This window comes from Brassica napus, chromosome A4 (assembly GCF_020379485.1).
Source record: "Brassica napus cultivar Da-Ae chromosome A4, Da-Ae, whole genome shotgun sequence".
In the NCBI taxonomy this organism is placed as follows: Eukaryota; Viridiplantae; Streptophyta; class Magnoliopsida; order Brassicales; family Brassicaceae; genus Brassica; species Brassica napus.
Window position 1 is genome coordinate 4,752,732 of NC_063437.1, and position 61,212 is coordinate 4,813,943.

General features: G+C 35.7%; 11 protein-coding genes across 20 annotated transcripts; 6 read left to right on the forward strand and 5 right to left on the reverse strand.

The window, feature by feature from the left end:
• Positions 1–2,175: 2,175 nt before the first annotated feature.
• Positions 2,176–4,563, reverse strand: LOC106445669 (protein gamma response 1-like). 2 transcript variants are annotated; one of them, XM_048778031.1, is made up of 3 exons: positions 4,191–4,563; positions 2,993–4,078; positions 2,176–2,911 (listed from the first exon to the last, which is right to left on the reverse strand). In XM_048778031.1, the coding sequence occupies exons 2-3, from the start codon at positions 4,068–4,070 to the stop codon at positions 2,253–2,255; spliced, it is 1,737 nt and encodes a 578-aa protein (XP_048633988.1). In that variant the 5' UTR covers positions 4,071–4,078; positions 4,191–4,563; the 3' UTR covers positions 2,176–2,252. The 2 variants fall into 2 exon arrangements, with proteins under 2 accessions (XP_048633988.1, XP_048633989.1); XM_048778032.1 differs by having other exon boundaries at positions 2,999–4,078; positions 4,191–4,529.
• Positions 4,564–12,780: 8,217 nt separating this feature from the next.
• LOC106445667 lies at positions 12,781–14,947 on the forward strand. 2 transcript variants are annotated; one of them, XM_013887258.3, is made up of 7 exons: positions 12,781–13,351; positions 13,432–13,487; positions 13,585–13,613; positions 13,693–14,133; positions 14,206–14,289; positions 14,367–14,538; positions 14,683–14,947. In XM_013887258.3, the coding sequence occupies exons 1-7, from the start codon at positions 13,198–13,200 to the stop codon at positions 14,791–14,793; spliced, it is 1,047 nt and encodes a 348-aa protein (XP_013742712.1). In that variant the 5' UTR covers positions 12,781–13,197; the 3' UTR covers positions 14,794–14,947. The 2 variants fall into 2 exon arrangements, with proteins under 2 accessions (XP_013742712.1, XP_013742711.1); XM_013887257.3 differs by having other exon boundaries at positions 12,798–13,351; positions 13,690–14,133.
• BNAA04G05750D lies at positions 14,933–15,527 on the reverse strand. Its single transcript, XM_013887259.3, has one exon. The coding sequence runs from the start codon at positions 15,324–15,326 to the stop codon at positions 15,117–15,119; it is 210 nt and encodes a 69-aa protein (XP_013742713.1). The 5' UTR covers positions 15,327–15,527; the 3' UTR covers positions 14,933–15,116.
• A 6,889-nt stretch (positions 15,528–22,416) lies between these two features.
• LOC106445664 (DNA-directed RNA polymerases II, IV and V subunit 11-like) lies at positions 22,417–23,803 on the forward strand. The gene is made up of 5 exons (XM_013887254.3): positions 22,417–22,625; positions 22,717–22,806; positions 22,880–22,958; positions 23,236–23,331; positions 23,542–23,803. The coding sequence occupies exons 1-5, from the start codon at positions 22,573–22,575 to the stop codon at positions 23,572–23,574; spliced, it is 351 nt and encodes a 116-aa protein (XP_013742708.1). The 5' UTR covers positions 22,417–22,572; the 3' UTR covers positions 23,575–23,803.
• Positions 23,729–26,598, reverse strand: LOC106445661 (cation/H(+) antiporter 28-like). The gene is made up of 4 exons (XM_013887251.3): positions 26,320–26,598; positions 25,239–26,243; positions 24,558–25,163; positions 23,729–24,493 (listed from the first exon to the last, which is right to left on the reverse strand). Exons 1-4 carry the CDS (start codon positions 26,488–26,490, stop codon positions 23,870–23,872), a joined length of 2,406 nt encoding a protein of 801 aa, XP_013742705.1. The 5' UTR covers positions 26,491–26,598; the 3' UTR covers positions 23,729–23,869.
• Positions 25,220–30,293, forward strand: BNAA04G05790D (glycosyltransferase BC10). Of its 4 annotated transcripts, none has more exons than XM_048778033.1 (3): positions 25,220–25,234; positions 28,913–29,969; positions 30,058–30,293. In XM_048778033.1, exon 2 carries the CDS (start codon positions 28,942–28,944, stop codon positions 29,947–29,949), a length of 1,008 nt encoding a protein of 335 aa, XP_048633990.1. In that variant the 5' UTR covers positions 25,220–25,234; positions 28,913–28,941; the 3' UTR covers positions 29,950–29,969; positions 30,058–30,293. The 4 variants fall into 4 exon arrangements, with proteins under 4 accessions (XP_048633990.1, XP_048633991.1, XP_022573722.2 ...); XM_048778034.1 differs by lacking the exon at positions 25,220–25,234 and adding an exon at positions 26,295–26,309; XM_022718001.2 differs by lacking the exon at positions 25,220–25,234 and having other exon boundaries at positions 28,864–29,969.
• Positions 28,134–28,568, reverse strand: BNAA04G05780D. Its single transcript, XM_013887255.3, has one exon. It carries the CDS (start codon positions 28,566–28,568, stop codon positions 28,242–28,244), a length of 327 nt encoding a protein of 108 aa, XP_013742709.1. The 3' UTR covers positions 28,134–28,241.
• Positions 30,294–32,781: 2,488 nt separating the features above from the next.
• On the forward strand, positions 32,782–34,651 carry LOC106445659 (non-functional pseudokinase ZRK2-like). Its single transcript, XM_022718003.2, has one exon. The coding sequence runs from the start codon at positions 33,380–33,382 to the stop codon at positions 34,460–34,462; it is 1,083 nt and encodes a 360-aa protein (XP_022573724.1). The 5' UTR covers positions 32,782–33,379; the 3' UTR covers positions 34,463–34,651.
• A 202-nt stretch (positions 34,652–34,853) lies between these two features.
• BNAA04G05810D (basic leucine zipper 24) lies at positions 34,854–36,803 on the forward strand. Of its 4 annotated transcripts, none has more exons than XM_022718005.2 (5): positions 34,956–35,148; positions 35,211–35,251; positions 35,440–35,604; positions 35,712–36,015; positions 36,439–36,803. In XM_022718005.2, exons 3-5 carry the CDS (start codon positions 35,467–35,469, stop codon positions 36,561–36,563), a joined length of 567 nt encoding a protein of 188 aa, XP_022573726.1. In that variant the 5' UTR covers positions 34,956–35,148; positions 35,211–35,251; positions 35,440–35,466; the 3' UTR covers positions 36,564–36,803. The 4 variants fall into 4 exon arrangements, with proteins under 4 accessions (XP_022573725.1, XP_022573726.1, XP_048633993.1 ...); XM_048778036.1 differs by having other exon boundaries at positions 35,219–35,251; XM_022718004.2 differs by having other exon boundaries at positions 34,854–35,251.
• Positions 36,804–40,475: 3,672 nt separating this feature from the next.
• LOC106445658 (zinc finger CCCH domain-containing protein 46-like) lies at positions 40,476–43,878 on the forward strand. Of its 2 annotated transcripts, none has more exons than XM_013887248.3 (9): positions 40,476–40,642; positions 41,208–42,095; positions 42,169–42,336; positions 42,428–42,613; positions 42,712–42,779; positions 42,849–43,125; positions 43,211–43,387; positions 43,465–43,529; positions 43,616–43,878. In XM_013887248.3, exons 2-8 carry the CDS (start codon positions 41,428–41,430, stop codon positions 43,523–43,525), a joined length of 1,605 nt encoding a protein of 534 aa, XP_013742702.1. In that variant the 5' UTR covers positions 40,476–40,642; positions 41,208–41,427; the 3' UTR covers positions 43,526–43,529; positions 43,616–43,878. The 2 variants fall into 2 exon arrangements, with proteins under 2 accessions (XP_013742702.1, XP_048633992.1); XM_048778035.1 differs by having other exon boundaries at positions 40,552–40,756.
• A 12,983-nt stretch (positions 43,879–56,861) lies between these two features.
• LOC106449364 (protein JINGUBANG-like) lies at positions 56,862–58,589 on the reverse strand. The gene has a single exon (XM_013891135.3). The coding sequence runs from the start codon at positions 58,277–58,279 to the stop codon at positions 57,005–57,007; it is 1,275 nt and encodes a 424-aa protein (XP_013746589.2). The 5' UTR covers positions 58,280–58,589; the 3' UTR covers positions 56,862–57,004.
• Positions 58,590–61,212: the final 2,623 nt, after the last annotated feature.

Genomic DNA, 61,212 nt, shown 5'->3' on the forward strand with positions numbered 1-61,212 from the left:
ACATATACGAAAAAATCTAAATTTTATTTTTATAGCTAATTTGATTGTTTAATTTATTTTAATAATATAAAATTAAACAAAAAATGATGGAGGAGATATACATTGTTATCAAATCTTTATTATTAAACTCATTAATTGTCATATATATATTAGTCATTTATGGTAATTCCGTAGGTTTTATTTAAGGAAAGAAAATATCATATCATATCATCATATCATATAGTTTGACCAACTTATATATCTAACAACATATAAAAAATCGAATGTGGACCTACTTATTTTTTAATTGAATGTAATTGACTACCTAATTGAGTGTCACCTATGCATTGGGGCCTCTTTTAATTAATACAAAATTGAGGTTACATCTTTTCAAATGTTCCTCAATTAATATATAAGGGATAAAAGTTCATATTAATACAATTTTTTGATCATTTGTAACTTATTATGACAAAAAAATAATCTATTGATCACAAAATTTTCAGAGTGGGGAACTTCAAATTTCTAATAATTTATAGACGTTTTGAAAAATTCAAAATATAACATATAAGAAAAATTATAAATGTTTTTATTATATATTTAATGTGATTTTTAAATATATTTTAATAATATAAAATTAAAAAAAAGAACTAAGATACCAAAATTGTTATCAAATATTTATTATTCATTATAATTAATTTTCACATATACGTTAATCATATTAGGTAATTTCGTAGTTTTTATTTAAGGAAAGTGCAAAACATTTTTTGGTATGTTATTTATCAATTCGGTAGTTAGTTTAATAAAAAGTGTAATATAAGTTAAGATGGACCAACCTATTTTTCTATGAATAGTATATTTTGTATAGTTATTTATTAAATAAGAATTTATAATCATACGGTTCTATGATCGTTCATATCGTTTTATAACAAAATATTTAAATCATCGATAACAAAATTTTCAATCTGAAATCTTTAATAAGTTTATAATTTATAAATGTTCTTGAAAATTCATTGAAAGTTTAAATATTAAAATATTTATGTAATCTTATGGTATATAGTGTTTAATATATATATATATATATTTATTTTATTATTAAATGATATTTTTACTCATATGGTTTTAAAATCATGTGTATCTTCTTATAATAAAAATGTTAAACCATTGATCATTAATTTTTAACATAATAATTTTAATAGTTTTAGTCATTTATTGTCGTTTTTAAAAATTCAAAATATAACATATACGAAAAAATCTAAATTTTATTTTTATAGCTAATTTGATTGTTTAATTTATTTTAATAATATAAAATTAAACAAAAAAATGATGGAAGAGATATACATTGTTATCAAATCTTTATTACTAAAATCATTAATTGTCATATATATATTAGTCATTTATGGTAATTCCGTAGGTTTTATTTAAGGAAAGAAAATATCATATCATATCATTATATCATATAGTTTGACCAACTTATGTATCTAACAACATATAAAAATCGAATGTGGACCTACTTATTTTTCAATTGAATGTAATTGACTACCTAATTGAGTGCCACCTATGTATTGGAGCCTCTTTTAATTAATACAAAATTGAGGTTACATCTTTTCAAATGTTCCTCAATTAATATATAAGGGATTCTAATATCTTTCACAGAAAATAATACAAGGGTTTGTCAAGTTCGGGTCTCCAAAATCTATGCTTTCAAAATCTTATTTCAGTTTAACCTTCTCCATAATTAAACTTGAGATTAATTATGTTAATTGAGTGATGATGTATCTCAAATAAACCAGTAAGTTATGTGAAAAATTATTTAGGAGTTTCTGGGAAGAAGAAGAAGACGCCGATGGATTAAGAAGAAAAAATCAGATCAAAACTGTTAACGGCAGCGTAGTTTAACAACGTTAATTCCTTTTTTTAAGCTATATTTCTTTTTTTCTCTAAATTTAATCATTTTTTCATTAATCCTATGTGGCAGTTTGATTGGTGTAAAGAAGTAGGGTGAATTATAAAATTCACCTTAGGAGGTGAACCCAAGTTCTGTCCTTTTGTGCTGTAAACACACAAGCTTTTGGCTTTGTATGATTGATAGTACTTGCGTAAAATAATATGCTGACATTTATACTAATAGAGGACTGCAGATGGCTGCCAAGATTGGAAGTACTTGAATGTGTGTTGTGTTGATCAGACGAGACCAAGCGTTAAGTTGCCATTTTATTCAAGAGAGTCCAAAGAACCAAACATAAATAACATGGAAAGAATGTCAAGTACATAAATCACATTTCGGATTCAAACCCGATGTTCCAAAACCCTTCGGGAGTCATTGGAGGAGCGTATTTGTAACGATGCCTCGACACACCTTCATGATGCTCACATCTCAAGCTTTTACCATTCCCTTCATTCTCAGGATGAACAGCGTCATAGAACTTCTTGCACTGCTTACACTCTATCCCTTTTAGATTCTCCCTCTCTGCTTTCTTCCTCACAGATTCCACATGCTTGAAACTTTTTCTACTCGTTTCCGCCACTTGAATTCTCTGCCTTGAAGGACTCGGTTTGGGGTTCATGTCCTGTGTCTCATCGTCTGAATCAGCATCTTTCTCAGCAGCAGCAACGGGGACATGTTTTTCTTCCGTAGAGACCCTTTTGATGTTCTCGATGGGAGTGTCTAGAAAATCATCATGAGGATCTTTGCCTCCAGGGGATTGGCGAGACCTTGTGTCTCTCCAAATGGAAGCTGGACGCTTTGATCCGCTTAGCTGCAATGATTTTGCACCAGAAGGGTCACTTCTAATACCAGGTGACCGCGTAATGGGTGAAATGGAAGTAGTAGGAGTCCGCAACAACGTATTGGTTACACTTTCTTTCTCATGGTTGATCCTCGAGCCAGTACCAGTTCTCACCTTGTCTGCTTCTGGCTGTTTCCTTTCGGGAGCTGTAAAATAAGAAAAATCAATTTGCTTAAGTTTAATGCCAACAACAAACCTGCAGCTGAAGCAGACAAAGATTGGCTTACACTTACACTTAGAGATGGCTGGTCTCTCATGTTGTCCCATTTGGTTACTCTCACTCTCAAGTTGGCTTTGTTGTTGAAGATCACTATCAGTAGTAAGCCCGAACCTTTTGCGGAGATAATTATATTGAGACTTCAGCTTTTTGAAAGCACTGATCGCTTCGTTTTTTTTCTTTACCTCCATAGCTAACTCCACTGATTTCTCCTCATTCTGGCAGCGTAAAGTTTCTAACTCAGCCAAGTAGCTTCTATCTTTGACCTTCATATTCATACCACCAAGTTCTTCCCCTGTTGCATTTGCTTTCTCCACAATCTTTTGTCTACACTCCAACATTTCTTTCTCTGTCAAGTTGAGTTTACCCTGCAAAACCTCGAGCTCGTCACTCTTCTGCCTTAGCATCTCTTCTAGTCTACCAACATTCTCCTCAAACACCTGCAACCTAGTAGTCAATCTTTCTTTCTGTTCCTCGCAGCTGCTTAGCTTCCTTTCGCTCTCTGAAGCCTCCGTAGACAGATGCTCCACCTTCTTCAACAGATTCTCCGTCAACAAAGCTTTCTTAGAAAGTTCCTCCTTAAGGCTCTTCACTTCCGAAAGCAGCATCTTTACCTCATCTTGGCCTAACACATCCGAACCCTTAACCTGCAACACCTGAACCAACCCAGAATGCAGCTCTACACTGTTCCCAACCTCCTCAGATCTACTCTTCCACTTCCTTTTCAAATAAGCAATGTAGTCTTCCAAACTCTTCAGCCTCAGAGGCATAGAAACAAGCTTATCATTTTCTTCAGATAGCTTCTCCTTCTCCTTGACCAAACCCAGATTCTCTACCTTGAGCTCCTCGATCTGGGACAACAGATCCTTCTCCCTCTCTTTCCAAGCGTCGCAGGCAGCGAGACGAGCGTCAGAGTAAACCTTTTCGAAGGCTTTGGATTTGGATTGGAAGTTAGGGAACAGCTGGCTGCAGAAAATGTACTCGATCTGAGAGATTCTGTCCTTGGCTTCTTGGATGGTTGCCACCATGACGGCGCTGAGGCCGGAGATGTACTTGGCTTCGATCACATCCACCGTTTCGTCTCCCATCTTTGTAGCTACAAGCAAGAACAGGTATACAAATCAATTAGAGTTTTGAGATCTACAATACAATTAAACTTAACGATTGGAAATGGATCTACAACAAAGGGATGGATGTTAACAACTTACATATGATTGGAGATGGAAGCAGAGGGAAGGGGATCGAAGAAGGTTGAGTTGATTGAAGGAGAAGAGATGATTAATGGAGAGGATCGATCTGACTTTTAGTGTTCTTCCTTTCCCTCTATAATTTCGGAATTTTCGCGCGCTGTGTTAAAAGAGTTTTATACATTCAACTTTTTAGCGGAGGCTGGCTAAGGCTTACTCGAGAAGCTTGCTGGAGGACCCGACCCGGTCAATATTTGGGCCATTATCTTGCTGGAGCAGACCGATTCGACCGAAGATATGTGGTCAACCAATTACCATTCTCCTATGTTTTTCACCAATGATTTTACGCTCAACTGGATAATTTTTCGGAATCAATACTATTAAAAGAGAAAGAGTTTTAATAAATTTATTTAAAAAAATTGTTTGAATCATTTACTTTTATTATGTTTTAGTCTAACCCTATATATTATAACAACATGTATCTACCTTTTTTGATAAAGAACATGTATCTACCTTTGTAACCCAAAAAAATCGTAAAGAATATATTTAGAATATGCTACGTTGACATAATTTGTCGTAATATATAATAATTTTGAAGTAAATGGGACTATTATCTCACCATCGCACATTTTATATAACCACACGTCTCACCAGACTCAAGAACATCACATAACATCACAAAAGCCGAGGCTCAGAGACAAGGAAACCAAAAATGCGAAAGTGGTTCATATCCTGGTTTTTAAAATCATTGCAATCCTCATCGCCCACTCATGATAAATGTATTATATTTTTACATGGTTGGACTATGGGACTATGTGTTTATCTACGTGGCTTATATGTTTACTTTCATTATATATTCAGATCTCTTATTATGGTTTTCTTATATGTTTCTGTTCTCCACAAAACAAAAAGATTTGACCACGACCACAAAAAACAACCAGTTTATGGTTTGGATGGAAAATAATTTGGCAAACCATGTAGTAGAAGATATTAGGAGTCCAGATTGTTGTGCCAAAAGTAATTTTGTTTGGAATTCAATATCTCTTGCGTGGGAACCAAACACTGAGATTTGAAGAATATTATCAACGTACTTTTGATTTGTTTTCTTATAAGCTTTTTCATATCCTGCAATTCATATTTGGATTGGTTTAATAATTGCAGTGATTTAGCTCCAAAAGTACTTCAGTTTGATAATCAGTCTGTTCATTATGTTTTCTATAATTCTCTCTAATAAACATATTTAATTAGGCGGATTATTTTACGAATAATTGCAAAAAACAATATATTCCTACAAAACTATAAACGTTTTGTAATCTAGATTTTCATGAAAGATATTGCCAACTGATTATTCCTTTATTTTCTAAACTAAACTTTCTTCACACTCCTATTTTAATGGATGCTATATATCTCTTAACTTTCTTGTATTGCTTCCAAATCTCCTTTAAGCGTGTATAGATGGCAATATAATTAGTTACCTAAATCAGCGAAAATAATATAACTAAAAGATATTAGAACCCACAATATTTATAGAAAAATCTACATTGAGAATATTGCAGAGTATCTTTCCACGCAATTGCACCTTATATAACCTCCTTATATAACCTAGATATTGACACACCTCACGGTAAAAAAGAGATTGCTATGGCTATGGTTACAAACAGCAAAATCAATTTGTTGAACTATCTCAAACCTACTAAAACGGCTTGGAAGGTTGAAGTCAAAGTTATTAATTCGTGGAAACAACACTCAAACTATCCTAAAGGAGACACTTACGAGTTCATACTCGAAGATAAGATGGTGTGTTATATTTTTTTTATCTATCTTTGCATCAAACTTTCTATTTCCAACGACTAAACCAAATGATGACTATTTGTTATTGTAGAGAGTGAACATACATTGTACCTGTAAGAGGCTCTTCCTTGCTCGTGTTAAGAATTTGCAGGTTGGTTAATGGAGGTTCCTCGAGAATTTCAACATTTACCAAGCTACCGGGATATACAGAAGAACCAGCCATAGATTCAAGATCTCCATCACAGGCAATTCTATTGTCACCGATCCCTTTCTGACTACCTACAAGGTATCAATTTTGTGTATTTGAAACTTGACTAATATATGATTAAGATTGTTTGGACGTAAATTTTTTTCTGTTTTTAGGTTGTTTTCATTGATCATAACAAAGAGTATTCGTCTGAAGATGTTTCAAATCTTTCTCTAAGCGTAAGGAAGGAGATGTTGATCTGAATGACATCAATTCTAATTCCAAGAAGTTATATGCTAAGAACATCGAAATGGACAAGACATAAGAAGATTAGTTATGTGAGGGATACCTTACATATGATGCATTTGTTGTTTTCATGTTTGCATACTTCAGCCATGTTATCGAGATCGCATTTTCTCTGTGGCTTAAGGTTGACCATATTTACATAGTACTGGTCCTTCATAATTTCAGGTATTGAACTTAGTGAGTTCTTGACTCTTTCTCAGCAATGATCGAAGGTTGATAGTTTTTATTTTCATTGGAGTTTATTCAAATACTTTTTACCTTTTGGATAGTGACCTAAGGCAAGCATTAACAAACCGTAAAGATACATACCGTTTGTATTGTGGAGAGTGGCTGATTGGCGTAGATGAAAGAGGCCTTTGCTTTTTTCTTTGTGGACGAAGTATTGAAGTAAGCCCTCAATATAGTGTGCCTCAGGGTTGTCATTCTCCAAGCACAGTTCCTTGAACCTAGCGTGCTTAGTGAGCATTTTGAAAGGTTTTGCAACAAAATATTGCAGGCTGACGTTTTTGAAATAGCTGGTGGGATCTGAGTTCGAGTAGTCGTTGTAGTCAGAGGAATCACCGATGTCGATGTAACTGTTGACAGAGTTTTCTGATCCCATCTTCACTTTAGTGTCTTTGTTGGATGCTCTGTTTTTAGGTGGTTTTTATCCTCAATCGATGTTAACAATGCTGTGAAAATAATGTTGGAAGTTGGAGGACGATACCTATAAAGATGGCTGTTTGAAAATGATGTGATAGTACATGATGATGGAGGACACATGCAAGAAAAAAAAACGCTGTAGTAAAACCGGTGTAGTCATTTCATTACAAAAGTTATTCGTTGCTTTTTTGCATGCTTCTTGATATCACCAAGATAAGTCATTGTTTGTCTTATGCATTTGAATATTTTGATATGCGCTTATTTATATCAAAACTAAATGTTTAATTAATTTATAATTCATGCTATTACATCTATAATTTCAAATAACAAAATACACAACAAACTGTATTTGAATTCTATTATTTAAAAAAAAATTAGACAAAACAATCAATAAAATAGTTTTAAATATGTATACAGCCTTGTTTTATAGGGATTATTTGTAGAATAACCAAAAAAAGAGAAATTAGATTTTTAGAGAGAGGAAAAGAGAGAGATAGGAAGAGATAGTAGGAGAGATGGTGAGATTTTAGTTAGATAGTGAATTATATTTTTTGTGTTACTGAGCCCAATTTTCCTATTTTATAACCAATTATAATATGTTTAATTTGTGTAATAGTTAATTTTGAGAGCAAAATTAAAAATATGATATTGATGTTGACATAATTAGATTTCCTATCATTTTATTCTCTTTCTTCCAGTTTTTTCCTTTTTCTAAGATGGTTGACGGTGATAACACTTAAAAATCATGTATCACTTAAATGAAAAATAAAATAAAAAATGTTGTTACATGGATGGTGGTTACGGCATCGACGATGATGGTGATTACAGCGGTAATGACTATGGTATAGTTACAGTGAAAGAGGAAGTGACGGTCATAGATATGGAAGAAACAACGGCTTTTGTATCAGTAGATATTGTGGTTGTGTGGTGGTGGTGGTGGTCGTTGTGGCTAAAAAACAAAGTTGTCGTAGATGGAAATGAAGTGATGGTCTTTTATAACATAGATTACAAAATGGTATGGAACAAACTAAATGGTATGGAATAATCGAAATAAAATAGTACACACAATGAAATTATCAAATAGCAGATTATATTAAAAAAGTATAATGTGTTTACATGATCGACATATACAATTGTTTTCAATGTTTATATGTATCTTATAGATAGTAAACAACATGAAAATAAAATTATAAACATGTAAACATAACTGTTACATCATATGAGAACATACAAATGAAAATATAAATAGAATAGAATATGGTAAATGGTATAGTTCATATTAATGAAATAATTGAATGATTTAAATATACTATACCATATATGTATAAAATTAACAAATAACAGGGAATGTTTACCCTAACATCAACTCAAACCTTCTATAAACTATACCCTAAAGAATAAATATAGACCCTAACCCAAATATCAAAATATGCAAATAATGCATAATATAATATAAAATATTATTAAAATAGAATAGTAATAAACGGAATAGTATATAATATTTCAACTGATCTGACATGAATCGATTCTGTGAAGAAGAGAATCAAAGACGCTTTGACCGTAACGCCGCCATGGTCTGTAAATTTCAGAAGCAGAGACGTAGCGGTAAAAGCGATAGATGAAGCGGAGACGGTGTATGGTGGAGATGGAAGAAAAGCGGTGGTAGTTAGTAATCAAATAAGAAGAAGATATTTTAACTTTTCATTAACCAGATACTATGGGTAATAGATAGTAGGATTTATTGGTGAGATAGCCATATTTCACTAACAAATTAAGGAAGTAACAATGATTTTGACATAATTCATTGTCAGACATTTTGGATTCATTCTATCCGGTTATGCCCCTCTACATAACAGGTTTCCGGTTCCATATTATAAAGTAAACGATGTGGCGGGTTTGTGTGGCGTAGTAACAATACATAATATACGAATCACCGTTCACAATTGTCTTCACCATGTATGAGGTATGGTTAATAAATACAGAGGAGTGATTAACAGTTGGTGGTGAGATAGAAACTCTGTTAACATAACAGCGATACGAAGATGATGACATATATATTATATTTTGAGTGTATGAGTTTCCATACTACGTCCTGTATGTGGAATAGTTTCATTATAAGTGTAGTTCAAAGTGAAAGAGGTTCTTCATAATTTCGAAACCGTAAAAATGGTGCATATGAAAAGTATGTAATTGTTTACCCAAAGGCAAGTTGAATTGGGTAACATCGTTCCACATGAGCCATATGGAATATAATCTATATTATGAAACTAACTAGATACATGCAAAGAATGTTCTTTTCATTCAACATGGAGTACATGAAATAGAATCGTTGTATGCACTTCACCAAAACAACCACCTACGTAGACGCTGATGTGTGCGGTTGTGCAGAGACGATGACGTATTTCATGCAGTAAATGGCCACTAGTGGATTACAGCTATTCCATATTAAAGAGTAGAAGGAAGCCACGTAAATAGGTGGAGTTAGTAGAGATGTTTTACTGTGCGGAGTTAAACTAATGGTGCAAATTAGAACTTGTACCAATAAATGTTGTATTCCATCTAATTACCACTGTAAGTCCATCCCAAGAAACTCAAAATCAAAAAGGTGAAGAAATTAAGAATTAACTGCTTTGAGGAAACGAGCAAGTAATTTCCATTGAGATTATTTTAATAAACAGTAAACATTGTAAGCTAATAGATAAACAAATCAATGAAATATGCCCCATAATCGAATGTAAATCCAATTCTTCAATAGAGTAAACAGTAGCCACTAAGCTCTTTAACGCCGCCAAAATATAAACCCTAATCAAATGGCAACTCAAATCTGCGAGAAAAAAAACCCAACTGTCGAAGTACAAGACAACTGTTTTTCTATTCTACATGCTGCATATGACATAGAAATATTGAAATGGCAGTCACAATATAATAACACTCTAACATCTTTCTCAAGTGTTCATATGAGAAGGCTTTCATGGAAGTAGGCTATGATTTCAACAATTGTGAAATTCATTCTTCCATAAACTAAAATTTATACATTAATCACTGAATCCTAAACGGAAAATATGAACCCTAATCGAATGGCAACTTAAATATGCGAGAAACGAAACCCAACTGTCGAAGTACATGACAACTGATTTTCTATTATATACTTTTCTCAAATGTTCATATGGGTATGCCTTCATGAAAATAGGCTATGCTTTCGGCAATTGTAAAATTCATTCCTCCATAAACTAAAAATATAAATTAATCACTAAACCCTACATAGAAAATATGATCCATAATCGAATGGCAACTCAAATATGCGACAAACGAAACCCAATGGTCGAAGTACAAGATCCCTGATTTTCTATTCTGCATGCTGCATATGACATAGAAATGTTAAAATGACATTCGCAATATGATAACACTCTAACACCTTTCTCAAATGTTCATATGGGTATGCCTTCATGGAAGTAGGCTAAGATATCGATAATTGTGAAATTTACTCTTCCAAAAACTAAAACTTGTACATTAATCACTAAACCCTAAATTAAAATTATGAACTCTAATTGAATATAGAATTTGGGAAACGGGTAAGACAAGTATGAATTTGGATGTACATAATGTGAAAAGAAAAAATCTAACATAGCAAACAATTGCAATTAAGGTGAATTTCCATTCCATGTAGATCAGATGAAATGAAAACATGGCCTATGTAATTTTACAGAATAAACATGATATATAGACGTTGACGTGTGCGGATGGGAGATGCACTGATATATTCCATATGGACTGTGAAGAGCTCGATGCTTTCACTTTTCGGGTTTCATTCCCTCGCCCAAGACCTTTACGATTATCCTGACGGGTAGATTCATCTATTTCTCCACAATTGAGTCACGTGACAAGAACAAAGTCTTGTATGGCATATCGGATAGGTTTCCCCACAGAGGTGATGATGTGAATTGAAGGGTGCCGAAGACCACTCAACTTTTCGAAGGAAGTAAAAATGAAATATGTGAAAGGAGTAAAGCCACGAGTTATTTTTAACAGATAATAATTAATATTTTTATTTTATTTTTGCCTTCAGGTTACCCGTTGGAAGAAGGGACACTATAGTATTATTATGTAATTGTAACAGCATGTATATATTTGTTAGGGAAATTGGTAATCAATGCATTATACGTTTTTTCCTTGTTATACAACTCAGTTTTCTTATATAGTATATATACAGAAATAATGGAGGGTCTTTTTTGGTTAGATACTGAGTTATCCTTCGTTTTATAGTTATCCATCCCAATTTCCCATTCTAATATATGTAGGCCATGTTCGTTTGTACATCTGGAAGATGCATCCAGATGGTTCATCTAGATGTCTTATCCAGATGCTCTATCTGGGTGTTGTTCGTTTTTTTTTTCATTTCGTCCATGCATCCAGATGAATCATTTGAATGCAACTATGTTCGTTTGCTTTTCATTTTTTAACTTCCATCTGCATCGAGGTGGACTTGTTAATGAAATGACTAAAATATAATTTTTTACGTTTCGGAGGAAAAATAGCATTTTTACGGGTTTGGCCGAAAATATTTTTGCGGTTTGGACGGAAAAAATGTGTTTTTAAGTTTTGGCGGGAAAAGTGTTTTTTCACGATTTTAACAGAAAAAGTTTTTTCTCGTGATTTGGCGGGAAAAGCATTTTTGCGGTTTTGGCGAGAAAATACATTTTTCCGGTTTTGGCGGGAAAATGCATTTTTTCGGTTTTGGCGAGAAAATATATTTTTCCGGTTTTGGCGGGAAAATATATTTTCCGGTTTTGGCGGGAAAATGCGTTTTTCCGGTTTTGGCGGGAAAATAAGTTTTTTCTAGTTGTGGCGGGAAAATACATTTTTCCGGTTTTGGCGGGAAAATACATTTTTCCGGTTTTGGCGGGAAAATACATTTTTCCGGTTTTGGCGGGAAAATGCGTTTTTCTGGTTTTAGCGGGAAAAATATGTTTCCGATTTTAGCGGGAAAATACGTTTTTTGGGTTTTGGCGGGAAAATACGTTTTTCCGGTTTTGGCGAGAAAATTCGTTTTCTGATTTTAGCGGGAAAATATGTTTTTTCGGTTTTGGCGGGAAAATAAGTTTTTCCGGTTTTGGCGTAAAATTTCAATTTTCGGTTTTGGCGGTAAAATTGTGTTTTTCAGTTTTGCCGGGTAAATGTGTTTTCCGGTTTTGGCGGGAAAATTCCGTTTTCTGTTTTTGGCGGGAAAATTATGTTTTCCGGTTTTGGCGGGAAATTTTTTTTTCCGGTTTTGGCGGAAAATTGTGTTTTTCGGTTTTGGCGAGAAAATGTGTTTTTTTTTGGCGAGAAAATGCGTTGTTTCTGGTTTTGGCGGGAAAATGCTTTTTTTGCGGTTTTGGCCGGAAAATGTTTTTTGGAGTTTTGGCGGGAATATGCGTTTTTTTGGGTTTTGGTCGAAAAGTGTGGTTTACTTGTTTAGCCAAAAAATGTGTTTTTATGAAAATGTGTGTTTTATGTTTTTTGCGGAAAAACGCATCTTGCGGTTTTGGCGGGAAAGTGTGTTTTTCCGTTTTTGCGAGAAAATGCATTTTTTAGTTATAGCGGAAAAAGCATATGCAAAAAAAATAGAATTTACGGTTTGAAAATAATATTTTGATTTTAAAAGGTCATTTTTGTCATTTATTATTTTGGACTTAACTAGATGCATCTGTATCCAGATGCACCATCAAGACTTATCTTCATTTGGGTGAGAATTTGAGATGAGTTTTTAAAAATTCAGCTGAGTGATCCATCTGGATGTAACATTATAATGTACAAAACGAACATCAATTTGCATCTTTACCCAGATGGATCACCTGGGTGAGCAAACGAACATGCCGTATTCAAATACAATTTTTATTAAAAATAATTTAATTAAAATCTAAAATGAAAATCCAGGGTGAACCCCTAGTAAAATAAATAAAGCCTGCAACGGTAACCAGAGAAAGCCACGTGCACATAGACTGCTTAATCTGGCTTGTAACGTTAACTCCAACGGTTACATTCTTCTCCTCCTTCCCTTTTCCTCTCCAGGCTCCAACCAACAAACAACGCACTCGTTGACTCTCTCTGTCTCTCTCTCTAATGGAGGCTGCTCAGATCGACTGGAAGCGAATCGATTCTCGATTTGTGGAAGACGTCTTCTACGAACACCTCCGAGCTCCCAAATGGTTCGACTTCTTGTCCCCTGACAACCATTTACAAGACTCCGTTGACGACGCTTGGTTCTGCAAACCTGGTAACAATTCATCTCTCTTGACTCATCCTGCATCTCTTCGATGTTCTTTACTGATCTTGGCGTTTGCTTTTCAATTCAAGACTGCAATCATCCCAAGAGACCCGAGGACTTCCTCCTAACGCCTAACTCTTCCAAGGTTTGCTTCTCCTTCCTTTTCTTTACTTTCTTTTTTCCTTCCAAAGATTCGAACCAGAACTGAAACTACAGTTTCTTGGCTTTCTGTCTTGAAACAGACTCCCGGAGTTACAGAGCGGAGTCAGAGGTATCTTGATATGCTTCTTAAAAAATCTTGCCGTGGCCTTTGAATGCTTTTTATTCACACTTTCTTGTTATCACAGTAGGATAAGAGGACATGCTTTATCAGAAGACAGTGAAAATCAGAATCCAAACTTAGCCACGCCTCCTCCAAGCCAACAAGGAAATAAATCATGGAGAGCAGCACTTCAATCAACTTCAGTCAAGAAGATGAGTACAGAGACACCGAAGAAGCTAAAGAGCACACAATCAGCTAGGAATCTGTTTTCAGGGAGAGACATACTAGGCCATATCTCAGAGTTTTGCTATGAGTTGAAGAGATTGGCCACAAGAGGGGTAACTGAGAGAGAAGAGACTACTGTGAAGCCTCCAGTGAAGGAGGAGACTCATGATCATCAAGTTCATGACTTGGAACTGAAGAAGGATAGAAAGCCATTGCTTGAAGTAAGCAAAGACAAAGAGAAGGTCCATGAATCAACGGATGCTAAAGGAAGCAGCACCTTTAAACATAGCCGTAGAAGAAAGAAGTAAGTTTTTTACTTGTATACGAATTTTGTTTATTATGTAAAATTACTAATTTTGGAGTTAGGATTTTGCAGGAGACTGGATGATGGGGAGAACATACCTGTTTCTCTTAATGTGGAAGTAAAGATGAAAGGAGAGGAGTGTAGAAGAAAGAAGAAGTAATTTTTCTTTATTAAGCTTATATGCTTTGATAAGTTTAGTACGGTTACTAAACTTGGGGATGATTCTGTTTCAGGCCGGTGGTTGATGCAGAGAACATACCTCCTCCTACACCTCTAAAACTGGAGAATGTAAAGAACAAAGGACATGAGCGGTTACTGCAGCAAATAAGAACAAACCCACCATCTCCTCAATGCTTCTCAGAGAACCGGACAGCTTCTTTGAAGGCCTTGATGACCAAATCTGCGGTATATAATCAAATATGTTTCTTCCTTTTCCTGCTAAAAACAGAGACATGGGGCTCTTATAATCAAATTGTGCAACATCCATAGCAAAAGAAGAGATCATAAATATCTGAGTAAAGGGATGTTTTTGTTTGTTGGGGTACACAGGAAAAGGAGAAAGAAGAGAAGAGCAGAGACATCATCAACAAGGAAGGAGGAAGCGTAAGGGGGGGCTTGGACGTTCTCTGGTTCTTGAAGCCTTGCACAATGGCCAACTAAAACATTTTCACCAATTCTTTTCTATCTATAATAATTGATTCATTCTTTTTTGTTAATTTTTCACTATATTCAAACTGTAACTAACCAGATGATGATCTTGCTCAGATTCTGAGCAAATCTCTCTTTGCATACAATAAAATAAAACTTGTTAAACTAAAAATAGATTTGATTGATAAAGAACCAAAAAGAGGATTCAGATCCGTCTCTAATTATTAAAACTCTATCATCATCTTGAATTTATCTCAAATCGAAAACATCAGGAAACATGACATAGATATAATAATATATATGTACAAAGAAAGAGACGAGGAGGAACAATTAAATCAAGGACGGCGAGGAGAAGAGGAGAGGAAGCAATCAAGAAGCCTAGACCAAGCAATTCTGGCGCGAGGGAAGACTCTCCGGCTATAAACCCTACCTTCCATTCCCATCTCCTCCACCGTCTCAACGAACACCGTCAAACATCTTATCGGCGGTATGTACAGCGTTAACGGCGCCGCCGAAAAGGCTATCGTGAAAAACAGCTGTAACATTTTCTCTTCCTTTTTGTTTGTTTGTTTGTTGTGATTCAAGAAAACGCAGATCGCTGTTTTTATTTTTGTTTTCAGGGTAATGACGACTAGTAGTTGTAGTACCAAACAAAATAACGTAAGATGTGATAAGAAGGGTTGCTTTCATCATCACGTGTTTACCCACTTTCTACAGCTCTCCTCTTAATTTTAACTTTTATGTTTATCCATCATCATCCATATGATTCCTGCCACTTCTAGCAGCTACCCCCTTTATACTGCAGTTATGTTGGACCGACAATTTTATAATTGAGTTTAATTGTCATTTCAAAAAAGGGAATTCGGCAAAAAAAAAACTTCAACTTTGCACGAATTGCCAAAAGAAACATGAATTTTTGGGCTGACGAAAAAAACACCAAACTTTCGCTGACTTGTCAATTTAGCACGCCGTCACCAAATTTAACAGAAATATTTGACGTCGTTTATTATTGGCGTTAAGTGAAACGACGTCGTTTTACATGATTTGAAATTAAAAATATGTAGACCCCTGGAATCAAACCCAGGTTGGTTGGTCAAATAGCAAGGTATTTTACCAATGGGCTACTGGCACTTTCAATGTACTTACTAACATGTTTACTTTTATTTGGTACACATTAAATATAAAAAATTCTCTAAAAACTTAATAAGATCTTTAAAATTCCAAAAAAATAAAAAAATCAAAGAAGATTTTTATAAAATTAATTTCGAAATTAAAATTAAAAATAAAATTTTATTATTCTTTTTAAAAAATAAAAACTCTTCCAAAATTTTCTAAAAACTTAAAAAGATCTTTAAAATTCCAAAAAATTGAAAAAATAAAGAAATTTTTTATAAAATTAATTTTGAAATTAAAATAGAAAATAAAATTTTATTTTTTCTTTTCATAAAATAAAAAATCTTCCAAAATTTTCAATTTTTTTAATACATTTGCTAAAAGTTGAAATTAATTATACACACATAAGAAGTTGATAATTGTAACTTTAATTTTTTGCATTTTATTATAATTTTTTTAAAAATTGGATTTTTTTTAACAATGAAAATTTTGGAATTTTTTTGATTTTTTAAAGAAAAAAAATATTTTAATTTTAATTCAAAATTAATTTTATGAAAATTTTGGAAGATTTTTTTTTATTTTTTTTAAGAAAAATAATTTTATTTTTTTAAAAGAAAAATAAAATTTTATTTTCAATTTTAATTTCAAAATTAATTTTATAAAAAAATTCTTTATTTTTTTCAAATTTTTGAAATTTAAAGATCGTTTTAATTTTTTAGAAAATTTTGGAAGAGTTTTTATTTTTTAAAAAGAAAAATAAAATTTTATTTTTAATTTTAATTTCTAAATTAATTTTATGAAAATCTTCTTTATTTTTTTAATTTTTTTGGAATTTTAAAGATCTTATTAAGTTTTTAGAGAATTTTTTATATTTAATATGTACCAAATAAATGTAAACATGTTAGTAAGTACATTAAAAGTTCCACTAGCCCAGTGGTAGAAGACCTTGCCATTTGATCAACCAACCTGGGTTCGAATCAAGGGGTCTACATATTTTTAATTTCAAATTATATAAAACGACGTCGTATCATCTCATTTGAAAACGACGTCGTTTCACTTAACGCCAACAATAAACGACGTCAAATATTTCTGTTAAATTTATTGACGGCGTGCTAAATTGGCAAGTCAACGAAAACATTGTTAATTAATTCTAATGTCAATGAAAGTTTGATGTTTTTTTGGTCAGCCCAAAAGTTCATGTTTCTTTTGGTAATTCGTGCAAAGTTGAGGTTTTTTTTGGCCGAATTCTCTTTCAAAAAATAACTATTGTAATGTTGGGTCTCTTCTTATCCACAGGGGTCCTAGTGCTCGGACATCATGTCTGTATGATACTCTTACGCGTGTTAAACCCCAAAATAACTATTGTAATGTTGGGTTGTCTTTCTGAAACTGAAACACTCTTATTTAGTGTTCCACTACTAGCAAGTAAGAAGCTAATCACGCCAGCCCAATTATTAAAAAAAGAAGCTAATCTAGTTTCAATTTGTATATCTTTTTTACATATATAATCTAAAGTTATTCGATGATAGAGATGATCATGTGGTTCCAAATGTGGATGATGCTCAAAGCCTCACGCCCTCGTCTTCTTTTGCTTCTGAGGAATAAACCTAACCCCTTTCTCTCTGTTTGTATTACTCATTTGTTAGAAAACATAGAATAGATAAACATCTAAAGATCAAGACGTTCGAAGGCAGAAAATCTAATATACCATGAATCATCTGAGGCCTCGTGTATTTGAACTTTTTTCCCTTTTGCATCCTTCCCCAGCTTCTTCTTCAAAATCCAACTAGCATCAAGCATTTCTTCTAACAAACTCTCTTAACGTAACAGTGACACATGTTCATCTTAATTGAACGCTGATTTTTACCTGCAAGTGATGCTCTCTTTCTCTTAGACATATGTACCTTACCAAACTGATACGAATACAAAATCTAAAATTGTACTTCAAAAAGAATGAAGTGCTTAAGATTGAAAGATTTTGTGATTCAGATTTTGCTTCAGATTAAAACAAGGGAAGGATGATTTCAAGTTGTATTTTTGTATAGTTGGTGGGAATACAATCAGCTTGAGATCATGTTTACAAAGTGTAGTGGCTTTGTCAACGACCAAAGCATTGTATATAGCACTGGTTGAATTTGTCAAAGAAGGAATCTGATTGAGAGACTTAGCGCAAGAACTTGGATTTAAGCAATACACTGTTGAGATATCTGTGATTTGCATTGTGTCTAGCAAATAACAATGTGTATCCCGAAAAGACTAAGCACATCAGTAGAAAGATGCACATTTTTATTTCGAATAATTTTGCTGATATTTTAACTAAGGTAGTTCATGTTAAGAAGTTTGAGGAGGTGGTAGGCTTACTTGGTAAGGAGCAACGTCGTCGTCTGGCAAGACATGGGTTTGAATGATCTAAAGTAGCATATCATGTTCGATTATCAAGGTAGAGTTTATTCGGAGTCGTCAAGGACTTCACCAAGGAATTCATCAAGGATTCCGTCAAGGGCTTCGTCAAAGAATCCGTCAAAGACTTCATCAAAGAATCCGTCAAGCTTTAGTAATAGAAATAAAAAAAATATTGCATAGTTTTAAGAAAAATATGAAAGTTAAGTAGGAAAAATAAATATTACTTTCATTGTTTATGGAAGCTAAAAGTATTTTAGAAATATTTTTAGTAAGTTTATGAAAAAGGATAAAAAGTCTTAACTCAACTAGGTTAATGTAATAAACTCCTTTTATATAAGAAGAGCATGTGTGTTATCTTCCATCTACACTAAGCAAGCCGATATGTAAGGTGTAGAGAGAGATAGAGAAGTCTTTAATCTTTGTTGTAATATCATAGCGGATTGACTCTTTGTCATGCCCCATAGACATAGTCATTCTAGGTGAACTCTAGATAAACATTGGCTTGTGTTTATCTTCTATTTCCGTCCTATTATTCTACTTATCTCTATAATTGTGCAAACTTATACTTTCTAACTTATGTTGACGACTTCTTCAAAGAATGTGTTAGTGTATTTGATTCTGGTGCTAAATCAAACTGATTTGCTATCCAGGAACAAAACAAAAATTCAAAAACAAAAATCTAATATCACCATTCGTGTTAAAAAAACTAAAATCTACTGGAAAACCATAAACCAAAATTCAAAAACTTAAAACCAAAAAGTAAAAAACAAAAAAAGCAAAATCTAAAAAACTGTGCATCCAATCAGAGACTTGACGAGAAAAAAATAAACCATGTAGGACAAGCTACGTGTAAAGCTATTGTCTGGTTCAAATCAATTTTTTTATAAACCGGACTGGCAACCAACTGGAAAATTTTGGATCATAGGTCAATATAGTTTGGCCGGATTCAGTTGGGTTCAACAACATTAAATTAAATTATATTTTAAATAATATACATATTCTTTAAAAAATATCATATCAAAAAAAATATTTCAGTAACCAATTATTAAAAAAAAAACTGAAATGTAATAAAAAGTTATAAAATAATTTAATATTTTAAATCTATAATAATATGAAAAAACACATTTAAACATTGTTCTCGAGGTCTTCATCACTCTAAATCTTATTCACCGTTAGAACAAATCATGTAAACTAAGTTTTTATTTGCTAGTGTGAGAAGCAAGAATAAGTACAATGGTTTGTACTTTTATACATACTAGATAGATACCCGCGCTACGCTGCGGAATGTTTTGTATCTTCGGTTTTAACATCCTTAAATTTTCATATCTTATATTTTTATGTTTTTTATATTATGCTATGGTCAAATTGAATTATATAAAAATAAATATTCTAAATGTAAATCTATTTGATGTGATATTAAAATTTTGAATTTAGTTATTAAAACTAAATAAAACCAAATAAAACCAAATAAAAAATGAGGAGTAAAAATGTCTTTTTATAAGAAAACAAAGTATATGTTTTATTATTTTGCATATAGCATCAATTCTCATGGATAATCCAAATTGCTTATAAACCTTTAAAATAAAAGAACGCTGTGTATGTTTTTCTTTTAATTTTAAAGTTTGAATATGTCACTTTATTTTTTTTTTAAGTCGTCCCATGTATATTATTACATTTAGATATTTATTACAAAGAACTGATGTATTTCACCCGAATTTAATTGTAACCTATGTTCTTCAATTTGTTATAGCTCTATTCTCTTGATCTCCACAATTTCTTAGACTTCATCAGTCCAGTGACGAAAGATTTTTTTCTTCTCACTACACCTTTAAATGCCATCGTTCTTTTCTAATGTCTATATCTTTGTATGATATGAACAAAGTTCAGTGTCTTTTTTATCATCCATGGTATTATTTTCATTTAAACCGTTATTCAACTTGTTTATCTTGGGTTTACATTGGGTGCAAAATGAGTTTGGATAACTTCTTACTTTTATTTTAACATTATTTTAACATTGGTCCAAAGCGAAGATTTCTCATAATTCTTATGTTTTTTTTTTTCATTTTTAGTCCTCTAATAGTGTCATTGTATTTCTATGAAATGACAATGTATCATATTCCTATATCATATATGTTTAATCTATTTTTTAATTTACTGTCGTTCATCTTCCACTTTTTCTTTGACCACTTTCCAGGTGTTCTCCTTCCTTTTGTCTTAACTCAATTCATTATCATCGTACATACGATTCAATCGTAAACATTGCTACTCCCTCCGTTTTTTTAATATAAGTCGTTTTAGAAGTATGCACATAGATTAAGAAAATCATTAATTTTTATATTTTTTAAATAAAAATATCATTAATTATTTATCTAACCATAAATCAACCAATAATAAAATAGAAAGTATATTATCATTAGTCATATAACATTAAATGTTAATAAAATTTACATAGAAAACCGAAAACGTCATATAATTTGAAACATAAAAATTTCTCTAAAACGACTTATATTAAAAAAAACGGAGGGAGTAATATTATGTGTTTATCTCAAAATAATATTTTAATATACTTTAAATGCTGAAACTTCAAATATTAAATTGCGTTAAAATAATTTCTTAAATAATATTAAATAGATATGAAAAATATTAACGTTTATGGTTTCACTTGCATTAGTAATTACAAAATATATAAGCTGAGCAAAAAGATGCTATCCACACATTCCTGATTTTATTAATATGCATAACAAATTTCTCTTGGTAGACAATTGTTGAATTTTGAAACACCATAACCTAATCACCCTACGTTTGACAAATTTAAAGGGTTATAAAGTTGTAAAAATGACCAGTCAAATGTGTTCTTTGAATTGGTTCCATGACCATATAGTGTTTTTTTTTGGATGAGTTGCTTTAACGAACGAATAAATGATGGTAAAATCTTAAGAAAAATAGAACCTTCATCTATCAAGTATATACATGTATTGACTTTCTACTAAACTTTATGTGACCGAAAAATCCTTTAAATCTTCATCTTCATCTCCTTTAACAAGCATAAAGGCAGATCACACGAAGCTTATATAAAAATTCTAGTCAATTGCTCACTGTGCCAGAACCTGTTTCTACAGAACAGGAAAAAGAGCAGCAGTCAGAAACAAATAGATTTTTGATGTAGACTGTGTTGTGGTTCATTGACACAAGAGCCTGTTAAGCACCACATCATCAACTCTATTTCCTTTCACAATCAGATCTTTAGTGGCGACGGCCTTTAAGACGCTGGGACAAGCCAAAATCTTACTCATGATAGTGGATGTGAACACAACAACATGTTTTGTCAGACATCGTTGTCTTGCTCACCAATCTCGTCGAGAAATATGAGTTGGTTTGTGCACAACTGTCACAAGAACGTGACTTCTAACATGTAGAGGACCGTAAACAAATAGATTCAGTGAGGAAATTATGAAAGACTTAGTATATAAAAGAAAAGAGATTAACCAGTACTTTGGGAATGTAATTGTTAGATATTAATTTTCTTTGACTTTATCAGTGTTATGAACGTAAATAAAACGAATAAATGAAAATGTTCGATGTAAAAGTGACGTTTAAGTTTCTTTTGTTTTCATTGGAAGCACAGTTTTTTCATTAATTGAGTTGTCAACTCCACAACACTCTAAAATGCTGATGTGTCAACTTCTTGAGAAGCACTTGTGTTATTATTGTGTTGATTTGGAATTTCATGAACGTTAATGTTTTAATTATTAAAGTTTTCAACGCAAGTGGTAACGTAATATATAAACAAAATGAGAAGTAGACATAACTAATACCTTGACGTGAAGATTTATGGGTTTGAGTCTTGTGATTTGTGAGTTGTAGAGACGGCAAAAGAAGAAAAAGAATTACAGCATTGATTTATTAATTTTTTACAAACTCTATGTTTAAGAAAAGTTAATTATTTCATTAGTTTACATACAACTCCGGGTTTGATTGGTTCTGTCACCGGTTACCAGGATTTAACGGTTTAATAGGGATTTTTAACCGGTTCAAATGTATTTTGCTATTCATCCAACTGGACTGGTTTATGGTTCGCAGTTTAATTCGGTCCGATCCAGGTTTAAAAACACTCGTTCAAATGGTGTTTTGTTAGGTCTCACACAAGATTTTATTTTTGTAAATAACATTAACAAAACGACGCCGTGGCTTTCTTCTTTCCTTAACTCGTTGTTGGTCAGAAGCTGAAGAACCTGCGACGGCGAAAGAGACGGAAGCGAGAATCTCCGATAAGCCATGAATGCTCCGGACAGATACGAGCGATTCGTCGTTCCTGAAGGCACCAAAAAGTATTTGCACTCGAAAACTTGCTCTGAATCTTTCATCCTTTTGGCTGTAATTGCTGCGCTAGCTAAAACCCTGTCGATTCGATTTTGCTAGGGTTTCTTATGAGAGGGACACGAAGATCATCAATGCTGCTTCCTTCACGATTGAGAGAGAAGACCATACCATCGGCAACATCGTCCGCATGTACGATTCATTACACTTCTTTGCTTTTTCAGAAGAAGAAACCCTAATTTTTTGCAGCTATTCTTCCGAATAGGCAACTTCACCGCGACGAGAATGTTTTGTTTGCTGGGTACCAACTTCCTCATCCTCTCAAGTACAAGATCATAGTCAGGGTAAGCTCTACACATGTCTCTACTTGAATTGCTTTGAATTGGATCCGTACTCTCACTTCATTGACTGGCCTTAGGATACAATTATCGATGTAGTGTCAGTTTTTTTTTTTGGAAAATGTAAAGATTACTTGGTTTAAGCTCCTCGTTTCTACAATTTAATTTGGAATGAAGCCTTGTTTCCAGAGTTTTGTTAGGATCCAGATTAATGGTTGATTAACAATACATAAAAAATATCTTTGAATCTGTTGTTTAAGTGTGGAGTTGGCTTTGTTTGCAGATTCACACCACAAGCCAGTCTTCCCCGATGCAAGCATACAATCAGGCCATCAATGACCTTGACAAGGAGCTTGACTTTCTCAAGAGCCAATTTGAGGTACAAATGAGCCAGAGTCCTGGTTGGATCTAATTGTATGAAACCCATTTGGTCGGAAAGTATGATTATATGTTTCTTTAATCCTGGAGTCTGTTTCTTTGGGATTATCTGTTTATTATAATCTACTTGTTTGTTAGCTAGTGGAAAATCAAATGCTCTTGAATACATACATACTCTTGACCTTACGCCTCTGTGCTTCTGTGTTGTCAGGCAGAGGTGGCCAGGTTCTCGACTCCCTACTAAGGAGCTCAGAGTTCTCCATCGGCACTTTGGAATCACATTTTCCTTACTCTAAGCACCAACCTGAAGACTTATAATGAGCTTGTTGCTACTTAGCTTTTCTAATTTAGCAACAAATTTTCATGTTACTTGTTGTAACTCTATGTTTTGGACACCATTTCCGGCTGCTAAGAAGTACTATTTATATTACCTTGTCTTATTTCCATCTTATCTACAAAAACCTTTTATTGTACAGAGTCTTTTTAATAGCTGTGGCCTATGCTTCCAAGGTACTAAGTTGGTGCATTTGAACAGATATTCACAGGATGGTGAAATCATCATGAAGCCCTTCTAGCTGACCTCTTGTACGCTGCTGCTGGATAATCAACATCGATGTGTTGTGGGAGAAATCTGAGCCCGAAAGAACATCACCTATGGGACCAAGCTCTGGACATTGCTGCCAGTCGTTGAGACCAGTGGTTAATGCGCTACTGGCCCTTCCTCCTCCTCTTCCAACAATCACCAGCCCATACTCTCCATCCAATGATTTAAGTGCCGTGAAAGTCTCTGACGAGTTTGTGAGATGCTTCTCCATGTAAGACACTCCTCCTCCACCAGCTATATATCTTTCGTAAAACTCGGCAAAACACTCGTCATCAAGCTTCATTTCCTCCTCTTGCTCGACCACACTCGCTCTGTTCAAGATGCTGCTGCGTTTCTGTGCGTTCTGAGAGCTCTTGTCTTCCAAGAAACGTATCACGCTTAGCTTTACAGCAGGGTGTCGAGCCACTTGTGCAGCAAAGGCTAGTGCCTCTCGGCAGTCTCCACCACCTATGAATATAATAGCAATGTCCATGGATGCTCCTGGTCTCCATGCCTCTTCTGTTTGCCCGAACGACCTATCCACGAGAATTCCTATCGAACACGGTGCGTTCTTCAGAATCTGCACACGCAAAAGCGAAAATCACGTCTCTCACTCTGAACAGTACTTGGACGAATATGTTTACCTTTCGGTTCACATGACGGAACCCGGCATTGCCAGAGTCAAGAGTGCCATCAGGATTTCTGCTTTTATGGAATGGTAGAATTATAATGGAAACCATAAGTTCATCAGCCAATCCGCAGATGTCGTGTGCCATGGTCATAAACGTTGACAATGCCAGCATCCGCCTCACTGTCACACCTTGTCCACTGCGGAGCTCCCCATACCCATTCACAGCCGCGGTTATACTCTCCCGCATCTCTGTCACCGACCTGTCTGTTATCGTCACTGACTCATTACTCTGACCCCCTCCTCCGCCCTTTTTCAGTGTGGCGGCAATCTCATCAGTCAGCTCCACCATGTCAGTTGCGTAGAATATGGACCCTGGCTCACGTCCTCCATGGCAGATCTCCATAAGGTTGAGAGTGGAACCAATGTTATGAGGACCATGAAGACCGATCAAAACTCGAAGCTCAGTTGTTGGATCGAGCCACTGAAGCGCCATGATGTGCACAGGCACTCGCTTTCTGGCGCGTTTAATAATGTCCATGACCACGAATGGAGAGTAGACCACTGTGAGGACAATGACGAAGATGATCATTGCACCTGTCGTATTTTTCACTCTGTTTGTCTGCATTTCATCGAATCAAAGAGAGGGTAAAAGATCTTGTTTTAAAGAATATCTGAAGGAAAAAAAGAGAGGTACCCGAATGGCTAAGGCGGCCAAGTAGACATGAAAATGGCCTTTGGTGGTCAAAAGCAGTCCAAGAGATGCGGTTTCCGGAACATGATATCCGAGTATTACACCACACAAGACTGTTCCAATGACTTTTCCGATTATGACAGTGGCAAGAAGGGCAAAGAATCTTGCGTACGCCATTTTATCTCCTATGTCAAAGTTTCTCATGTGGATAATGAATCCCACCCAGAAGAAAAAGATAGGGTAGAAGACCGTGCTGAGCAAGTAGTTGATTTTGTTAATGATCCATTTTGACATTCTTCCTTGGTTTGGAAGGAAGAGACCGGCCGTGAAGGCGCTGAGAATCGGATTGTACATTGATTGAGGTGGCCAAGTTGGGAAACTGCAGATGAAGACGACAAATGCTAGGGACATAACGAGGTGAGAGCCTTTAAGTGGTTTGCCTTCAGGGTTCTCGTTGTTGACCCAATTAAGAAAGATGGGGGATACAATGGAAGTGAAAGTGACTTGAGCAAGGAAGAGGCAAAACATGAGGAGGGCTCTGAAGAATCTCTGGAGAGGACGAGGGAGAGGTTTCTCTGTAGGGAAGAAAATGAATCCGATGCAATAAAACAAGGTTGAGATCATATCAGTGTGGACACCTGCGGCTGATGCGAGCTTTCCGAGATCGGATTTTCTGATTTTGAGATTGGAGATGACACGGGTGAGGATAGGTGAGCCGGTGCTTGAGGCCATGAGGGCAAGAGCGAGGGAGAAAATGAAAGGAGCAGTTTTGGTGTAATGGAGGAAAGGTGTTGTGAAAAAGGCGAGGACAAAGGTTGTGAGGATGCTTGTGTATGCTATGAATGCGTCTTTTGTTGGTGGTCTGAGAAGGACGCTTGGATTCATCTCTAGACCCATCACGAACATATGGCAGATCATTCCGAACTCGATAATGTTGTTGAGAGTAGTCGAGTAAGGCCCCGAGAATGCCTCTCGAAACTTGGGAAGATTACCTAGAATCAGTCCTATCTGATGCACACAACAAGGTGGATTAGTTATGGAAACCATCAGAAGAGGAAAGAAAGAGAAGAAGAGGTTGACATACAGCAAAATCGGTGGTGAGGTAAGGTTGGCCTAAAGGCTTCATGGCATGATGGAGGAGAGTTCGGATGACGAATATAGCGATGAATCCAAGAACCTTCAAAGCCTCTTCAGGCTTGTCTAGGTTAAGGTACCATTTGTCTCCGCATACGCTTTTCGTTGCAGTTGTATTCATCTTCTCTCTATGTTGTCTTATTTGTTGTTCTTATAGTATTGTTGGATTAATTGTTTCTTGGGGAGGAAGAAAGCTTTTTGATTTGTTGCTTTTCTTTCTTGTCTTTTGATTTAGGGCCTTGAGAATGGGAGGAAGTGATTGTTTATATTCAGAAATTGGCGGAGACGCTTGTGGATTCCTTCATTCACGTTCCTTCTCTCTCCCACTCATCATAGTCAACATCCTAGTCCATGAAACAAACAAGAAAAGGTCAGGCAAATGTCACATACGTAATTAATTAAATCCTGCTAACGATATAGTAATCTTTATATAAAATCAAACATAAAAATGTATTACAAAACCATTCAGTATTGATTGAGAAATACTTATACAGAAGATTAGTTTTTGTTCTATCTACCAATTTTATTCCAAAAATAGTGAAGTATATTATGTTGAAAATTGTTTAATCACAAGCAATACAGCCCAAATTCAGAAGTTTCTTTCTAGAAGGTTTGTTTTGACTATAACACTTCTCCCTTCTGAGTCAGGTACTACTGGATCGAAACTTGAATTGGAAAACAATGAATGAACCTCTGGAGCATTAAAGTCTTAACTCTTGGTAAATAACTTTCTCTCCTTTCTTGTTGGTGCCATTTATTGATTCATTCATTCTCTGAATATAGATTACTTCACCTTGTTTAATTTCAGAAGCTGCTCCTGCTAGCCAGAAATATTTGTCCAGCTTCGCTTTTCTGTTTCTTCAAAACAAAATCTAAGTATTTTTTTCTTTCCCATGCTTTCTTATAGTATTATGTTGAAAATTGTTTATAGTGGTGTGGTGTGCTTCCGGCCTCAACTCAATTATAAAATATATCGGCCACATAAATGTACATATTCTCCAATAGGTCAAGTGGTAAAGCTGTGAATTATTGCAGAGGAGGTGGAGAGTTCGATTCATCATATTTACATTCTTTAATTTTTTCACTTTTTATAGAAATTAAATAGAAATAGGCCATATTTTTAGATTTGGTTCCAGCCCAATAATAACTAGGACCGGCTCTGACTGCATGTATTGTGATCTGCTGGAGAAAACAACTTCCTTTTAAAGTATTTATAGTGACTACTTTATGTTCCTACTGCATCATTTGGCTTCAGGGTGAGCCTTCTCAAGACGGTAGTGTTCCCCCTAAAGCTGATAGTGAAATGGAAGTCCTGGATGAGAAAGTCAGTAAGCAGATCTTAAAGGAAAGTCACGATTCCAAGCCATCCAAGTACTTGACAATGGACATGCTTGGTAAGTACCCTTGGCTCTCATGCTCTTATTGGTTTATATTCTTTTGTGGTGGAATGTACTTACAATGTTACCACTTGTTCGGGATTCTCCATCTGACCAATACTGCATTGGATCATGGTGCACTATAGGGCATTGAGGATACATGGCAAGAACAGGAACCTATTGAAATGGTTCTAGGAAAAGGTATGTGGCTATCCATTATGTACTCTAAACATCCCTCTCGTTGTGGTGGATGCATCATCATTGGTAGATTGCAAGACTTAGAAAAAAAAAGGCCGGTTTGGCCATCCGTGTTTCTAGCTTTAACAAATTCAACTATAAGAGACCAAATTAAAAGGTCAACTTTCAGTTCTTCAATGTTTGCAATTAATTTGAGAGGAATGGAGCTTGGTAATCTTATAAATGATGTGCAGAATATATACATAACATAATTGTGACTTGAGGGGCAGAAGGAAGTATCTATCTTAGCTAAGCTAAACTACCATGAGGGATTGGGGAGGGCGACATGGGTCCAGGAGAAGTAAGCACATACCATTAGTTGAGATATATAGACATAAACTGCAAAAGAAAGACTCATAAGCATCAGATCCTTCATGTCTCCTTTCTTCTCTGGCTTCAGATTCTTCCCAATCTTCCCAGCCTCTGAAATCATCCTTATCACTGTTCTCTGGATCACTCCTCCACTCTCTTCCGGTGATTTCTGCTGCCGACAAGACACCACAGTCAGAGACCTGACGCTGTGTCTTGCTGTACGGTGGTTGTGGTGTGCGCAGAGTGGGTGGTAGAAGGTGGAGAGAGCCGCCATGAGAAAAGATGATGAATAGAATAACAGTTGACGAAAGTATTTGTTTTGGGGAATCAAAATATGAGCAAAAAAATATCTGAATATCTTGGTAGGATGAGGACAACGAATGAGTAGATAGACCAAAACGTAACACACAAACACATAGAGAGTCACACACACATAATCAACAACACATCATGGTGACTTTGTGAGATCAATGATGACTCAAGTGGATAAGAAGAGCATAATTTTTTTTTTTTTGACAGCAGATAGCAATAATCAATTTGTCCACGTGTCCCAATTAGCTGACGTCATATTTTGCCTTTTCTTTTTTTATTGTCATTCTTCTTCATCGTCCTCCTCAGAAAATTTCTGATTGTGGTTTGTTTCAGAGATGTTCTCTTCCTCCACTCTCCTCTATTCTCTCTCTCTCTTCCTCTCCCTCTCACTCCTCTTCTTCCTCTCTTCCTCCCGCAACAACCTCCTCTCCACCGCCGATGAACTCGACGACCTCTCCCTCTTCCACCGCGCCGCCCTCTCCTCCTCCAACACCCGCCGTCTCATCTCCCTCTCACAGACCCCTCCTCCTCCAAAAATCGCGTTCCTCTTCCTAACAAACTCCGATCTAACCTTCCTACCTCTCTGGGAAACCTTCTTCCAAGGCCACGAGCATCTCTACAACGCTTACATCCACGCGGATCCATCCTCCGCAATCTCCCCACTCCTCTCCTCCTCAATCAACGCCAAATTCATCCCGGCGAAGAGAACCGCACGCGCCTCCCCGTCGCTAATCTCCGCGGAACGGCGACTGATAGCACGCGCCATCCTCGACGATCCAAACAACCTCTACTTCGCTCTCGTCTCGCAGCACTGCATCCCTCTCCACTCCTTCGCTTACATCCACAGCCACCTCTCCAAATCTCACCAAAGCTTCATCGAGATCCTCTCCGACGAGCCTTTCCTCCCGCAACGGTACAACGCGCGTGGAGACGACGCGATGATGCCTGAGATCCCCTACCAAGACTTCCGCGTGGGGTCTCAGTTCTTCGTTCTGGCGAAACGTCACGCTTTGATGGTCATTCAGGAGAGGAAGCTGTGGAGGAAGTTTAGGTTGCCGTGCGTTGATGCGGAGTCTTGCTACCCTGAAGAACATTATTTTCCGACGCTCTTGTCTCTCGAGGATCCTGAAGGATGTAGCCGGTTTACACTCACACGTGTTAACTGGACCGGTAGTGTCAGCGGTCATCCTCACACGTACCGTGCGTTGGAGGTGTCACCTCAGCTGATTCATAGGTTGAGGAGATCTAACTCGAGTTTGGACTACTTCTTCGCGAGAAAATTCTCGGCGGAGTCGTTGCAGCCGTTGATGGAAATAGCAGATGATGTGATCTTCAGGGATTGAATCAGTCAAAAGTAAATTAGGTTAACACTGAATCTGATTGGAATATTTGCCAACATTTAGAAGAATGATTTGAGAATTGAGTCTTATCATCTTGTGTGTGTGTTTCAGGTTTTAGGAAGAAGTTTGTTGTTGGCCCTCTTCGAAGAAGAGTAGCAAATAAAGGTGAAACTCGTGTGTGTGTGTAATGTTTCAAACCACCCTATATATAAGTGAAAAGGGTGTGTGTGTTGTTATAATGTCTTAGGGAAATTTAGATGGAAATTGGGTGTAGAATGAAAATTGTAAATAGACCCCCAATGTAAGTAAAAGCTATTATGAAGTTGGTCAAATCGCCTTTGTTTTTATTTTCAGCTCCTTTCACACGGGAGAGAGAGTGTGAATGGCAAAAAGGCATTCCCTCTCTTTCGTTTCGAAAATGTGTGAATGCCAAAACAATATTTTGTTATATGAACATGAAGATGATTTATGTAGCCTTGCATTCCTCTCCCTCCAAAGTTCATAAACAGGATCGCTCAACAAAAGTAATGATATTTTTAGGCTTTGACTTTTTTTTTTTTTTTTTTTTTGGTAAAATGTTAAATTATTATACCAATTTTCGAATTTGAGACAGACGTTACACAGTAAACAGGTAGCAGAATGCGGAAACGAAACTAAACAAAGAGACCTAAGCGGAAAGAGACAAACTAGAAGATAGCCGGACAAAGTCTAAGAACCCGATTTGTTACGAGTCAAGCTCGAACCTTGCAAACCGAGACCGCTCGAGATCGAGAGTCGGGCACCGCGAGCTACCGAGAGAAAGGCGTCCTCAAACCTTGATGCTACGGTTCCTACAGCTTCCGACCGCTCCGCCGAAACCAAGACCCAGAAGAAGAATCCGAACACAAACAAAACTCAATTCACCCGACAGCTGAACTTCCGACGGCACGAGAGAGAACCACCAAGCGACGATGTCGTCGTTTGTCAAGCCGTCTTGAAGATTGCCGCCTCCATTCCAACTCGACATGACCGTTGCACCCATTGAACCGAAACCCCATATAGAAATAGCGAACCGAAAGGCGGCTAACTCTCCGAAAGATCAACCGCAGTAGAACGAGCCGTCCGAGAGACCAACAACTTCACAAGAACAAGAACAAGAACAGAGTCCAAACCACCACACGAGCTCATCCAAGAGCCGCAACTACCTTATTTGAAGAGAGGGAGCGAGGAGGACTTAGGTCACGGCTCAGACCAAACCGGAACCACCGGGAAACTGTCATAAAGGACAGAAAATATAGACCCCAACTGAACAACACGCAAGCTGCCACCACCACGCGCCGACGTGACCACCGCACGTTACCACAAGAGCTCATCGGAGACAGAGACCATCACCAGAAGAGCCCACGCGCGCTTACAGGAGACCACCTGTAAAAGAAGAGAGACCGAGCTCCAGATCCGCGCTATCTGAAGCCTTACCAAACCCATACCGCAGAGCCCCACCGCACGCCAGAGGACAGAAGCTCACCAAGCAGGGACAAGGTTCTCTGCAACCCCCACGCAACACCACTCTCACTCAACACGCAACGAAGGGAAATAAAAAACCAAACCGGACAGAGGCACTACAAGAGACCAGAACAGAGCTAAGGAGAAGCAAGACACCGTCCTCGAGTGATAAACTCTCCAGATCTGACCATGGACCAAGTGAAAACTCTGGATCTAAAACGGGTTGGACCTTCGCCGAACGCCAAGAGCCGCAGAGGGAAAACAGGGGGGAACAACGAAGAAGACACAGAGCAGAAGAAGAAGAAACAAACAAGGCCCGGCGGCCGCCTGAGAGACACGGCGGCGACCGCCGGAGGGCGGTGGAGTAGCGGCGGTAACCTAGGCGAGGTAGAGAGATGGGAGAGAGATTTTAATTTTAGAGAGAGAGAGACTCCTCAGAAGTTCTTTAGGCTTTGACTTTACTTGCATTGTTTTGCAAATCAATTTTTGATAGATCATTCATTATTCTACTAACTACTGCATAAGTATATATCAAACATGCTTAGTTTATTTCTTTTCTGAATATATAATCAAAAAGATACATGTATCATATGGACATAGGTAACCAAAGTTGATGTTAAAAAAATGGCAAGTCTTAGCATTTGTTAGGTTTTTGTCACAAAAAATAGTTTAAAAAAAAATGATCAAAATAGTTTTTTTTTTTTAATTTTTAATTTCTTTTAATTTGAAACTCTATCTTCAAAAATTTCACCCTTATCTTCAAAAATAAACTAAAGATGCAATCATAAATTTTTTTTCAAAAAAAAAAACAAATATACTTTAACAATTATTTAATTATATATCAGATATAAAAATTTTATACTTGCAACTAGGTGTTTTGTTTGCACATGCGGGCATAATCATCTTACGAATACTTATTATTTAATATAATATATAAATTTAATATTAGTATAATTAAATGCGTGTTTTACTATATATAAAACTCATTACGGGTTTTTTGAAAATTAATAAATATTCAGTTAAAAACTAATAATAAATCAATGACCTATATAAAAGCTTAAAACCTAATAAAATATGATAAATAAGAAAATAAAAATTTTAATATAACATATAGATTTAAATATTATTAAATCAAAATTCGTTTTTAATTATATATAAAATTCATTACGGATATTTTTAAATTAATAAATTAGTAATTTAGCTAAAAATTGTTAATAAATCACTGACTAAGCTAAAACCTAATAAAAACATGACAAATAAGCTAAATTGACTAAAATCATGGAAAACATGACAAATAAGCAAAATTAAAATAATTATATATCTAGTTAAATATTTATAGTTATATTATTTAAATTAATAAATTATGGATTCAACTAAAAATTATTAATAAATTAATGACTCAGCTTAAACATAATTAAAACATGACAAATAAGTAAAATTACTTAAAATTATGAAAATCATGACAAATAAGCTAAATCACTTCATAAATAATAGTATAGATAGATAATCCAGCGAGAAGAATTGACACATAAATGTTTTGCTTTTCATTGTATCAATTTTGTAAAATTTTACGTCAAGCGTTGCTAGTGGCTTGGAATTTACAACAGAAAATTTGAATTATACTAGTGACCATCCCAGCCCAGTCAATAGTATTTGTGGTTTTAATACCAACAATTAAGAACCCAATTGAACCATGTAACATGAACCGACATAATGTTCCAGAAAAAAGACGACTTTCTTTTGCTAGTATCATTCACGTTCAGACCCGAACCAGAGTCTTAGAAGACCAGACAGGAATCTCTGAGTCTCTTAGCTTTTGTGTCCTCTTAGAAAGATAATATTGTTTTTCTTTTGCTTTTACTTCAGAAGCAATTTAACTCAATTCTTAATTTTGAGGATAACTGGTTCCTGATTTAGAGAAGAACTACAAGGAAACTGGTTATTTGTTCAAATGGAATCGGTGGTGAATAAGTTGGAGCAGAAAATGAGATCTGGATGGTCGGTGGAGAAGAAGAAGAAGAAGAAGAAGGAAAAAGACTTGCAGGAAGAAAGGTGGTTCTTAGAGAACGGAAGCATTTTGTTAGAAAAACTTACCGCTGATTGTAATGGTAAATCCGTTCCTTTACGCACCTTTTCTTCTGACCAGATCCTTAAAGCCACCAATAACTTCGACTCCAGCTGTTTCATCGCCTTCGAGGGGCTTCACACGTGGTGGTACAGAGGCATCATCGAAAACAGAACTTACATGATCAAAAGGTACCTTGTGGACAAAGGTACAGAACACAAAGTGGCAGAGGTTTACAATGACTTTGTCTTGTCTGCTCGGATGAGCACCCACAGCAACTTTCTCAAACTACTAGGATGCTGTTTGGAGTCTAGTTACCCTGTTCTTGTGTTTGAAGATGCACAACATGGGGTTTTGAATCAGCGAGGAGGTGTTATGGTTAACTGGGAGGAATCTTTTCTGCCATGGAATGTTCGGTTAAAGATTGGTAAGGAGATTGCAAACGCGTTATCTTATCTTCACACGGCGTTCCCTAAGATCACAATCCATAGAGATGTTAAGCCAACACATGTTTTCTTGGACAAGAACTGGACTGCCAAGTTGTTCGGCTTCTCACTCTCTATTACATTACCTGAGGGAAAAACAAAAAGCGCAACTGTTCCAGTGGTGGGGACATCCGGGTACATCGACCCATCGTACCGTGTAACAGGTTCGGTAACAGAATATACTGATGTGTACAGCTTTGGAGTCTTTTTGCTGGTTCTTCTCAGTGGCAGACCGGTGTTCTTCACCGATTATTCTAATGGCAAGCGAGAAGGAGTTACTGGCTACGTGAAAGGCTTATATGAGAAAGACAAGCTTGATGAAGTGATTGATACAAAGATGGTGAAAGACATGACAAGTGGTCAACGGTTTCAAGTGGAAGCATGTGTTGCACTTGCTCTGAGATGCTGTGAGAAGATAGATGAATATAGGCCAAAGATGATCGAAGTAGCTAAAGAACTCAAGCGGATTCAGACATCATTTTAGAGTTCTTCTCTGTTCTTGGACTATGAAGCCAAGTTTCAAATTTCATACCTGAATAAAGAAAATTATCTCAGGGAAGACGATTAAATAATCTGTTACATAATTTTAGTTGTAACGCTTAAGTACTATGTTCTATTCTACCTTCTGTCCTTAGTGTTTATAAGCTTCAATGAAGTTTCATATGTTTTCTTTGCAAGTTGCAGCATTGCTTGTGACAGAATATACAGATATGTAATGATATACTTTGGAGTCTCATTGATGGTTCTTCTCACTGGTAGATTAGTTGACGTTACAGGATCTATAATGTCTATGTCGTAGGTATTCTTTACATCCAACGTAGATTTACAGTATTTCACTAAGTCGGGAAAACCTTAAGCTTCATTTATGGTTTTTTTTTTGTTGCTTCTGAAATGAAGTGTGGTGAAGGAAGAAGGAGATGATGATCATAGACAAAACTGACACGAAATCTCACAAAACGTGTCAATTGTCATGCCATTCCATAGATGAAAACCAAGAGAAAAGTCTTTGTTATCTGTTCTATACGCTAACAAGTTGACAATTAACATTAAAGAACCAATTCTATCTTTTTCGTTAGAATATTTAATTGCGATAAGATATGGTAAATGGTTTATGCCTCTTCCAGTAAGGTTTATTCCATCATAATTTCAGGTCATCAAGACCATGTCTAGGTAAACCATCATCTTCTTTGTTCTCAAAATCAAAAATCATATTTATCTTTTGTTGTTGCAAGGAACTCAGAGGAGACCAACACGTTTCTAGCTTTGATTCTCTGTAAGCGTTTCTTCCTTAGACCATGTTAAAAAGAAAAAATCTTAAAGAGTTGACTACTGTTGTATCCATCCACTATGTTGATCTAGATTATATTCTTTCAGCACCATCACCGCTTTAATACAATAAAATTTTAATATTCCCATAACTCCATATCATAATCTTGAAAAGAACTAGTGTTTTCTTTGAAGATCTGGAGTTTAGAATCTAAGATAGATATGGATGGGGAAGAGATAGAGCCTTGGGCTCGTGCATCAGGAGGATGTAGTCACACTCATAGTTGCAATCCTCCAGGACCAGAGGATGCTTCTCACTCACACACATGCTTCCACACTCACACTCATCTCATCATCCCTGTATAATATATAACTTACTTTCTATTTTATTTTTATACAAGTATATATGGTCTGATGAAATTTGAAAGGATTGTTTATAGATTATAGGACTATTCATTTTGTAACAGGATTCGCAAGAGAATGACCATTCTGACAGCAGCAACAAGAGGCGGCCATGTGGGAACAGAGAGGCAGTGAGAAAGTACAGGGAGAAGAAGAAGGCTCGCACGGCATACCTTGAAGACGAAGTCAAGAGACTGCAATCTATGAATGAATTCTTGCTTAGAAAGCTTCAGAGTCAAGCAATTGTGGAAGCTGAAATCATCAGACTCCGGACTCTTCTGGCAGAGATGCAGAAAACAATTGATGATGAACTCGGTGGTTTCTCGTTTCAGAAGCAATGCAACGGTTCTGGCTTTGTGTTCAAAGAAGGTGATGTATCTTTCTGTTTGGCTTACTAGATAACATATAAGAAGATGAATATATGTGGAAAGTGGAAGAAATAGTAAATAGCATACATACATATATATGCGACGTTGGTGATAGCTGCAAAATGGAATAGGGCCGGAAAAAAATGTTGAATAATCTTGAAATGTTGAAAAACTAGTTTTTGAGGTTGGTGATTTTTCATTATATTTTTATATATGCATCATCATATATACAGAACTCATCTTTCAGAAACAAACAAGAAAAATGTTGAAATTTGATGAATGTTGTGAATGGTATAAGTAACAATATTGAAAAAGGAGACGAGCATGGCCATTCTTTTTTCTTAAATTGTCTGTTGAGATTAAGTTCTATTTGACCTAGGCCAGATTGATCATAACACAATCTCAATCTTGTGTAATAACACAGATGGATGCAACGTAGCAACAAGGAATATGATTTGCGAAGTGGCAAGAGTAGAGTGCGAGGAGGGCAAAACACTTCATGAACCTATTCATTCTTTTGTTCCCCATTCACCACCATTCTCACGTTAAGGCTTTCCACAGGTTGTGGTATAGTGTATATCTATATATATACATACATTTACGGGTTTTATTAGGGCATAGAGGTTATACTCCAAAACAGTTAACAGCTACACAGATTGCAGCTTATTTCACATATGTCTATTTTGTTGGTACCAAAACATATTTGATTAGATGTAATTTGATATGGAATGATAAGGATGAGGAGGATTGTAGGTGTATGTATGATGATGATTGTGGGCTTGAAAGATCTTTTGGGGTCCATATTTAGATTTTCTGTGTGTGGGCATGGTGAAAACCCAAAAACACAAGGATAAGGTATGCATCATACATGTGAGTCTATGATAATCCGTTGGTGTGGACTGCCCCAATCATTGTATTTTTATTCAATTTGCTTCAAACCATTTTCACATAATAATCATTATCCCATGTAAAATTTAACATGGGAATCAAATATTTGTGGATGGGACAATGATAAGTGCCGCAATGTTAGATTTTTGGAGGTAATTATTTAGCATAGCTCATAATAATAAATAATATTGAAGGACATAACATAATCATAGAATGAGGTGTTAGGTGCCTTGGCTCTTGTGACTGACTACTAGACCACTGCTTTTAACACCCAAGAATAACTATTATAATTATTGATTTTCCGTTGTGGGGTCATTCTTCTTTTACAAAAGGTCCTTTCGAAATTTAAAACTTTGAAAAATACAATTCTTTTGACCCTACATTAGTTTAGAACAATGATGTCTTTTCATCTTTAATTCTACCCTCTCATGTATACAACAAAATAATAGTTTGAATATTTCATTTTAAAAAAGTTGAGTGTGAAAGTAAATGCTAAGATATTATATAGTCCTTATTATATAACAATATCAAATATGTTAGTTTCCATTGCTTCAATGAGAGACCTTTGGAATTGGTCAATACATCTTAAAGTGTATAGACGCCAGATTTTTTTTTTTTTTGCCATCTTAGATATTTATATATATACATCCAAAAAATATGACCAGAGTTTACAAAACAGCCATAACATCTAGGCTAAAGAACATCAAGCCTATCTCTATTGTCATTATGAAAAACCTCAGAACACCAAATAGGCTGGCCTCTAGCGACATAAGATTGGAACCGACGATCTAGCACAGCACTAGTGGCAATCAGATGCGCTCCTCTATTCGCCTCATACGATTCAGCTAACATCTTCCACTCCAAAAAATCCCTTAGAATACTTCTGAGTTCAAATACTTTAAACTTGAAGGAAGGCCAATCACTAGGCTTGTTAATTGCATCAACTAACATCCTTCCTTCAACCGCAAAGTATACCATCCTGAAACGATGACACCTCATGCTCTCGATAGCCCAAGCCACACTAAGAAATTGGGCATCATCTTTGGATTCCACATTCCCAAAAGACCTGCGACTATGCAGTAAAACCGTTCCTCTTGAATCTCTTACCACCCATGCAGCTCCTGCAATTTTCTTTTTGTACTCCCACTTAAATCCAATATTGCATTTGACAAAGTTCTCCGGAGGCCTTTTCCAAGCAGCAGACGCTTGAATCAATCGATTCCTATTATCATCTGTACTCCTTCTCTCCAAACTCTGAGCTGCATACCATTGAGAGGCTTCCTCCTCTGCTTTAGTACAAACTTGTACACTTTCAAAGAGAGCCCCTTCAAACAACAGGTTATTCCTATTTTTCCACAAATACCAAAGGACCCATGGAAAATTTCTGGTAGCTTCAAACACATGTTTCTTTGTTTCCCAAAAGGAAATGAGGTAGTTCACATTCGCAAAGATCGAAAAGCTGTCAAAACCAGCAGGAGGTGAAGGAAACCGTGTCATAGCCCACACTTGTCTTGCAAAGGTACAAGAGAACAAAACATGATTAATAGATTCCCCAGTCTGTCCACATGTCTGACATTCCAGATCACACTTCATTCCCCTGTCCCTAAGCCCATCAAGCACAGATAAAGCACCAGACAATGCTTTCCAAATGAACACTTTCAGCTTTGATGGAGCCAAAAGGTTCCAAACACGATCCTTGAGGGGATTAAGGGAGGGAAGCACTTGCTGATCCCTTATCAATTCTACATTCTTCATGGTAAAAGCTAACTCATACCCAGACTTTACTGAATATAAGCCACTTTTTGTATGTCTCCATACCCAAGAATCATGTTCAGAGATCACCGGCTGGTTCTTCTCCAAAATCATCATATCTCGAGGTACAAAGAGCTCACTCAATTTCCTCCTGCTCCATCTTCTTGTATGGTAATTGATAAGTTCTGACACTTGTAACTCAACATTAAAGAACCTTTGTTTTCGTAATGGGGGCCTACAAATTCCATTATCATCTTCCAGCCATGGATCAGTCCAAACTTTGAGCGAAGATCCATTCCCCACAGCTACCTTGAGACCTTGAACAAGAAGATCCTTTCCTTCTAAGACACTCCTCCAGGCATAAGACGGTCGTTTGCCCAGCTGAGCTTTAAAAAAGCATGTCCCTTCAAAATATTTCCCTTTAAGAACCTGCGACATCAAGCAACTTTCAAGATTAATAAGTCTCCAAGCTTGTTTGGCTAGGAGAGCCTTATTAAAACTCTCTAGATCCTTGAATCCCATCCCTCCTAAGTCCTTCGGTAGACACATCTTCTCCCAGCTTATCCAATGGATTTTCCTTTTATGCTCCACTGCACTCCACCAGAAATTGGCCAAAGCACTTGAGAGAGACGTAATCACCGTTTTCGGGATCTTAAATACCGACATTGCAGATACCGGAAGCGCTGAAGCGACAGCTTTTATCATCACTTCTTTTCCAGCTTGAGATAAAGTTCTCGCATGCCAACCCGAAATCCTTCTTCCCATTTTCTCTTTTAGATAGGAGAAGAGCTTGACCTTAGATCCATTGAAGCAATCTGGCAATCCCAGGTACTTAGCCTCCCCCCCTTCTGCCTCAATCCCTAGAATATGTTTGACTCTGATCTTATTCTCTTCCCGCACTGATTTACCAAACATAATCGAAGATTTCTGAGGATTGATAACCTGACCGGTGGCCGCTCCATACCTTCCCAAAATATTCATCAGCACATTACTCTGCTCCTCATTCGCTTTACAGGAGAAAAGACAGTCATCTGCGAACAAGAGATGATGAATTGAAGGGCCCTGCACTCCAAATTTCATCCCAGAAATGCTTTGCCTTCTCTCAGCATTAGAAAGTAAGTGAGGTAAACCTTCTGTGCATAAGACAAAAAGGAAAGGAGACAGGGGATCTCCTTGACGAAGTCCCCTTTGAGGCTCTATCATTCCGTGCGGCTGATCATTAATTAAGACAGAATAAGTGACAGTGGTAACACAATTCATCACCCATTGCACCCATCTCAAATCAAATCCAAGTGCTAGCAGAACTGACCGCAAGTAACCCCATTCCACTCGATCATGCAACTGATGATTGAATAGAGAAATAATAAGCGGTATTGCAAGTTGCAACAGTACTAATTAAAAAACTAAAGCGTCACAAATAAATCAATTAAACAAAGAAACAGTAGCAGAGATTAAGCTGGGTAAGATGATAATTTGGATAGCATGTTTTATGTTTCCTGATTACTCTATCTTAGATGCAAATTTAATTACAAGTAGAATAAAACAATTTAGAAAGAGATCTTGAGGGGCTTTATTTCCTTTAATTAACAAAAGAGATTAAGCTAACTTAAATGTGTCCCTACGTAAGATAATGATGAATTGAAAGGGACTGTAGGAGAGGATGTCAAAAAAAAAAAAAAAGAAAGGGACTGTAGGAGAGAGTGGAGACCCCAGCGTTACAGCTGGTCTGCATATCAATAATCAATCACCGGCGCGTGCATAGTACGTCCCAACGTATGGCGCGTGAATGAAAAAAATTGTTCTGTCAGAGAACGTGCAATGCAACCATTTTTTGTTTTTGGGCTTTTAAAACAGTTTACGCTCTCTCTTCTTTCTCTCTCTCTCTTGAACTCGTGAAAGACCAGCCAGAGAGTTTATCTCCTGATCTCAAATTCAGAAGAACCTTACGCATAACTCAGATCTGTTCTCACCATGCATACACAGTTAAAGTACGTACACCGTCTCCCTCTCACTCTCTAGAGAGATTAAACTTTCAATTTCGATGATGAAATCTCTACATGATGACACATCTCTCTTCAACTATTCCCAAAGAAGCAGTAACCGTCAGTCATCTGCACAAGTTACACTCTTCTAGTAATAATTGTCCTCCACATATGTTGATCATTTTGACTTTTTCTAGTAATTTCTTTTTACTTTTTCTGGTAATTTTTTTTGACCGCCCTTTTCAAGTAATTAAATTTACTTTTTCTTCCTCAGTCAATCTAGTAACGCTTACTTTGAAAGAAACAACATACAAGAATCTTATTTGTTTCTATGTAAGATTTCCAGCATGCAAAAAAAAAAACTTTCTTTTATTCTATTAACCTAAAAAAGTTTTTTATCTTTCCCTTATTTTCTCCAACTCTTTTTCTTAAAGTGTTGATTGTTTCTTGTTTCTTCTATTCTTCTAGCTGTAACTTATAAGCACGCGAGAAGAAAATAAATAACCTTTTCTACAGTTTCTACATTTTAAAGATTCATTTTTTTTTGTTCTTTACTGGTTTTGTCTCGCAGGAAACAAAGGTGAAAAATCATGGTGAAGGTAGTATTATATAGATAGGTTAACTTGTAAAAAAAACCATTGGAACTAAAATCCAACACAAGAAACCAGAGAGACCTCTTAACGACAACAACCTCACTATACACAAGACAACAAACACTCTCTCTACAAAAGTATCACTCTTCCTTCTTCTTCTTCTCTCTACTCTTATTCAAGAGAGAGATAAAAAAAGCCATGGATGGGTACGAAGCAACTAGGATTGTGCTCTCTCGTATCCAAGCTTTAGACCCAGAAAACGCATCAAAGATAATGGGTCTCCTTCTTCTTCAAGACCACGGTGAGAAAGAGATGATAAGGCTAGCCTTTGGTCCAGAGACTCTTGTCCACTCTGTAATAGCGAAAGCCAAGAAAGAGTTAGGTCTCATGAGCTGTTCAAGACCTTCTTGGAGTCAAGAGGAGTTGATTAGCCCTAGAAACAACAACAACAACAACAACCGTGGCTCTTCTCTCAATCCTGCTTCTTTGCCCTTCTACGCTAATGGAGCAAGATCTTCTAAGAACTTGACCAACGAGTTCGAGTTCATGGATGATGTAAACCCAAGAAGTGACTTTTTGGGGTCTGTGCATGCAAGAAGTGGTAGCTGCGTTTTGGACGGTTTAGGGTATGGTGATTCTGATTTAGGGTTTGGAGGTGTACCCTGTTCTTATTACGCTAGAGGCTTCTGCAAGAACGGAAGTAGCTGCAGATTCGTTCACAGTGAGGGAGGAGCTGAGTTAGTTGGCTCTCCAAGCAGAATCGAGCTTCTTAGGTCTAACTCGGTACCTCCAAGACTTGCTCATCACTTCATGACTCGCTCTTTCTCTCCAAAAGGAGTAAACTTGCAGAGCAGCGATGCACAAAGGTTCGAGCCTTTATTCAACTCTTTTTCTTTGTGTTTTTATTTATTTATAAATCTTGTGTAAATTTATGTGCAGAGCTGCTGCTGCTGCTTTGATGATGGGAGATGATTTTCAGAAGCTTGGGAGATGGAGGCCTGAGAGGATTGATCTCTCTGCTATGGCATGTCCAGCTTCAAGACAGATCTATCTGACATTTCCTGCCGACAGTAGGTTCAGGGAGGAAGATGTGTCAAACTATTTCAGGTAGTGCTTGAAAACACAATTAGACAGACCTTCTCTTTAGTCTTAATATATGTTCTTGTGTGACTTAAGCTGTTGTTATGGTGGGTAATAGTACTTTTGGACCAGTTCAAGATGTGAGGATACCATATCAGCAAAAGAGAATGTTTGGGTTTGTGACATTTGTGTACCCTGAGACTGTCAAGAGCATTCTCGCCAAAGGGAACCCTCACTTTGTGTGTGACTCAAGGGTTCTTGTCAAGCCTTACAAGGAGAAAGGCAAAGTCCCTGACAAATACAGGTACTTAACTAGTTGTTGTAGTAGTGGTAAACTCTCATACTTGGGACTGATTGTTCCTTGAATCCCTATGTTTACTTCACTTTTATCCTTTCTTGTAGAACAAACCAACCAACAGAGCTAGAATTGTCCCCAACAGGCCTTGCTTCTAGCCCCAGAGATGCTATAGGTAAACAAATTAAACACTTAAGCTCTGTCTTTTGGAGCTTAGTTGGTGAACCTTTTGCTTGTGGCGCAGGAGGGAGAGGGTCTTATAACAACGCCCAAGATGTCTTGTGGGAGAGTAAGTTTGAAGAAGAGATTCTTGAGCTTCAGAGCAGAAGGCTTATGAACATGCAGCTTCATGACGTCAAGAAGCATTTCCAACTCAATTCCCCTACACACATTCATTCCCCAAACCCTTTTACCCAAGCACTCGTGTCTCCACGCCCATTACCGGTTAAAGCAGGAAGAGAGATGGGGAAAGGAAGTTCCAAGGAAGGATCTGATGATGACACGATGAATCTACCAGAGAGGTAGGTTTGCTAATAAACAATGTATTGTTTATGTATTTTGAAGCTGTGAGGTTGAATAGTAAGTTTTTTTTTTGGATTGGTATAGGTTGGAGGATAGCTTGCCGGATAGTCCATTTGCCTCGTCCACACATCATTTGGTTATGTTTGGTGAATCTACAGACAACAATGGATCGGATTTGTGGTCGCCTTCTTCAGACAATGATGATAATTCTACTCCATCTACACTCTCTGATTCCAACTCTTTCAACTGCCAAATGCCTAGGTTTGGAGATTTAACCACGGTATTGTGTCCTCTATCAAGTAAATGGTATTTAACATTGCTTTCATGAATCTAAATAGGTTACTGCCTATTGGGATGTTGCCCGGTAGGGGTGGACCGGCCTGTCGTGTCGGGATATAAACAGGTAGAAAGAGTATATTAATGGATGGTGAACACATAGAGCAAGAATCTTGCTAGGATAATCATTTTGTTTCTCTGTTGTTTTTGCAGGAAGAGAAGTAAGAAAAACTGATAATATAGAGACCTTTAATAACCAAAGATGCAGAGGTGTAAAATATAAAGCAGGAAATTTAATGTAAGAGATAGAGAAGAAAAAGAAGGATGATTGCTTTGCCATTTCTCTAGTATTAATGTGTAATGTAATGGACCACAGAAAATGATGTAATATGATATGATATATAAATATATAGGACAAGAAGTGTAATCTCTCTAAAGATTTACAAAAGAAAGACATTGCAATTTGGGTTTGACAAGTGTGAGTAATGTTCTTGTCCTTACCAGTTGCTACCCTCTGAGTACTCTAACCACTCTCCAACTTGAAAAATCCAGAGATCTTCTTTTGGTTATATTTTCTTCAACTATAAATCTTAAAATTTTAATTTTTGTGAAGGTAGGTTATGTGTCCTCGTTATTAAGTGTGACTTTGTGAGGTGGAAAGCGTAAAAGGAGTAGTTGATACATCCATTGCTATTACCGTGATTTAAGAGAAAGGAAGAATGTTAATGTCATACTGCATGTAATATGTCACTAGTTCAGCTTTTCTAATCGTGTAAAAATAGTTATATAAGTACTAATTTATAATAAAATATCATTATTATATGTATGAGATACTGTATCTTTGCCGATAATGATGTTCACTAAAGTTATGATAGATACTCAAATTAAATGAAATGTGTGATATTATGTGAAGCATTAATGATTTTAGCAAAGACACGGACAGTGGCGTGTGGTGGGGCATGCGAGAGAGAGTGAGTGCCAAAAATTAAATCACAGCATTACAAATATAGTACGTGACTTGCGGTTTACTTACAACTATGTCGCTTCTATTATGTGAAATTAGTAAAGGTTTACTTCAATTCATCATACCCACCTATGATCAAACGAATGTGAAGGCCATATATATTTCTTTTAGGGTTAATAATGCACACATCTGTGATGTGATGTGTGTATAGAACGTCTTGCCATGGATATCCGCTATTCTTATATCAGGAGCAAAGAATAATGCATTTACCTAAAAAAGAGTACAGAAAGCATGTAACAATTGTATGGTATCTTTTAAGAGTTTTCTGATGTTTAATTAAGTCAGAACTAAAATCATATGATTCAACGAAAAATGGAAGTTCAATAGGTCAATTAAAAATGGAACATTTTAAAGTCTTACTACAAAAATTCACAACTCCATTGCATTTTAAAGAAATGACTGGCCAAGCATGCAAAGGCCCTTGGCCATGTGACACTCTTTATATACTTAAGTTCCTAGTTATTTCATTGCAAAAAGTCACAACTCTTCTCCATTTGTTTGTATAAAAACAAAGAGAATAAAAGCAACTTCGAAATAGGAAAAACAGGAGGAAGAAAATAATGGGATCCCACGAGCCAACACACAGGCCATGTGGTGTGGGGATAAATATGCCAGAAGTTGTGTTCTTTGGAGACATCTCCACAAATATACTCTTTCAAATGGTTTTTAATATTTACATATGTATAAATGAGACCATATACGAAATGCCAATTACATGTCCTTTCCTAATTAATGTCAATTAAGCGCATACGGATACCTGTTTTGATTATAAACTCATAACTAGATTTTGATCCGAACTTTCAAACTGCAGATTTATTTTATTTTCAATTGACAAATATTTAGTACATGTCATATTTTCATATATTTGTGTTTTATTTTATAAAAGACTTAAACATTTTATCTTTATTTATCGTATTTCATTTTAAATGACTATTTATGTTTAAAAATTAAATTTTATTATTTTAATGAATTAAGTTGGTATAACTCTGATAAATTAATTTTATTATGTGGTTAATATTTTAATAAAAAATTTATATACTTTTAATAAAGATTTATACTTTTCAATGAAAAAAATTCAATTTTTTTATGAATGCTTAAATTATATTAAGAAAGAAAAAAAAATAATAATTAAGAATAGTTGAAAAAAAATTATTTGAACTTGGACTCAATGGGTCAAATGAAAAAAAATATGAGAATTGGACCTGATTTCTTAATTAGCCCAAATGGCCCAAGAAAGATCTGATGTAGGCTATATCCGAAAAAATGACCCAATATAGATGTGTTATTAGTATTACTTGATTGTCCTTAATAAAACATGCAATGTTATTAAAAAAATAGCAGGTTAAGATAAAAATGATAATATGATCTTGCTTTAATAGTATAGATGTTATGGCAGCTAGTCAGACATACTTGAACCGAGCAATACCAACTCCAAAACTTCAAATATGATTTTTTTCATATTTCAAAAACAACTTTAGATCTCGAGGTATTAAACAGTAGTTCCATATGCAAAATACAAACGAAGATCCATACTTTAAGTCTTTTCAATTATATATCTTTCAAATTATCATGTTAACTTTTGTGGTTCTCATTTTAGTCTTTATAATTTTTAATTCTTATGAAAAATACAAATATATTAATAGCAGTAAAGCCAAATACTATGCAAAACAATATTACAATGCACATTTAATACAAATTACACTACAAGAAAACAAAGAGATTCTGATGGCCAAAATCGTCGGAAGTTCGTCGGAAAAGGCCTATTCCGACGCATTTCTGACGAAGGCGTTCGTCGGTATCATTTCGTCGGAAAAAAAGAATTCGTCGGAATTTCGTCAGAATTTCCGACGACTTTCTGACGAATACCGAGAAATAACATTCTGACGAACTTCCGACAATATTCCGATGCGGACACACGAGACTAGAGTTCATCGGAAAAACTATATACCGACGGAGACGGATCCTCCGAAGATTCCGACGAACTAAGTTCTCGGTAAATACCGACGGAGTCTGATTCGTCGGTAAATACCGACGGAATATGACTCGTCGGTAAATACCGACGGATTACGATTCGTCGGTAAATTCCGACGACTCACCATTCGTCGGTATGTTCCGACGAATCATAGTCCGTCGGTATTTACCGACGAGTCATACTCCGTCGGTATTTACCGAGAACTTAGTTCGTCGGAAAATGTCAATTTTAATAATACGAATTAATTTTGCATTTTTATATATATTTTTTATATGAAAAATTAATTAATAAATAAATAAAATCTGAAATTTAAAACTAATAATATTATAGAATTTAAATTCATACAAACCGAAATAGAAAAAAAACATTCAGAAAATTTAAAATTCATGCAAAACGAAAGAAAAAAACATTCAGACAGTTTTAAAAAGCTGAAAAAAACTAAGAACTCGAAGACATCAAACGATCTAGCTTCTGCATTATCTCGGCGTTGAACTTCTTCTGGGATGCCAGCTCAGCAAGGATAGTGGCATTCTCCGAACGGATAGTGGCATTCTCCGAAAGGATAGTGGTGTTCTGCTCCTCCAATGCCCCAATCCGTTCATCTTTGTCATGTAGCTCCTCGAGAATCATGGGATCGGCATACGGAGCTTGCGAAGAAGACGCCGGATACGAAGAAGCACGGCGGGCCAACCCAACTAAACGGCCTCCTTTCCTTTTAGGAACCGCCTACAAAAATATTTAAAGTTAGTAAATATAGACAAATTAGTAATCGACATTATAAAAAAATATATTAATAAAAAAAATTACCTTTTCAACCATCTCATTTATTTGCAATAGGGACAAGTTGGTTGAAGCTCCCGTAGAATCGCCGTCATCAGAGAGAGGCTGAGATTGAGTTGCTATTTCAGCTTCCACCAAATCAACGACACCTTTGATCACGGGATCCTGAATTTGACCTGTCTTCTTGTTAGTGTGAGCCACCTTAATGAGTTGGAGACGATCAACGGGATTACCGTCATTTTCTTCGATCTAAAAAACCGCCATTATTAGCCAAGGAATATATAAAATATTTATTTAAAAAATATAAAGATAAATAATTAAAAAAAACTTACAAGTTCATCTTCCTTAGTAGACATAGAGCAAGCGCCGAGGTTGTGCACATACATACCTTTCCCGCCACGATCGCTCTTCCGGTTCTTGGAGTTCCTAGAAGACGTCTCTGCAGTTTCTTCCTTCTCCCAATGAGCTATCAACTGCTCCCACACCGTCCCGTTGATGAACCGTGGCCTCTTGTTCTTCTGCCAAACTGTCTTCCACGCGTTTATCTGCTTCGTATAAGAGTCCATGGCTTTTTCGTTGAATTTCTTACGGACTGTTTCCGTGAGATCGGAGTGCCAGTTGAACTCTTGCTACAAAACAAACATAATTTAATAAGTAAATATATTTTAAAAAATGTAAATACTTTAAAAAAATGAAGAGTTTACCGCAAACTGACGAAACCACAACTCTCGTTCTTCGAAAGGAATCACACTCCACTTTGAATATCCAAAACGAAGCATGGAGTACATCATCTGGTTGATGCTCCTGCTAATGCCATTTTTCGACTTGGTGAACCTTTAAAAAAAATACAAGTTAGTTAACAAGTTAATTAATGGAAAAAAACATAATACTACAAATTAAAAAAAATACTAACCAAGTGCTATGTCCTCGTAGAACATCTTCACAGTTGGTGAGCAAATATGTTTGCAAATGAGCGTGCTCAGTGTCCGTAAGTCTGCGCTTCGTGAATTTTCCGCTAAGTCGTCCTATTTCCTTGAACATGCTTGGGACAGTAACATGATATGTTGCTCTCTCCCCTCTGTCATCATGCCGAGCAGGTCTTCGGTGTTTTGTATGCACTTCTGGTGGAAAATAATTTTCAGCAAAGATTGCAGTTTCTTCATTGATCACCTGTGCCACTATAGATCCTTCCACCCTGCTTTGATTTTTGACCATCTTCTTCAGATGATGCATATAACGCTCAAAAATATACATCCATCTGTACTGCACAGGACCACCAAGTTCCAATTCTCTTGCGAGATGAATAGCAAGATGTTCCATTACATCAAAGAATGATGGAGGAAATATCTTCTCAAGGTTGCACATGCTGACTGGTGCGTTTGTCTTCAAATTATTAATACCCTCTTCAGTCACTACTCTGCTGCATAAGTCGCGGAAGAAAACACTTATCCCTGCAATTGCTTCATGAACATTACGTGGCAATAATGCTGAAAAAGCAAACGGGAGGAGGCGCTGCATAATTACATGACAATCATGACTCTTCAAGCCACTAAACTTTCCTTCGCTTCTATCAACGCAGTTCCCCAAATTTGATGCATATCCGTCAGGAAATTTCACTTTATCTGTAATCCAATCAAAGAACTCTTCTTTTCTAGCACCATCCAGCCGATAAATGGGAAAAGGGGCCGTACCGTTCTCATCAACGTGAAGTTCAGAACGATCACAGATATCGACTAAATCCAACCTTGACTTCAAATTATCCTTCGTTTTACCTTGGATGTTAAGGACTGTGTTCATCAGATTGTCGAAGAAGTTCTTCTCAATATGCATGACATCTAAATTATGCCGCAATAGATGAGTCTTCCAATATGGCAGATCCCAGAAAATACTCTTTTTGTGCCAGTTATGTAGCTCTCCAACCGCACTGACTCGAATGTTTTCATGTCCACCTACATCTGGCGTCCTTTCTGCATCAAAATCCCTAAACTGCTTCAACAAATTTTCCCCACTAACTTCCTCAGGTGGACCATCAAACACCTGCTTGTTCTTCGTAAACGAAGTCTTACTCCTGCGGTATGGATGATCAGGTGGAAGAAATCGTCTGTGACAGTCAAACCAACACGTTTTCCTTCCGTTCTTTAGTTGGAAAGCATCGGTGTCATCTTGACAATATGGACATGATAGCCTCCCATGTGTTGTCCATCCAGATAACATACCATATGCTGGAAAGTCACTTATTGTCCACATAAGTACTGCCCGCATCTGAAAGTTTTCTTTGCACGAAACATCGTATGTCTCAAAACCATGCGCCCATAGTTGTTGCAACTCATATATCAGTGGTTGAAGAAACACATCTAGTGATCTTTTAGGATGATCTGGACCGGGGACGAGAATTGAGAGAAACAAAAACTCTCGTCGCATGCACAAGCTCGGCGGTAAGTTGTACGGGGTCACGATAACTGGCCATAGAGAATACTGTCTTCCATGCTTTCCAAACGGGCTGAAACCATCAGTAGATAATCCAAGATAAACATTTCTTCTCTCTTCCGCAAATTCTGGATATGTTGACTGGAAATGTTTCCAAGCCTTCGCATCTGAAGGATGTCTAATCTCACCATTTGTGGAATGCTCTGCATGCCATCTCATTGCTTTTGCTGTGCGCTCACACTGATACAACCTCTTCAATCTTTCCGTCAAAGGCAAATACCACATTCTTTTGAACGGGATCGGAACTCTTCCCCTCGTCTCCTGATAACGAGGTTTCCCACAAAATTTGCATACATTTCGTGTCTCATCCGCTCTCCAGTAGATCATGCAGTTGTCAATACATACATCTATCACTTCGTACGGTAGTTGAAGACCGGCTACAAGTTTCTGAACCTCGTAGTATGAACCCGGTGCAAGGTTATCCTCAGGTAGAATACCTTTGACAAAATCAGTAATCGCATCCATGCATTCTTCAGCCAAATTATAGTCTGTCTTAATACCCATTAATCTAGTTGCAGATGATAAGACTGAATGACCATCTCTACAATTTTGATACAAAGGTTGTTTTCCTGCATCTAACATATCAAAAAATCTCCTAGATTCGGGATTTGGTTCTTCCCCTCTATAATGATCATGTACCATCTGCTCAGTACCTACACCATAATCTATATCCGTTCTAGGTTCTTCTAACCTAATATCAGGCTGAAGTTCACTAACAGGCTGAGGTTCGCTAGTACTACCATATTCATAACCAGTTTCCCCATGAAGGTACCAAACTTTATAATTACGTGAAAACCCTTTCATATACAAATGAGTCCAAACATCAAATTCTTTTATAACCTTATTATTATTGCAAGTAGAGCAGGGACATCTTAACATACCACTTTTTGCATCCGGTTGCTGTTGAACAAGCCTCATGAATTCTCCAATTCCTTGAACGTATTCTTCCGTAAGCAAATTAGTGTTGGGATCCAAATGAGGTTTATCCATCCACGAACGATAATAAGCTCCTGAAGACATGATTTTCACGGAATTGTTATGACTAAAGAGAAAGAAGAGAGAATGAGGTGTGAATGAGATGAATGAGGAGGGGTTGCATTTATAGGAAATTGCTTACGGATATCCGACGACTTTCCGACGGAATACCGACAGATATTAAGCATTCCGTCGGAATTCCGTCAGTATTTTCCAATCTCGAACGGCTATAAAACGGTCATATTTATTTGTCGGCAACGGTCACTTGGTTCGTCGGAAATTCGTCGGAAAATACCGACGGAATACCGACGACCGTAACGGTTATATCTTTTCATCGGCATATCGTCGGATATTTGACGGAATATTCCGACGACTTTTCGACGACTACAACGGTTATATTGTTTATCGGAATATCGTCGAAAAGTCGTCGGAATATTCCGACGACCCATGTTTTCTCGGAAATTCGTCGGAATTAGCCGACGGAATTCCGACGACTTCAGATTTTTTGTTTTCGTCGGAAATCGGTCAGAATTCCGTCCAAAGTGTCCGACGGCTGTGTCGTCCGTCGGAATCTCCGTCGGAATTCGGCGTGTTTTCTTGTAGTGTTATAAAGCAAAAATACAAAAAGATAAAATTATATGAAAACAAAATTATTACATCAACTAAAGAAAGTACAAGATTTCAACAACTTTTAGTTTGTAATCTACAAAAAAAAAAACTCAGTTATTATTTCGAAATGCATGTAATATGCTCTTAAAATGTATTATCTTACTAATTAATAGTGTGTATAATGTTTTTATTATATATCTTATTGTTAGATAATTTTTTTTTTGATTTTGGTTAATTTTTATCATTAAGAAATAATGTATTGTAAAATATAAATTTTCAAAGTTTAATTTGAAGTTATTCTTTCGGAGATGAACACCCCCAAACTTCAAATTTGAAAATTTGCCAACTTCAAAAATGAAATTGCTTTTGGAGATGCTTAAACTAGTTAATGCTAATCAATGTTACAAAAAAAGTGTTAAGCAGTATTTAGATGCTTAAAAATATTATTCTTTTAAGTATTAAGTTTTCTGGTCTCTGAGTTAAAACTACTTAGGACTAAGTTAGTCCAATTATATATATATATATATATTCTTAGTTTACTTTTAGTTTTTTTCGATGAAACGCTCCAACACACTCTTTTGAAATAATCTTTTTTAACCATTAATCTCAAAAAATCTATCATATTTCATCTGAAATGATATTTTTCTAGTTATTATGATGAATTGTGTATTTTTGAACCATCAACTAATGGTATGATTGGACTCTTTTATGGATCATATTAATGGTCCAAAATGTGGATCAATTCTGATACCATATTAAGTTAGATGAATTACTAATCTAAAATTAATTGGCGATAAGTGGAATGATCCAAATCATTTAGATATTATACATACTTTTAATCTTTCTCATGTAAGATTTTCTCTCTCTAACACTAAGGGTCTAACTAGTTGAAACAAAACAATCGCGGGAGTTTGTAGATATGGATGGTTGCGATTCTAGCGTTATTAAGCGATTTTTACGACTGGTGCAGCGGTTAGAAATTGGTGCATTTCTGGAATATTTATGATTGGTTGATTATAAGAGGATGCAACAGTTTAATAATAAATGAACAATATTAAAACATTATCACATTGTAAAAATATCAAAACATACTATTATGATAAAATGTAACAATTCTTAAAATAATATAACTAATAACAATATTACGTTTATTTAGTTAGTTTAAATGAAAGTTATAATTTTAATAAAATATATTTTGAAAATTTATATTTGAACTTTCAAATGAATATTTTACTCTCGTTTATGTACGTATATTTCTTTATATATGTGTATATATTAATGTTTAAAAATTATAATGAATATTCAATTGGTTTAAAGTTTTTATAATATAAATGATGATTTTGTTGGTGGATTTAAAATTAAAATATACAATGTACATATATTTTCATTTATAATATTTCAATTTTTAATTTTTAAAATGTCTTTTAGAAAATACTTTATATCTACTTGTCCGTCCGTAACTGTTCGTAATTACAAACGCAATCAGGAACCAAATTTTTATTTTAAGATGAGCGTTTTGAAACGACTATAGCATTTTATGATTATTGCAAAATAACAATAACCTCTAACAACTGTGTTTGCGGCCGATAGTGAGGAAACTAGTCATTGCTCTAAATGCCTTGACGCTGTTAAACTAACTTATTAAAAATCATTTTAAAATTGTTTTGTTTATGACTACAGTAATTTGTTGGGACGTCTACGAATTATCCTGAATTTTTTTTAGAACCAGGGCCAGCTTAGATAGGAGAACAAGCGGTGTGACCGTTCTGGGTCCAGTCCGTTGTTTTCTCTTATTTTTTAATACATAAGGGTTCAATTTTTTTAAAAAAGAGATGTATTTTGATATTTAAAATATGGAAAAGGACTCCAATTTTTTTATATAAAAGTATTTTTTTATTTTCTCTCAGTTTTATTTTTTAAAAATATTTTTGGTATTTTGACAAAAACCAATATCTATAAGCTTTTAAAAAAAATATTAATTTAAAATTTTTAAAAAAATTTTACTCCGGAGCCCATAACATCATTGAGCTAGCCTGTTTAGAACACTTGTGGCAATTAACGCGGGAAGAGCGAGTGATGAAATAAATGGACGACATTGAACCTGTATTTGTTTCGAAGAAAGAGGCATATGCTGATTATTGTTATTCATTTATGCTGATAAAAACTGAAACCTACCCAATCCAACCCGAAGACTGAGTCAAACCATTAAATGAAAGAAAACTCTAAATGAAACGAAGAGCTCAATAATAGATGGATTTTTTAAATCGATAGAATAAAAAAAAAATCATCGGCGCGTGAGAATAGCAGCCAGTGGCTGCGCGTGAATGTCTTAGAGAGTGGAAGCAACTAAAACTAAAATGATGGTGTCAGAGGGTTGAATGCAACACAACGTGCGATTACCTTTTCTTGTCTTAAAAATGGTCCCATATTTTCTCTTCTCTCTTTACTGTTTTATTTTATTTTTGTGTGATTATTTTCAATTTATAGCATTTTCTACAAAAGCAGAGTGGAAAGATCTGTTCGAGTAAAAATAGCAAAAATATTAAGAGCGAATCGAACATGGAAGGCGACGTCATTTTACTGATGGGGAGCAATTGAGCGATGATTGTCTTTATGCACCAATGATTCAACAAGCGTAACTTTATTTAGTATTGTTTCAATAGGTAGTGGTCAATGTGTGAACGCAGATACACGCGTAAGTTTTGCTATTTTTAGTACGAATTCAATAGTTGTGGTAACAATTTCATTGAACGTTACAAAACATGAACTTCAATCTGTGGTGGACATGAAATAATAACGTGGTACTTTACTTACTATATAGATATAGAACAACAATTAATTAATTTTACTTTGACCTACCCATATGATTTTACTAAGTAAATTTGTTTTGACATTGGAAAAGAGAAAGTTCAAGTTTTGATGTTGTCTGTGAAAGATTATATTTTTCTGTAAACTAGTTAGGTGAACAAGTTCCAAGGGATAGGAGGGACAAAATTAGAATCACTTGCATTGTTGATGCTCATTTCGAAGTGTCATTTTGTTTGAAGAAAAATATGATAGTAAGTCGTAGTAATTGACTAGTAGACTCAAAAAAAAACATTGACTGACTAGTAAACTAGTGAGTTCGAGAAGCTTGGTCCCAAAAGAAAGACCAAAGCAGATAAAACATATATGAGCTGCTGATTAAGCACTTGATTTCAAATAATGAAAACGTAAGTTAGTTTTATATGTATGGAAAGTTTTATACGTATGGAAACCAGAGCTTGAAAAGATCTAAAAGCTACATAGAAATGGAAAGAGAGAATTTCATTCAGTTTCAGATTGCTACGCGAGAAAAAGAAAAGAATACTAATAAGTAATGTGATGTGATAATCTTATGGTCACTTTGGTAGTGTTGGTTTCTTTTAAGAATGCTTTTGCTACAAGCAATAACTTTCGGTAAATAAAGCTTACCTTGTTCTAGGTCGGGAACAAGAATTTTGTATATAAAACAAAAGAAACAAAATTTGGTATTTACATATTCAAAAGAGATGCAAGAATTTTTAGTCATGTGCCCTAAAACATCGCCTTTGTGGGTATTATAGATGTCTACGTCTGCTGTTTGGGTCAGTCTCAATCTAACGGGTTAAATAGGTCCCGGACCTAAGCAAATATGGCACACACATTTGAGTTTACATCGCGTAAATGCTCCAATTTTTCACATTTTTCATTTCAATCCAAACAAAACTCAGAAGAGGCAGGATATCCTTTTTCAAACAACATTTTTGAAAACAAATGACGACGTATACATGTTGTCTATATTTGTACTAGTATTGTTGTTGTGTTGTAACTAACATTCTTTTTTTTTTTGAAACACTTTGTAACTAACATTCAAAATCAGTAATGTGCATATGCAAGTTGTATACGATAGAATCAATTTTTTCTCCCTCAATCATTTGCCCTGGAAGTGACAAAATCGTATTCTACAATTTTATTGGAATATTTAGGTCAACCAAGATTTCTAGGAGCCCTAAAAACTGTCTTCAACTTTTGGCCCATTTGTAGACGAACGTAAAAACTCGGGCCGTTACCAAAATAGAACTTTTCTTAAAAAGACACCTGTGTAGCTTATTCGAAACCGAATGGTGAGATTATCTAACTTTTTTTTCTTTTGCAAAAGTTCTGGTAAAGACGATGAGATTCCAGTGTGGGAGAAGAAATTCTGTGAGGTGACTGGATCAGTGCCATGAAAAATGCTGTTGAAGCTACTGACTTCAAGAGCTGGTACACAGGTAAAGTAATTACTTGGGATGATTCTGCATGCCTACGAGGAGACTTTCTACTATGAGAAAAAGCGGTTTTGGCCACAATCTAACGGGGGCATCGAGACAAGAGTTGGAGTGGGTGTAACATCTGAAATATTGGAAGAGGCCATAGAGAAGGAAGTGACAAAATCCATGATGTTAGTGGAACTTATTAGAGAATTGTACTGATCATCTGAAATATCGGACGAGGCCTTGGGAAGCCAAGCCTAGTCGTGGAAACGAGAAAGCAAATGATACAACATCTGGAGATTGCTTGACGACTGAGGAACGGAAGGAGATCTATTGAAAAACCAAAGATAGGGATACTGCCAGGAAGGCCAATTTCTCATTTAAGTAGTTCAAATGATCCTTAGTTTTTGGCGATGTCTTTTTGCGCTTGATGACTTAATTTAAGCTGGGTCATTTATATTTTCATGTAATTCAAAAAGGTATTTCTTTTTTCTCTTTCCAAAATCAACATCTCTAGTCTATATACACGACTACAAGTACCCTTTTATGATAAATAATTAGGGGTTTTGGCTCTGGGACGAGAATATGATAATATTTCTTCCTGAAGAGGTTATAATCACACTTTACCTACTCTCTTCCGAATTCAAAAAGAAAAGCATATACACATATGAATACACTTATGTTTTGGCTACATGCATCCCTTCGAAGCTTTCTCATCGCATTTTTATATTTAAAACTGGGGAATTATGCTTTTTTGCTGAATATACTTTGGAATAAACAAAGCTTGCTATATGCTTCACTTTCAAAACAACAGGTTGGTCCATTATGATGGGTGCATCTGATTAATAAACAAATAAAACATTAATTGGACATGGTTAAAGCATGATGGTGATGGAAAAAGTTGCATAACTCTTGTTTTGATAATTGGACGGCGATCAAAGCCTAAAAAGTAGGCTCAACACAATATATTGTCCAACGCAGAAGCCATCACCCCCCATTGCTACAGTTTCAATACAAAGCAAAGACAACCCCAAAGCATGAGACTTTACTTTACTGTATTATCTTTATTAGGACCAAAAATAGTTGGTAGAAGACACACATGTTAGAGCATGATTAACTCGGGTTCTTAATTTGAGATTCTTAACTCATGATTTGACATTTTTTTTCGGTTAAGAACCGGCTCTTAGTTAAAAGCTAAGAAACGGTTTTTAGCCGGAGCTAAAAACCTCATCCTAAGAACTTGGGTTAATCATGGTCTTAGTTAACAAAGTAAAAATCTCATTCAATCAATTCAACATATATATTAGGATACATGAACTTACATTAAGCAAAGGATTATGTTGGTTGAAGAAACACAAGTCAATCAAAACGAATCAATATCATTTATATATCTTGGAGAAAAAAAACTCTCGACTTTACAAATCGAATAACAAATTACAAATATCAACCAAAACGTATATGAAAACCCACAAAAATATAATACCAAATAAAATATCTTTCACTCATTCCTGCTGCATCAACAATGTTTTAAAACTTGTTTTCTTCTTCTCTTCTTCTAAGTTGTCTTGTTTTGGCACCCACCAAACCCTAATGCTCTTGTCAAGACCTCCACTGTAAAGCATGAATCCAGCACCCACATTGTTGGGAGAAGCTTGCAAGCATTTCACCGGACCTTCATGCCCTTGTATGACTCCAACTTTACAGAGCTTACCACTCCCTTCTCTCTTCCACAGTCCAATGCTCTTATCAGCCGATCCACTACACACCATTTCCCCAACCAGACACATACACAGAACCGCCATCTTATGTCCTCTCATCTCAAACCCTAACTCCCATTCCTCAAAGTCTCCTCCTTTCTCTCTCTTCTCCCATCCCATCACAAACCCATCTGACCCTCCTCCGTATACCCACTTCCCGTCGCCGGAAACCACCACCGAGTTCACCGAAACCTCCGCACGACCCTCCAGTGTCGCCTTCAGAACATGTGAACAAGAAGAAGAAGAAGAATGAGAAGACAAAGACGATCCCGTCTGCTTTCTCTTCTCCTTCCCCCAAACCTTGATCTTCCCGTCCGCAGACGCGGAGTACACTCTATCTTCTCCGGCGAAAAGACCGTTAATGGCATCATCATGTGCCTTGATCGACTCAAGACACTTGAGATCCGACAATCTCCAAACTTTGAGAGTCTTGTCCCACGACCCTGAGTAGATTATTCCTGCGTGGACCGCAAGGCACGAGATGCTGTCCGCGTGTTCTATCCAGAGACGCTTGTGGTTCCTCCTCGTCTGAACGTAGTTACTCTGTTTCATAAACTTCCCCAAGTAATCTTTAGTCGTGGGCAGCGTGTCGACAAGGCGGAAAGCGTTCTCGGAGCTTCTCCGAGATACTTTCCAGACTCTGATTCTGCTGTCTTGATGAGCGGTGAACACTTTGCTTCCCACGCTGACCAAAGCCTTCACGGACCCGTCTCCTTGTCCGAACTTCGCGAAGATCTTGAGATCTGGCTGTTGCCAGACGATGATGTCTTTCCCCTGAGAGGCACTTAGCAAGAACTCGCCGCAGAGGGCAAGCGAAGAAACAGAGCCGACGTGAGCGGAGAGGACGGCGAGTGGTTTGTACGCGGCGGTGATAAGGGGAGGGAGGGTGGTGAGGACGAAGCTTTTTGAGGAGGAGGATGGGCTGAGGGAACCGTCGGAGTCGGTTCCGTTGGTTGTGGTTGTTGAAGAGGAAGAAGGTGAAGACGTCATCAAGTCTCCTTCTTGGATTGATCTCACCATTGCATCAAGAGATTAATGATTTTTTTTTTTTTTTTGGTACAGAGAAACCAAAAGTGGAGCGTTTGAGGAAACGTTGAAAGAGTATTTAAAAGGGGATAAAAGAAGAGGAAGGTGCAACGGCTACATGACAGATGGCGTGACCTCCTTTTTGGCCTTTTTGTTTCATTTATTCTTATAAAATAAAATGGAGAATGATATGTAACATTCTTTTTCAATTCGTATTATTGGCTCATGTAATCTTTATGTGTATAATAACAGACTGGTCGTTGGTCTCTTGTGTTGACCACTGAAATATTAGTTGAAAATATGGAATTGTGCATATTGTAACGTTAAGGGATTATGTTAATTAAGATAAAATATTTGTAACATCTAAAAATTATTAACGATTAAATGCGAGAAAATTGATAATAATCAGAAGACCTCGACATTACTTAGTAGCTAGCTTTGTAACATAACATAACTACGAGTTAATTCTCAACTTATATATTACTCTCTTAAAATGAGCTTAATTTTCTTTATGGTTTGGTAGATCGGATCAGTGGAGCTTAATCGATTTGATGATTACTTGTATTGTCCCTTTATGTGTTTGTCTTAACATGTATGATGTTATTATTCGCGGGAGAAGACAAAATTTCAGGAAGCTCTGCCATTTAACACGGAGATCAAGACATATAGGCTCAAAAAGTTACCATAAAAATAGCTTGGAAAGTAAATACATAATGTAGAGATTTGGGGGGATCAAATGAGATATCTCCAACTAGCTAAAGCGGAGTGGGAGTGTAACTTCACGTGCTCCAATTATGAATCATATCTTATCTACCAAATCAAACATTCCCTTGTTCTTTCTTGATTTGTTGAGTTGTCCGTATTTGGTAAGTACTATTTTTTTTTTGGTCTAATTGGTAAGTACTATTACAAGATAATAGATCTAAATCAAGTCATGGATCTAGATACCAAAATGGCAATGCCCACTTGTTGGTTATTTTATTTATTTGGTCATTTGAATTGATCACTGTTCTGATTTGTATTAGTTAAGCAAGTCTTTAGGGACTTGTAATATTAAGTTATGTCTTTCTATCAAGTTTTTACGTTTGGTATCAGAGCGCCTGTAAAAGAGAACAAATAAGTTTAATGGAGCTTAATCTTCTTCTTTTTTTTTTTTTTTGCAAAGAATGTGAATACAAATGCACATCTGATACAAGTTATTGGCTTGATCCCATTCTGATTTGAAAGCTGGATGGTTTCTAAGTCTCCAAAAAATTAAGAACAGCTAGGAAACTGAAAGAGGCCTAATCCCCTATATATTAATTTTGGAGCATTACAATATGTTTTTGTACCACGTGTCATCACAAAGATGATTTTTAGAATTTTTTAAAAAATAAGTTTGTCCATATAAATATACATTTTTAATACAAAATAAGTTTATATGATATTTATATCCGCGAATTCGCAAACAACCACCTTTTTTTTTGGAGTTTCAAAAAAAAAGTGGTTGCTTGCGAATTCGCGGATATAAATATCATATAAAATATATATTATGTATACAATGGTATAAGTTTTGAATAATAATTAAAAATATTAAAATATAATTTTTAATTTCAAATAGTTTAAAAATGAGACAATTTGCTGTATAACCATAGCAGAGAAAAAAATGAAGAATATAGACATACTTTGGAAAATGTGTCATTATGCCACATAAATATACATTACAGTCCTTTACGGTGAGGGGGTGTGTGTATATCACACATTATAATCATATACTATTCTATTTATAATTTCGATATAGAATAGATTATTTTAACCATATATGTTGTAATACGTAATAATTTGATCTATTAGTATTATCTATTTATAGGGTTCAATGCAGTTTAAGTAGTAAACAATATAAGAGAACATATTTATAGATAGGAATGATGTTTAGTGTATATTAAATTACATAAAATAATATATTTGACTGATATTGTATATTATTTATCTATTCTATGTTTCTAAATAGTTTGGAATACAACAAAATTGTGTCTTATTTGAAAACAAAATATGACTATACTATATATGTTTCTATGATAGTATAGATTTAAAGTCGTGTTTATAGAATATTGTAAAAAAATTATAAAATATATGTTTGTTTTGAAAATTTTAAAACATAATATGTGTAGAAAAAAATCTATGTTTTTATCATGTTAAATTCAAAGTTTAATAATTGTTCTAACCAAAATTAAAATCAATTAAAAGTAAAAGGGGAAAACATATTTATAAGAATAAAAAAGTGTATGTCAAGGGTAATATAGCAATTATTATACAAATATCATAGCCTAAGTTTTCTTATGGTTATATGCTTAATTTGATGATCTGTTATAGACATGAATCCAAATTTCCCTTTAAAAATCAGTCGTAAAGTTTCTATAAATTTGATGTAAAAATAACTGATGAATATTTATTAATAACAAATGCTGTGAAGTTATATATGTAATTATCAAATTAACTTCACCAAGACATATTATGCATCTTCTTTGGCTTTTTTTTTTCTTTTCTCGATATCATTTTGTTCTTTTTATTAAACTTTTGCTAATGTTTTCATAATATTTTTCATATTTTTTTGCTAAATATTTATTTATCTTTCTAAATAGTAATACAAAACATACAATCAATAAAAAAGTCCCCAACGACATGCCAACTGTTATTCTGGGAAAAATGTAAAAACTTATAACTACACCTCTAACTTTTTAGGTCTTAATAACAAAGAACTGAAAAGCCAAAATATAAAATGATAACTTATTTGTTTAGATTATAATTATCTAAATACAAAACATATGTTAATATTGATATAATTCTTTGTCTATAAAATAAATCGTAATTTATTATATTTTGTATAGGCATCATAGAACTATGGAGCAGCACCGAACATCTCGATGTCCCCCACGAGGGTGACTTAT

Excerpts from the sequence above, each read along its gene's own strand:
- LOC106445669 (XM_048778031.1), bottom strand. The coding sequence starts at position 4,070 with ATGGGAGACGAAACGGTGGATGTGATCGAAGCCAAGTACATCTCCGGC. Across the intron at positions 2,912-2,992 it reads AGCCATCTCTAAGTGTAAGT|CTCCCGAAAGGAAACAGCCA; the intron begins GTAAGCCAATCT and ends CTTATTTTACAG.
- LOC106445667 (XM_013887257.3), top strand. The coding sequence starts at position 13,198 with ATGGAGGCTGCTCAGATCGACTGGAAGCGAATCGATTCTCGATTTGTG. Across the intron at positions 13,352-13,431 it reads CGCTTGGTTCTGCAAACCTG|ACTGCAATCATCCCAAGAGA; the intron begins GTAACAATTCAT and ends TTTCAATTCAAG. Across the intron at positions 13,488-13,584 it reads TAACGCCTAACTCTTCCAAG|ACTCCCGGAGTTACAGAGCG; the intron begins GTTTGCTTCTCC and ends GTCTTGAAACAG.
- BNAA04G05750D (XM_013887259.3), bottom strand. The coding sequence starts at position 15,326 with ATGTTACAGCTGTTTTTCACGATAGCCTTTTCGGCGGCGCCGTTAACG.
- LOC106445664 (XM_013887254.3), top strand. The coding sequence starts at position 22,573 with ATGAATGCTCCGGACAGATACGAGCGATTCGTCGTTCCTGAAGGCACC. Across the intron at positions 22,959-23,235 it reads AGTACAAGATCATAGTCAGG|ATTCACACCACAAGCCAGTC; the intron begins GTAAGCTCTACA and ends CTTTGTTTGCAG. Across the intron at positions 23,332-23,541 it reads TTCTCAAGAGCCAATTTGAG|GCAGAGGTGGCCAGGTTCTC; the intron begins GTACAAATGAGC and ends CTGTGTTGTCAG.
- LOC106445661 (XM_013887251.3), bottom strand. The coding sequence starts at position 26,490 with ATGAATACAACTGCAACGAAAAGCGTATGCGGAGACAAATGGTACCTT. Across the intron at positions 26,244-26,319 it reads ACCTCACCACCGATTTTGCT|ATAGGACTGATTCTAGGTAA; the intron begins GTATGTCAACCT and ends TGTGTGCATCAG. Across the intron at positions 25,164-25,238 it reads TGGCCGCCTTAGCCATTCGG|ACAAACAGAGTGAAAAATAC; the intron begins GTACCTCTCTTT and ends GATGAAATGCAG.
- BNAA04G05780D (XM_013887255.3), bottom strand. The coding sequence starts at position 28,568 with ATGGCGGCTCTCTCCACCTTCTACCACCCACTCTGCGCACACCACAAC.
- BNAA04G05790D (XM_048778033.1), top strand. The coding sequence starts at position 28,942 with ATGTTCTCTTCCTCCACTCTCCTCTATTCTCTCTCTCTCTTCCTCTCC.
- LOC106445659 (XM_022718003.2), top strand. The coding sequence starts at position 33,380 with ATGGAATCGGTGGTGAATAAGTTGGAGCAGAAAATGAGATCTGGATGG.
- BNAA04G05810D (XM_022718004.2), top strand. The coding sequence starts at position 35,467 with ATGGATGGGGAAGAGATAGAGCCTTGGGCTCGTGCATCAGGAGGATGT. Across the intron at positions 35,605-35,711 it reads ACACTCATCTCATCATCCCT|GATTCGCAAGAGAATGACCA; the intron begins GTATAATATATA and ends ATTTTGTAACAG. Across the intron at positions 36,016-36,438 it reads TGGCTTTGTGTTCAAAGAAG|ATGGATGCAACGTAGCAACA; the intron begins GTGATGTATCTT and ends GTAATAACACAG.
- LOC106445658 (XM_013887248.3), top strand. The coding sequence starts at position 41,428 with ATGGATGGGTACGAAGCAACTAGGATTGTGCTCTCTCGTATCCAAGCT. Across the intron at positions 42,096-42,168 it reads CAGAGCAGCGATGCACAAAG|AGCTGCTGCTGCTGCTTTGA; the intron begins GTTCGAGCCTTT and ends ATTTATGTGCAG. Across the intron at positions 43,388-43,464 it reads TTCAACTGCCAAATGCCTAG|GTTACTGCCTATTGGGATGT; the intron begins GTTTGGAGATTT and ends GAATCTAAATAG.
- LOC106449364 (XM_013891135.3), bottom strand. The coding sequence starts at position 58,279 with ATGGTGAGATCAATCCAAGAAGGAGACTTGATGACGTCTTCACCTTCT.